The sequence below is a fragment of the Diadema setosum genome, chromosome 7 (assembly GCF_964275005.1).
Source record: "Diadema setosum chromosome 7, eeDiaSeto1, whole genome shotgun sequence".
Classification (NCBI taxonomy): Eukaryota; Metazoa; Echinodermata; class Echinoidea; order Diadematoida; family Diadematidae; genus Diadema; species Diadema setosum.
Window position 1 is genome coordinate 7,917,198 of NC_092691.1, and position 72,089 is coordinate 7,989,286.

A 72,089-nucleotide genomic window follows, 5' to 3' on the forward strand; every position below is an offset into this window, starting at 1 on the left:
GAAAACTAGTATAGTTTGAGGTGTTTTTGTCCTGCAAAGGCTTTGCCTTTGGCAAAAGTGGCAGGCGACTTTGTCGCCGCGGAGTCCAGTTGGCAAAGCTTCTGGAAACCAGACTATACCAAATTGCGTTTGTTTACAAGCAGAGCGCCACTACGACAAAAATATTGAAAGGTTTGAATGAAAAGCCCGGGCCAAGCCCGGCACTGTAAACGGACAAAATTGCGGGGCCGAGTACCGCAATTGAGGCCGGGCTCTTCCGCGGCTCGGCCGCGGCTCAGCCCGACCCTGCACTGTAAACAGGGTTTAGGTATTAACCTACACTCTGTATGTATGCTAGGTTCCCAAAATGTAGACCAGAGTGGATCTGCATTCCTGGCCTAAATTTGTTTAACTGTGTTGGAAAAATTAGTTTGATCGAAAGATTAGAGTTTATTCTGTGGTAGGCCCTATCTGTTCTTTTTCTGTATCGAAACTGCATCTTTCTTTGTCTAATTTACATTTTTAAATGAGTTTTGCATTCATTTGCAGTAGAACTCATGAAGACATGTAGCAATCAAGACAGAGCTCACTAGATTTTTAACTTTCACTGACCCTTAGTGTATTTCAGAAGAATTTGTAAGCCCAGGCATCGGCGTATACATGTCTCTTCATTGTATCTCGATAGTTCGCATCATTGTTCAACAGCACATGCAGTTGACCCTGGAAAGGGGAGGTATTGTATCACAGGCAGATTACCAACCTGTCCATTCTTTGTTGACGGACAAAAAATAAAAGTCTCATTTTGTGGCATTGGGGGTTCTGGGAGAATTGCTGCCAAAGGCGTTCGGGTTTAATGTAGGTGTAGTACATAATGTTGGTTGCAGGTACAGAACATTCAATTGCAGACTTTAAGACCTGCATGAGGTGCATCAATCTATTCTAGGGCTGCTTGCCCTTGTAGCGAAGCTCATTACAATGGACATAATTTGCATAAAAAGTGTGAATATTTGCTCATGTATTTAGTAAAATACGGAAACCGTAGACATAATTGGAATGGCGGAGGCCAAATAGGTAATTGACTATTTAACCAGGGCTGCACACTGGCGCCGGTCCGACGGTCAAGACCGGCAAAAGTCACTGTCGGACCGGTAACTTTTCAGGAAATCCACAAGTTACCGGTCCGACATGACCAGTCAAAAAAAAAGCATTGGCGGGGTCAGTAGAAAGAAAAAGATCAGCCCCGATCAGGGAGAAACAGAATGCAAGATATCGCATTGTTCAACACGTTTTACGCAAGTTTTCGAATATGTCTACCGGTGCAATTTGTAAAGTAAACATACAATTGTATATTAGTTTTGAGCACTAGCAGTCGACCAGTTATTCGCGCTCGCTTGCGCATTGGCGCTGCTCACGCACTGCCATGCTATGCAATACATGCAAAGGATGTACGGTACAATGTAACTGTTGAAATGCATGGATTGTTTCCCCGATCCCGTTTTGTTTGTTCGTTTGCTTGCGATCGGCGGTCATGCCAGACAAGAAGCATTGATAGAAGCGCACGCATTTCTGGGTCATTTTACTCATGATTTTTTTTTTTTTTTTTTTTTTTTTTTTTTTTTTTTTTTTAACGCAAGATCGATCCGATCCCGGCTTCGCCGCTGCGTGGCAGTTGACATGTTAGAACTTTTTTACGTGGGCCGATTTTTAGAAAAAGTAAAAACATATTCTATATTCAGCGATACAGTAAATGAATATTTTCATTCGTTCAGAATGGTCTCATAATGAAGATAGGCGCGAAAAGGATCACGAAATCGGCCCTTAAAAAAATGTAAAAAGATAATACAAGGGAGAAAAAAAAAATCATGAAATCATCGCAGTCCCGCTTACATATTTCAGGTAGAAATCGTCCCAAAAAGGATCATGAATTCGGCCGCGTCGTACACCTTTCAAAAGCTCATACAAGTACGAAATGCGAAGAGATTATAGAGGAGAAAAAAAAATAAGGACATATTAATTTGGTGCGTGCATCATAAAAGATTACAGCCGAATAACAATTCATGAAATCAACGCAAACCCGTTGAAATTTGAGGAAATAAATAGGCGCAAAAAAGATCTTGAATCCAGTCCTGCATGCCGTGTCGGTTATCAAAAACGCATGCACAAATGCAACGAGATTATCGGGAGAAAAATAAAGGACACATTTTTACCCTTCTGGTGCGTGCATTACAAAAGATTACATCCGAAGTAATTCATGAATTCGCCACAATCCCGCTGATATTTGAGGTAGAAATAGACGCAAAAAGGATCTTGAATTCGGCCGTGTCGTATACCTTTTAACAACGCATGTACTAAATGGTAGGAGATTAGCGGGATAAAAATAATGTACACATTTTCAACCCCTTTTGGCGCTTGCATCATATAGATTACAGCCAAAGAGTAATTCATGAAATTATCGCAATCCCGTTGAAATTTGAGTAAACAATAATAGGCGCAAAAGAATCTCGAATTCGGCCCTGCGTGCAGTGTATAATTTTGAAAACGCATTCACAAATGTGAAGAAGATTATCGGGAGAAAAATAAAGAACTTATTTTCAACCCTTCTGTCGCGTGTATCACAAAAGATTACAGCCGAAATAATAAATGAAATATCGCAATCCCGCTGATATTTGATGTAGAAATAGGCGCTAAAAGGACCGTGAATTCGGCCGTGTCGTATAGGCCTACCTTTTAAGAACGCATGTATACGATATGTGAAGAGATTATTGGGAGAAAAATACAGGACACATTTTCAACCCGTTTTGGCACGTGCATCATAAAGATTATAGCCGAATAATAATTCATAAAATCATCGCAATCCCGTTGAAGTTTGAGGAGACAATAGGCGCAAAAAGAATTATGATTTTTTTTCGTGGCGTATATCTTTTAAGAACGCATTTACGAAATGCGAAGAGAAAAAAAATAAAGGACACATTTTCAACCCATATTGGCGCGTTCATCATAAAAGATTACAGCCGAAGTAATTCATGAAATCATCGCAATCCCGCTGATATCTGAGGTAGAAATAGACGCAAAAAGGATCGTGAATTCGGCCGTGTCGTATACCTTTATGTATACGAAACGCGAAGAGATTATGGGGAGAAAAACGCATTTTCAACCATTCTAGCTGGTGCGTGGATCACAAAAGATTACACCCGAAGTAATTCATGAAATCGTCACAATTCCGCTGATATTTGAGGTAGAAATATAGGCGCAAAAAGTATCATGAATTCGGCGGTGTGGAACATCTTTTAAGAACGCACTTACGAATTCGAAGAGTTTATCGGGAAAAAAATAAAAGGACACATTTTCAACCCCTTTTGGCGCGTGAATCATAAATGATTACAGCCGAAGTAATTCATGAAATCGTCACAATCCCGCTGATATTTGAGGTAAAAATAGGCGCAAAAAGTATCATGAATTCGGCTGTGTGGTACACATACATCTTTTAAGAACGCACTTACGAAATTCGAACAGTTTATCGGGAAAAAATAAAGGACACATTTTCAACCCCTATTGGCGCGTTCATCATGAAAGAATACAGCCGAAGTTATTCATGAAATCATCGCAATCCCGCTGATATTTGAGGTAGAAATAGGCGCAAAAAGGATCGTGAATTCGGCCGTGTCGTATATCTTTATGTACGGAATGCGAAGAGATTGTGGGGAGAAAAATAAAGAACGCATTTTCAACCATTTTAGCTGGTGCGTGCATGAGATCACAAAAAGTTACACCCGAAGTAATTCATGAATTTGCCACGATTCCGCTGATAATTTGTTTGAGGTAGAAATAGGCGCAAAAAGTATCATGAATTCGGCGGTGTGGAACATCTTTTAAGAACGCACTTACGAAATTCGAAGAGTTTATCGGGAAAAAATAAAAGGACACATTTTCAACCCCTTTTGGCGCGTGAATCATAAAAGATTACAGCCGAAGTAATTCATGAAATCGTCACAATCCCGCTGATATTTGAGGTAGAAATATAGGCGCAAAAAGTATCATGAATTCGGCGGTGTGGAACATCTTTTAAGAACGCACTTACGAAATTCGAAGAGTTTATCGGGAAAAAATAAAAGGACACATTTTCAACCCCTTTTGGCGCGTGAATCATAAAAGATTACAGCCGAAGTAATTCATGAAATCGTCACAATCCCGCTGATATTTGAGGTAGAAATATAGGCGCAAAAAGTATCATGAATTCGGCGGTGTGGAACATCTTTTAAGAATGCACTTACGAAATTCGAAGAGTTTATCGGGAAAAAATAAAGGACACATTTTCAACCCCTTTTGGCGCATGAATCATAAAAGATTACAGCCGAAGTAATTCATGAAATCGTCACAATCCCGCTGATATTTGAGGTAGAAATGGGCGCAAAGAGGATTGCGAATTCGGCCCTGCATGTCGTGTACCTTTCAGAACGCATGCACAAATGCGAAAAGAGTGTCGAAAGAAAAATAAAGAACCCCTTGTAGCTCGTGCATCAGAAAATATCACAGCTAAAATAATTCATTAAATCACGGTTATGCAGCAAGTTCGTGCGCCGATGTTTAGAAAAAGTCACAAACGCATGATACAATCTGATTTTTTTTTTTCATTATCATTTTACACTGTAATTCACGAACAAACATTCTATTTTTTTTTCTCATTTTTTTTTTATTTCTTGTGCAATAAATAGTTCAAGTTTAAAAAGACATTAATCAGTAAAATGTACATGGGGGGGGGGGGGGTACGTCCATAAAAAGTAGTTTAATGGTTTTTTTTTACGTTGCCGTTGTTGACCGGTAAGTTTTCTGTTCGGACCGGTAAAAAATGGTAAAATGGGGCATCTACCGGTCCGACAGAGACATGTCGGACCGGCAGAAAAAATGGGTTAGTGTGCAGCCCTGATTTAACTACCGGTATTGTTCAATGAAGCAAGTAGGATGAAGATGGCAACTAGCTGGGGTGAATTCATACCTTGGGAACACAGAAGGTTGAAAGAAAGAATTAGATGTAGTGTACAGTAGGTGAACACATATCTGAATAAGAAAGGAATGAAGATGATTAGAGAGATGAAGTGTTAGAGGTCAAGTGATAATGGGTGATAGCCTGATAACCTAGTATAAACTGAACTAAATAGTGAACTGAAACTTGAAAAAAGTTCAACCATATGATAAGGAAACTGTAATTAAATGTCAACTTCGCTGTGATGTCTGACATTAGGGTGTCATTGGTAGTAGATATAGTAAGGCAACTCCTTTGCTGATTTGCATTAATTGTCCAGTCATCAGTATCAATATCTTAGTTTCTGTTGATCGTTCCAAAGTTTGATAGTTATGCATGAATGCATGTGGTTTCATTTTCTCTGGCCAGCATAAAGACAGTTAGGTGCAGGATGCTGGGCTAAAACACACCAGTAGCCGCGCCGTCACTGTGCAGTGTACGAATATTGATATCAACGTGATGTACAATCTTTGCTGTTTTGAACTCGTAAGCTATTGTCATTGCTGTACAAAGTTGTATATCGATATCAAGTTTGTGTATTAGTTTGGGTTATTCTTTCATTCATTTGTATTCACCAACCAGTGGACAGTACATAAAATAATTGTTTGATGCAAAATAACTTGTCACTGTAGAATGGACAGTGTTCATATGCCAGTACAGCTATGCATTCATATTTTGTTTGTTTTTTTATTGCAATGAGTATATGAATTTATTTGTGAATGGTAATATTTTAAATTAACAGACTACAGTGTAAGTAGCTTCAGTTACAGTATGTATTATTAGATATGTGTCATTTGTATGTAAATGAATATACAATAATTTGTATGTTTAGGTCAAATGTTTGTGCGAGACCCTTTATACTGTATACCAACTGTTTTTTTCAGGTACCTACTGAGGTAGCATATTATGTTGTTACCTACTGTGTGTAGGATGAATAAAGTATGCCGAATTTTGTCACATTTTGGTTGTTGGGAACAAATTTTGTGAGCAAGACATAGATTAGAAATTAGATTTTAACATTTAGAGACCTGTCTGTAGAGCTCTACTGAAATTTTGTTACAGTACTTCATTTTTGTGTGTGTGTGTTTTTTTTTAATTAAGGGATCACATATAATACACATTGCTTTTTGTGATTCCTGCTCTAAAATTTTTATGTTTTTGATGTTATTGTCTGCATGATCAGTGCTGTTGGTTTAATGTGAATTAAATTCAGTCCAGTTGCATGCAATTCATTCTTTTCTTTTTTTTTCAATCAGAATCATTTTTGTGTCTACTTGTGCTTCATGTTGCCTAGCAACTCACGGTTAGTGAGGAGCTGCCTGGTCACACATGCGGATGCAACGGGAACCCTATGCCAGGATGCATCCGAGCCTCAACCCAGACCTCAACATTACTGACCTACCCTACAAGATCCTGGACCAGTTAGCGGGCCTGCTGGACATTCCCGATGGGACCAACAAGCCATATTGGAAGGCCCTTATCGCAGTCATTCCTGGTAACATCTACACGTAAGAAAAATTCCCCTACTTTATTCTAGATAGATGTTTTTTGGGGTTTTTTCACAGGAATATCAGGCTGTGATTCAGCTGACATGATTCAAAGTGAAACTTTATTTTCCTTGGCTCCGGCATAAATTCCGTTACATTTCTGTATTTCAAATAAATTTAGATATTTTTTACATTAAATTTATTGTTATGTGGCTTTAGATATTCAATCTGTGTTTCTTTGTTGTTGTTGTTGTTGTTGTTGTTAGTTTAAAGTTGTTTGTTTGCTTATTTGGTTGTTTGGTATGTTTTGTCTTTTGTTTTTGTTTCTTTCTTTTTTTCAGGGCGAGAATAGATTGTTGCCAAAACATTCATACCAACTCACTTTGCATTACCGGTATTTATTTCTGTACTAAATGAAATAATCCTAGATTTGGGAGGACACTGCCTAATCACTGAATCTCATTTAAGCATACTTTAACTTAAAACTATCAAAATTTCCTGAAAAACATAATGACATTTTATAACTTTCTTTTTATGTTTTGAATTGTTTAATTAAATGACAAGACCTTTACAGTTCTGTTTTTTACACTTTTTAAAAATATGAAGCATGGAGGTTTCTTTTGATGCACACCTGCTATTAAGTCCCTAGTTCAGATTTCTAGAAAGTTATCTTGCTGTGCAATGCTCTGTGTGAACATCATGCATCAGAAGAATATTAAAGTCCACACCATTGTTCAAGGTGGCCTTAAATTCAATTCAATTCAATTCAATTCAGTTCAATAATGGTTTTATTTCGATCGCATTGCAGTCAGAGACTGAATTGCACGATGTTACAAAAGTATAACACATACACGATATAAATGAAATAATGAAAAAATTACAAAGAGCATTTCCATTATGAATACATCATATTATATGCAGTCGGATATGGACTCGAGAGGAAGTGAGGAAGGGAAGAAAGACAGACAGACTGATACGGATTATGGAGGCAGAAATGAGGGTGGGAGAAAAAGAGAAAGCGGGAGTCCGCGTAAGAAAAAAAAACAAAAACATAAACATCATCAGTTAAGATACATTTATAAGTTCAATCATTTGTATGCAACTGTTCATTACTTCAAAATGCTGGAGCATATTAAAAAAATAAATTAACAATTCCATAAAATGAATCATATCATAATAAAGATATAAACAGTCCGCGGAAGAAAAAATGGAATTGATGAAATTATCAAATGTACAAAGACTGGAACAATTAACAGAATTACAAATATACATATTTTCATAAAATAAATCAAATTCCTCTTTAAAATTTACACTCTTTCATATCAAATAGAATATTTCGCATTATCTCGAAATCATCGTAAAAACACACACACACACACACACACACACATTGGAACCTATAAGCCCAATCGAAACAGTAACCGTACCATCCTCTTGGAAACAATAGATACAACCGTAATTGTATTCAGAAAGAAGAGAGAGAGAGAACGCGCAAAAGAACGGAGGGATAACTATGCAGGAGAGAAAGAAGGTGAGAAGAAAGGGAGTGTTACATAGTCTAGTGAAGAGTAAGAGGAATCAATGTAACCAAAAACTATAGCGGATGCGAGAGAAGGTATGAGAGACTTAAAAAAAAAATTACCCCGAAAACAGAAACATAGCAGTCTGCCTTGTAAACATTCACATAATACTAACATGAGTTTCAAACATCGGTATTGACATAGGGGAAAAACAACAACAACAACAACAACAACGGACCGTGCATATCTGGAATTTAAAAAAAAAAAAATACCACGTATACACACATATGCATTACATATTTAAACGGACGTATTGCTCAAAAGACATTGATAAACCTCAAATGAGAGCAAATTGCAAAAGTGTTGGAGGTTAAGTACAATGTACAATAAGTACAAGTATTTGTCACAAAAGAAAAGAAGGAGAGAGAGAGTGAAGAAAAAGAAATAACAGATTGATCATAGACGATTCCATGTTGGAAGCGTACGTAAATACAATGCAATAGAGCACAATACAATACAATGCAAAGCTTAGAAAATGAATATTGCACATTTTGCATCCAGAAAGAAAGAAAGAAAAAAAATACATAAAGAGAGTGTGACCAAATAACCATTGGGATTGATATGCTAAAGCTTAACTGTGAATTGTATAACCGGACCATGTAGGGAGGAAGGGAGGAGAAGGAGAGGGGAGGGAAGAGAAGAGAAGAGAAAGAAACAAACAAGACGGCCACTTGGCACACACACAAAGAAGCAAATTGTTGAAATCCATACTATATAAAAAATATATATATATATATATATATTGCACATCTGCTTTTTAGAATAGATAAACATAAGCAAGGTCGTAGTATTAAGACCAAACAATGAATATAATGGAGCTTTACTGAGAGTTGTATAGCCGAACCAGGTATGGAATAGGACTTTGCTTCATTCTATTGGTTTTGCATCGCATCTCTTGAAAACTACGAGTGTGTCGTAACTGACGTTCAGTTTGACGAGTTGGTGGGATAAGGTCTCTGAATTGCTGAGCGTTTCTCATAGACTTTTTGAAAAAGGACAAGCAAAGCAGCTTTCTCCTTTCTTCCAAGCATTGAAGTTCATGCGCGAGCAGTATTTGGTCGTAGGTTGTGTAATCTCTTCCAAAGATAATACGAAGAGCGCGTTTCTGGACCCGCTCCAGTGTCGCGATTTGCTCTTTGTTAATGGCACCACTCCAGACGGGAACTCCGTATTCTAATATAGGCCTGATGTAACCATGGAATATCGCGATCATATCGGGGATTGGAAGATGATGGCGCTTCAATAGGCGTAACATGTAAAGCTTTCTGTTGGCACGTTTAACAAGGTCTGCAATGTGAGAGTCCCACTTAAGATCTTTTTGAATGGTGATACCGAGAAGTTTCACTGTGTCTACACAGTCAATGACACAGTTTTCAAGTCGAATAGGAACAATTGTCGGGGGGTCACGCATGAAAGAGATTTCCATCCTAGTACATTTGACAGGGTTGAGTTTCATTCCATTCATTTGAGACCATTCAGAGAACTGAGTAACCGTCAGTTGCATGTTGGATAGTTGATTTTGGGAGCGGCATTCAACGAGAGACACATCATCAACATACTTACATGTATACGCTTGAATACCGGGAGGGGGTTGGTAGTCATAATTTACCATTTGCAGAAGAAATAATTTACCATTTGCAGAAGAAACAAAAACACAGCATTAGTGCTTTAGAATAATTCTAAAATGTGGGTTAGGGTTAGAAACAACCGAGTTGTAAAAATTTGAATCCGTATAATCAATGTTAAGGACATGTATTGTTGAATACAAAAAATGTGAACAATAGTTATAATAAAAAATTTTCTAGATTAAACTGTCTACAGTTAATGAGAAAAATACTGATATCTCCTTATATTTTAAGCTTGATTGTAAAAATTTTATATGGTACTAGGAAGTTTTGTGATGCAACAGACCTACACATATGCATCAAATATGATATCTTGAAAATTGTTTAAATCATTACTCCTAAAGGTAAACAGGACCTTTAAAGGGATTGTATATTGGCGGAAATGAGGATTGGACTTTTAACTTTATGTGAGATACACTGTACCAAGAAACTACCTATGAAATAATACAGGGCATACCATTTGAAGAAGAATTCAAACTTTATTAGGTGAAGATCAGTTTTGGAATGGCTGCGATATCCAAGAACAAAGTAAAACAAAGTGATCCTAATAAAAGTTTGGTCAAATGTCCCACATTTTATTAGGATTGCTCTGTTTTGGATATCTCAGCCATTTCAAAACCAATTTTCATTAAATAAACATTGAATCCCTCTTGGAATTACATGTGTACAGCTGTACATGCTCTTTCACATTTCTTAAAGACGGTTTCTCAATATCTCACAAAAAAATGTTAGACGTTTACGTAAAGTTACTGTAGGTCTCAACCAAAACTGTTGATCCCTTTAAAGACCGAGAAGGGTGGGGAGACATGGGTAGCTAGATTGAATCGGTCTTCACTCCTTGCCCACCATGTAACTGCCATGGGTCAGCTCGCCATAGAAGAGCTGACGAGGGATCCTTGACTCTTCCATACGGATGACATGGCTGGACCATCAAAGCTGAAATATATAGACAATACAGTATTCTTTTTATAATGCTTTTAAATTCTATAGAAATTCAACAATTGCATAATGTTCTTGTTGAGGTTGATATATAACTGTGCCTCTTTTCTCTACATTTCATTAAATGTAAGTATGCCTTCAAGTCTTGAAGGCATACATGCACACTGTATATACACCGTACTTACATTTAAATGAAATGTAGAGAACAAGAGACACCAATGAATGCATCGAGTAAACACAACCTAGGATCAATCACATAACAGCCCAAATTTGATAACGTGTTGCACAGAGTAATTGTCGATTTGCCTTGTCTCAGACAATCCTAAGGTTCCAAAGGTTAAAAGCGCTTGAATGACTTCAACCTCATCAAGAAATGCATATTTGCCAATCTAAAAAATCAGACTCCCCATCTTTGGGAGGGAGATTTTCCTCTGGAAGGGACTTATTATAATTTAATCTTTTTCATTCTCCTGTTCTTCCACTTTTGTTGGAATTTTCCTTACTCAAACACCCAAAAAATATGCAACCCCCCCCCCCCCCTCTCTTAAAAGACAAGTCCACCTTGATAGAAATGTGGATTGAGTGAATGAAGCAATACAACACATCAATGAGAGTTGTGGGAAAATCAGACATTCCGTTCAAAAGTTATGAATTTTTACAGTTTATGCTTAGTCACTGCTGGATGAGAAGAATACTACAGCTTGTGATGTCATACATAGTGTATGTTTAGAATGAAAGAAAATATAAAGAAAATTCAACATATTTTCACTTATCTCACATAATAAACGAACGCTTCACTTCCTTCTTTCAGAAGGCAAGGGGAATAATATTACTCTTAAAATACGTCAGTGACGAGTCAAGGAAATGTGCACTATTTTCAAAAAATAGCATTTTGTGAAATTCTGTTTTTACAATCTATATAATGTAGTTCCCATGTAGTTCCATGGAACTGCTCATGGTAGTTCTACATGTATGCATGTGACATTACGCACTGTACGGGTAGTAGTCTTCTCATCCAGCAGTGACTGCGCAAATACAGTGTATTTTAAAATTCGTAACTTTTGAACAGATTGTCGGATTTTCCCCAAACTTTCACTGATGTGTTCTACTGATATTGCTGCATTCACTCAATCCACATGTATCAATATGTCCTTTAAAATTTGGCTTTAAATGAAAGAAAAAAAAAAGTTAACCATTGATGGAGACCATACACTACTGTGCTGTGCCATCATTCATGCGCTATGGGCTGTCCACAAGTACAGTTGGTGCAGGCGATGCATGCATACACTGTGTGTGAATACAAATTACGGGTGGCCTGACAGTGAACCCTGGATCCTGGTACAGTACTTCATGCTCTTGCCGTGCACTTAGCACACATTCTGTAGTCATCTAGTAAATTTCCAGCTTGGAATGCAAGATGGGAGAATCTCAGGGCTGCCAACACTGGAAACTAGATGAGAGTGAGACTCCCATAGGCCAATGCTATAATTTAGGAGTCAAAACGAGTGAGGTCAATAGAAATGCATGCAAATGAAATAAAGTTTTAGCATGAGAAAGGACCAAAATGCGTGAGAGTTGGCAGCCCTGGAATCTATAACTCAGGGGGTGCTTTGAGTGTTTGAGTCTCTGCCAATCTGAAAGCATTCTGCATCCACTCCATATTGAACTTCTTTGACTTGAGGATTTAATGATGGACTGATGATGAATTCGTCTACCTTCTCACTGTCTGTCCAAGAGAAATCAGCCTGTTAAACTAAGAAACAAACAGTTATATATGACACAAATTAAATAACCCTTGATGGACAAGCTCAAAGTTTTCATGTAACTACTTTTATGTGACATGTTTCATACGTGACTACAGTATCTTGTAAAAAGCAGAAATACTTGTTAAACAAAATGCTGTATCTGCCCTAGTTTATATGATTTCATGGTTTGGTTTCGCTGCTAATAGCCATTAATTACAGCTCTATTTATCAAAGTTGTAATTGACGGAACTGATACAGATTCCAAGATGAGTGTGTTTCACTTTTAAAGTACCAACCATGAGTACTTCAAAAGGAAAGAGAAATGATATGTGGTTATCTAGTTTGATATTAAAATTACTTATCCTATTAACATAGAGCATATCCTGACAGTATGCACATTGTACTGCTTTTATATTAGATCTATGCTCTTTCTTTTTCATTTAAAAAACCTGTGTGTTCCTGTTGTAATTAAATGTACATATAACAGAAACTTAAGTACATTTGTGCATTGTGAATTTTTTCTGAGCTACAATTGTTGCTGATAAAACATTACTATTTTATTGTTAATAATTATAATTATAATTTTTAAGTTGATGTTATTGTAATAAATTTATTATTCATAATAATTGTCTTTATTATTATTATTATTATTATTACCTCTGCCAAGAAGTTTTTCTTTTCTTTTCTTTCTTTTTTTTTTTTTGCTGGCATTGATTTGTTGATCTGTTTGCAAATTAACTAAAAAAAAAGTTTAGAATGGATTTGGATGAAACTGACAGGAAAAATTAACAATGACATAAGAAACTGATGATGAAATTTTGGTAGTGATCTGGATTGCCTGGATCCAGAATTCTCATTTTGTCCCATTTTTGAAGGATTCTTTTATTGATGGCAAATAGGGCCAACAAAGAAGTGCATTCAAGCTATGCATTACGTCTGAGGTGTGCATAGTACATGCACTGCCTGCATGCTCAAGGTGCAGCAGGTAGCTGAGAGGTAGACTCAACCTAGAAACTAGGCTTATTTATCACTGGGAAATGAGGGCAATTTTCAGCATATATGTGTATTGATGGAAATGAGCTGCTTGGCATACAATGTATACATGTCTTAATAATAATAATAATAATAATAAATCATTTATTAAGCACAGAAACTATGTCTATATATTCTACTGCGCTTCAAGAGCTCTTAAATTCCTATGTTGCACAATGCTGCATGGGAAGTACAAAAAGAAATAGGCCCATGCTAAAACAAAAAAGTTTTCACTTTTGATTTAAAACTGTCTAAAGTCTGACATTTCCGAATGTCTAATGGTAATCTATTCCACAACCTAGGGGCTGCACAAGAAAATGATCGGTCACCTAAGGTAACTTTTGTTTTGATTTAGGGTATCTGCAATATCAATCTATCATAGTTCTTTGAGTGCTTTGAGTGCTTTGAGTGCTTTTCTTGTCACATTTTACTGTAATTATTATTATGTTATGGATTGCTAATATTACCAGTTGCATTATCATCATCAGCATGATTGCATTCATTAATTTTTATCTATTTATTTATTCATTTATCTATGTATTATTATTATTATTATCATCATTATTGTCATTATTATTATTATTATTATTATTATTATTATTATTGTTATTATCATCATCACCATCATCATCATCATCATCATCATCAACATCATCATTGTTAATTGTAATTATTACTATCAGTATTATTATATATTGTACCAGGGATGTACAGATCAACAGGTTTAGCATGGATGGCTTACGGCTGAATGGGGGCAGTTCAGCACTCAGCCTCCTGAGGGATCTAGGGAACAGACACAACAAGACGGTGAGGCAGCTCTCATCCTACCTCCACAGACTGCATTATGAGCAAGCCCTCAAGCTCATCAAATCCCCAGGTATGCCTCTCATTTTATTGCTCTCTCTCCCTCTCTCTCTCTCTCTCTCTCTCTCTCTCACCACTTAATAGGGAGGGGTCAGGAGACAAGTTTTTCTCCTGTTTAAGAGGTGCTCCGGCTTATAAGCAGTGCCCGGTATTGGCCCATGCTAACCACTCAACACGAAGCCCAGTATGTGGGCATTGCACTAAATCATGCACAGTTATTTAAAACAAACAAACAAACTGATTTAACCATTGTGATAGCAACAAGTACATTGTACACATGCACTATAACACGAAGACACAAAGCAGTAAAAATAGCGGTCTCATAATTTTGGCAAATGCATCATCAGAACAAACCTTCGTTCATTTAATCCAGAAAACAACCCTTTTTTAGGGTTCACGGTACATGTATGCATGACATGTATGCAAGATATCCTCCAATTACTACAAATGCGTAAAACAAAACAAAAACACAACATAACAAAACATAACAAACACACACACACAAACAAAGTGAATTCACACCAAAACAATCAATGTAGTACAAGCAATCAATGTCATTGAATCCAAGTACATGTAGTACATTCGGTGCTTTGTTTTTGAAGACAGAAAGAGGACATTGCAGTAATAGAGTCACTTGAATCATGTCTGCCGGATAGATTGAAGTGTTGTGCTAAAATCTACTGGTATTGCTACTAGTGTAAAGGTATACATACACACATATACACGCACAAACACACACACACACACACACACACACACACACACAAAGAAATACCAGTAGTGATATTTACAGGATAGGTTTCACGACTTCCTTGTTCAATACTACTGTGCACTGATTGCAATCTCAATGGACTTTAGCATTTGTGGAGGAGGAGTTACAGGCAATTGAAAGTAAACTTTTGAGTCATCTGTAGATTTCTCTTGAGGTCGACCCTAGAATACTACTTGTCTTTCACCCATACAAAACTCTACAATGCTCTTGCAGCATCTACTTGATATCAACATTCTTAGTTTATATCAACATTCTTAATAGCTTACTTGAGCCAAAGGCTTGAGTGAGCAGTTGCATGCATTTATCATGAAATGTGCATCATGCATAGTGCTTCATTTGTAAACTGTTTACATTTTCAGGGTCTTCTTGAAGACTTCTTGACAGATTTTCACCAAACATGGCGAGTAGCATCCATAGGAGGATCCTTATCTCAGTTCGTTCAAAGGGGCACCATGCCCCAAAATTAAGGAATCTTGAAAAACATCTAAAACCAGAAGTAATAGACCTAAGTTTAAAGTGCTATGAATAAGCACATCGGTGACATTAGTTTCAAGTTTGTTCATAGCATATTTGAGTGCTCCCCCCCCCCCCCCCATGGCCCTTTGGGGAAGGGTTCAAAATCAGGGCCTACATTTTATCTAATTTTAATTTTTCCCTTTTTTCTAATTTTTTTCTAAATTTTCACCAACTTTGGCAGGTGTTTTTTGCAAGAGTGATAGAATGTGTAGTCATACAATTTAAATGGGCACCTTTTCCCACTTGGGAGCCCCAGGGGCACACTGCCCCGGGTTGGGAGGGGGCTGGGGAGAAAAATCTCCCAAATTAAGGAATCTTTACAAATCTTATCCAGCAGCAGAAGTGATAAGCCAAGTTAGGAAGCACTATGAGTAGTAGTTTCAAGTTTATTCACTAGAGGCAGATCCCAGTATGGGCCTAATGCTTACAAGCTATTAAGGGTTGAGAGGTAAAAATCATGATAGGTCAGGTAATGAAATGTAAAGATGATTTCCTGAGTTATATTTGATGACTCCAGGTATAGTTCATGGATGAGGTCACCAAGCTTCTTAAGAGGATGAAATGTGACGTGTACATAAAGTGAATAGATTTTGAGAAATCTCAGGAATGTCATTGAGCTTTACTTATTGGCTCAATGATGTTATCTGACATTTCATTTTTCCATGCAATGGACACAGGAAATACACGCAGACATTTATCTTGATTTCATTAAATTTGGTATATTGGTATGGAAAAGTAGGGCAATTGACAAACCATACACATATTCTGGCAAAAATACAGTGAAGATGACAATATACAATTGTACATATAGTGTACTATTTTAGTTTGTATACACGAATACAACATTATGATGCCCAGTTCACATATTTTGAGCCCTCATGTAAAATTGGGGCATGCAACTTTTAGTTTCTTTTGTGATGCACGGGCACAGTATTCAGTAGACCATGCTAAGATTTTGATTTCAAATGGACTATACCGTAAGTGCTATTTTTAAACATTCTGAATTAAGTCCATCATCACAAAGAGCAAAATAAAACCTTTCCAGTGATAACTTACTTTTAACATTGATAACATACTTGAAGTTATGAGTGAAATGTAACATATTTTCTTAGTATTTTATTCCTTTTTTAGCAGCTTTAATTGCAAATTTAATACCTCAATTTAACAAGAATAGAGTTTGCAAACTTGATTGCAATCAAACTTTTCATGTATTGGTCCCACCTTGTTGGGGCAGGGAATGGGTTAAAGGAAACCATAGCCCAAATACTGTATATGCCATAAATTTGACGAGTCTAAAATTTCGTGAATCGGGAATTCCCGATGATTTCGCAAGTGGTGTAAGGACAAGTTCACCTTCATAAACATAAGGATTGAGAGAATGCAACAATATTAGTAGAACACATCAGTGAAAGTTTGAGGAAAATTGGACAATCGATGCAAAAGTTATGAATTTTAAAAATTTTTGTGTTGGAACCGCTGGATGAGGAGACTACTACAGCTTGTGAGTCATGCGTACAACAGTATAAAGAAAATATAAAGAAAATTCAACATATTTTCACTTTTTTTCGCATAATAAAAGAGCACTTGACTTGCCTCTTTCTAAATGCAGGGGGAATAATATTACCCATAACATTTGTCGGTAACGAGTCGGGGGAATGCGTACTTTTTTCAAAAGATGAAATTTTGTGAAATTCTCTTTATATTTTCCTTATATTGTTGTACGCATGTGACATCTAAGTTATTCACACACTGCAGTAGTCTTCTCATCCAGCAGTTACTGCACAAAAACTTCAAAAATTCATAACTTTTGAACGGATTGTCCGATTTTCCTCAAACTTTCAATGATGTGTTCTACTAATATTGCTACATTCTCTCAATCCTTATGTTTATGAAGGCGAACGTGATCGTTGAGTCTTGTACTGAACGGAGAAATGTACACGCATACGTCACATCCACATTGGGATCAGAGTCAATATTTTCGCATGTCTTTAATTTTGCGAATAGTATCTGACTCGCGAAATCTGTGAAAATAAAAACCTCGCGAAATATTTGGCATATACAGTATCAAATGTGGATTGATTGAAAGCAACAATATTAGCAAAACACATCAGTGAAGATTTAAGAAAAATTGGACAATCAATTCAAAAGTTATGAATTGTTAAAGTTTTGATGCTGTCATCATTGGATAAGGAGACTACATTTTGTACTTCACTTCATGACACCTTTTCGGACAACAATGATAGAGAAAATACAAGGAGAATTCCACAAAATCTCATTTTCCACGAACATTCCATCAACTTGTTACTGACATTACATGTTACGGGTAATATTATTCCTCTTGCTTTCTCAAATAGGTAAGTCAAGTGCTCTTTCGTTATGCTAATAGAAAAGTGAAAATATTGCATTTTCTTCATATTTTCTTCATATCATTGTCCATAATGACGTCATGAAGACTTTAGTGTAGTAGTCTCCTTATCCAGCGACAACAACATCAAAATTTTAAAACTTCATAACTCTTGAATTGATGGCCCGATTTTCCTCAAACATTTATTGATGTGTTTTCTTCTAATGTTGCTGCATTCACACAATTGACGTGGCAAAGTATATTTGGGTTTTACTTTCTGTGTGTGTCTGTGATTGCACTGTGCCCACAAGATTGCGCAAGATCTGATCAGAATTGTGGCAAATATTTGCACTTGTGTCCATTTCTGAATCAATGTGTACACTGTACTGAGTATACATTCTCAGAAAGATACTTGGGGATATTTCACATTGCTTTCCGAGAAAGAAGGACTGGACATTATTTGTACTGTACCAGGATATGAGCAAAGCAACAAGGTATCTCTTTGCATACTTAAAGGATTTTGCAATATGTTTTGTCCAGCTTTCCTGGTGGATGGGAAGATACATAGAAATTTGCATGTCAATGTCATGTCTAATCTGAACACTGTGTGTAACAGCAGTTTGAATACAAAGGGGAAAATGGAAAAATGCTCATTTTAAGTTGTTTATGAATGAATTTGTCATTGTGTCTATCTCAAACAACATAATGAAAAGAATGTATGATATGCAGACCTATGATTAAAAGAGGAAGAGCAGATATATTAATCATTGGAGACTATCAATGGAGGACGGGGGTCATTTGGAGCAGAAATTTTCTTTGTTTAATTGGTTTGCTCTATTCATGTGTACTGTAAAGATAACAAAGAGGGTCTATACATGTGAGTGTGCCTGAATTTCATGTGGGAGTAACAAGGAAAAAACAAACACACAGGCTGCAAAAATGTTTGTTTAAATTTGATTTGTTTTCTGTGAAACCCTTTTAGTGTACTCGTACTCTAGTTTTTGCCTCTGAATGCATTTCTCAAGTAAAAGCAAAATGTGTTTGAAGAGAGAGAGAGAGAAAAAAAAATGTATTCCTGTGCTTGTGTGTGCAGATAAAAGGAAAACAAACACGTATTAAAAAGTCTTTACATAGAGAGATGTATAAAAAAAATAGGGCCCTTTCCTGTTGGAGTGTGTAAAATATAAAAAGTGCTATTTTTTCCAGTTCTGTTTCACTTTTGATGATTTGTTTTCTTGTGTTTCGTGCATTTCTCAGAGCAACTGGAGATAATCCAGCAGCCAGTGTCTTCCAACGTTGTGGCTGGGGAGTCCGCTGTATTCACTTGTGAGGCAAGGGGATTCCCCTACCCAAGGTACGTCAATCACGTGGTCTATGATTACCGTAAATTTAGGGAATTTCATTCAAATTTGATTCTATTCAAGTTCATCAATATTTGCGTGCATAGAAAGCACACACATGTACAGTATAGTTGAGTCAAGGAAATCACAGTAAGAAATCGCAGTATATCATTCCCCCTATGATTTTTTATAAACATAGTGTCAAATAGGAAATGACACAAAGTCAGGCAGAACTTACAATGTTTTTTATCAGACAAATACAGAGAGATACAATTTTGTATTGCACAAGAGCATTATTTTAATAAAATTAAAAAGACAACCATCATACACAGTGACAATTGAATGCAGCAGGACTTTTGTAAAAACAACAACAAAGATGTGATAAGGCTGTCGTACTGCACTTCAATAAAAGTTGGAATCTTTAATAGTGCAATTAGTTTTTTACACCGAACATCTAGTGAGACAAACTTCACATGTTTGTAATTCTGCCAGTGTGCCACATATCTCATTTCAAGATTTATGTAAATAGTGAAACATATTATTTTTATGTTGGTATCATTGAGTGTGAAAATACTCATATTTCTACTCCACAAAACTTTCAGGTATCAATTTCTCTTCCACATCGCTTCCTTAAACTATTCTAAGCTAACTGTAGATCAAAGATGAATTTATGTGTGCTATAAATGCAGGCCACTTAGCCATAGAAATGCACTGAGTCATGCTTTATGATAGTTTTATTACAAGGAGACACAGCACAGACGGATAGCCAATAAACCTGTCAACGGAAATTATTAATACCGACAAGAAAAATTGAGTATAGACATAATAGCAAACAATGGACAGCGTAAAGAGACTGTATGCATGGAAACAACTATCCTCGAGTTTCCACATCACAGTGTTAAAACATGTGTAGGTTTATACTGGAATCACTCATTTCCTTGGGTCATCATTATCATTACCATCATACCAGTTTTCATTCGGTTTGTCCCTGATGATGGCGGGAGTGGCCGGCATTACCTCACGGCTCTCACAGTAACAAGCTCTCAACACTGTCTCACCATCTCTCCTGATTTGGGGCATCCTCCTTTCTTTCCATAAACTGACATTTTTGTGACCTTGTAAACTGAACTTTGTGGGTCACTTGCATTTAATTTTTTTTTCTTGTAGTTTTTATGCCTCCGCCACGAAGTGGTGCCGGAGGCATTATGTTTTCGGGTTGTCCGTCCGTCCGTCCGTCCGTCCTTCCGTCCGTCCGTAATGAATTTTGTGGACAAGGTAACTATCGAAACCTGTTGAGGTATCCTAATGAAACTTGGCATGTATGTGTATTAGGGGGTGAAGTTGTGCCTATCAACTTTTGGGTGCACATGCTCAAGGTCAAAGGTCAAAAGGTCAAGGTCAAATACATAAAATTTCACTATTTCCACCATATCTATTGAATGCCTGAAGATATTTTCTTGAAACTTAGTGTATACATGTTTTACCCAATTAAGATTCTCTGGTGAAAGTTTGGGTCATGAGGTCAAAGGTCAAAGGTCAAAAGGTCAGGATCAAATACATAAAATTTCACTATTTCCACCATATCTATTGAATGCCTGAAGAGATTTTCTTGAAACTTAGTGTATGCATGTATTACCCAATTAAGATTCTCTGGTGAAAGTTTGGGTCATGAGATCAAAGGTCAAAGGTCAAAAGGTCAAGTAAAAATATTAAAACTTCTTTTTTTTCTCCGTACCTTGGAAAATTGTTCTCTTGGTATCTTCATGGAACATAGTATATACATGTACTGACTGGAAGTGATTATCTAGAGAATGTAGGGTTCATGGGGTCAAAGGTCAGGGGTCAAAGGTCAAATGCAAGACTTCAAAATTTTACTATTACCCTCATATTTATGCAATGCCAGCAGGGTTATTTTTTTACACTTGGTGTATGCGTGTGTACAATGTAACCTAATAGAAATTCTCTGGAAAGTTTTTTTTTTCTCTTTTTGCCTCAAAGGTCAAAAGGTCAAAGATCAAGTGAAAGTGCTGAACTAACTTTTTCCTCCATATCTCGGAAGTGGCTCAAGTTACCTTGAAACTTAGTACATATTATGCATGTTCTACCTGAAAGTAATTATCTTATGAATTTTAGGGTCAAGGGCCAGATGAAAATGGTAACAATTTACTATTCAATTCAGAAATTGCACTTTTTCTCCACACCTGTACCTTGAAAATTACTCAATGCCTAAATGTATGAATGGGTCAAAGTCAAGTTGAAGTCCTGAAATCCCTAGATACATGCTCTCCTATTCATCCAATTAAACCTAGGTCAAGGAAGGTGAACATTCAACACATTTGTGACAAACTTGTCATTCCAATATTTTACCAATTTTGTGAAAATGTAATCACACAGTGTCCACATGTACTATCTAGACCTATTGGGAAAATCATGCATTATGGCGGAGGCATACCAGTCGCCAAAGCGACATTTCTAGTTTTTTTTTTCTATTTCATTTGGTATCAGTAGTGATGGAGAAGGTTTTGCCAGTGCTAGCATGTTAGAGACAGCAGATAAGATTTGTTTTGACATTGTTCCTCATAAACCAATTATTCTTGTGTTTGTAATGGGCCTTAAAGGTAGGGGATACCTTTTACAGACCTCCCAAAAATGCAGCAAAACATTAAATATGAACCTCAGGGGACTTGTTTAGGCCACTGCTGAGAAATTTGGAAGTCAACAGTTATCTACAATTTGAATAATGCACAAAAACTCAACTACTCAGTAGTTCTGTGTGTCAGCCACACTTAAGCCTTTTTGTTGCAGTCTTCTGTATTTTTTATCTTTAAACACAAATCTAAAAGTATAGGAGCTGATGTAATAACATATAGAGTGTGTGGCAAGAATGTATATAGAAATGTTTGTAAGTTTTGATGAACTTTCTTCACAAAATATACATGATGGACACACATGCAGTGCATGGGTCTGCAAAGGTAGCCTAGTAATGTACTGGAATTTATGGTGAGCCCCGGAAAAAATTCAATTCAAAATCTAACGGTCAATAAAAATGTACTAAATGTTACCTTCCACTTTCAATACTTTATGGGAGTTTCTAAAATGATACTCTCTTCAACATACCACTGTATTTTTAACTCTTCATTTGAGGCATGCAAATGGGATTCCCTACCTTTAATGTCCACATTAACCTGTTGAGGAGAAGCTGATTTTCCTATAATCACATGCATTTCTCATACGTGTAGACACCTGCCTGTGTAGTACAGTTGAACCTCTATTATCCGGCCTCCCTTCGTCCGGATCTCTCTATTATCCGGACGCAATCTCGCCGTGATTTTTTTTATCTTTTTTTAATAATTACGGGAGGAAAGGGGGATTCCCAACGGATACATTTCTTGATAATTATTTAGGTAAATCATCCCAAGAATTTATAAAAGAAAATGATTTCATTCTTGCAAACACAAACCTCTATTTTGGGGTCTGTTACTGTGTGTAACAATGAAAAGGTTGCAGTATACACATTACTACATGTGGTACTTACAATGGGCTATACATCAGTACAGTGTACATGTGTATACAGTGTATGTAGACTCTACATGTATAAAGCATTGAGTCTCCCGTATCCGGCTAAATCCCTTATCCGGACGAGCCCCGGTCCCGACTTGTCCGGATACGAGAGGTTCAATTGTACTCATATCCCATTGGGGGGGGGGGGGGGGGGGGACTGTAAAAGCATACTTGCCAACATTTTCATTTGAGAAAGTGGTAGAATCCAGGATGCCTAGATGCAAGCAGCGCTAGCTTGAATGCTATTGAAATCTTTCAAAAGCGGTAGTCTACCGCCAAATGCGGTAGAGTTGGCAAGTATGTAAAAGTGAATATTTTCGTGCAACTAATTTATTTATCGCTTTCGGCAGGGTAAGAAGAGTTTCGCGTGATTTTAATTCCGCGGAATCGAGACGTCAACTTCTGGCACATATGGCAAGCAAAAATATTCAAGCGCTTTTATTTTTGTGCTAGATTCTGGTTGCGCGAAATGCGCGAAAATTTCAACAAGCGCTGCAAAACTTTCCACTTTAACAGTACCGGGTAGTCTTCAGTGGGTTAACAGGGCACTCACACAACTTCCATGAAGACATTCCAGCTGGCTTGACACTTCCTAGGTCCCTCTCATAGGTATTATTTGAAGACCTTGATTGAGGGGATTACTGTTACATGTAAATTTACTATGGGCTTTCGTCACTCACAGAACACGATTATTGTGCAATGGCAGGGGTGTTGTTATCTCCATGTACTTCCACATTTTCCCATTTGCTGGTGCCAAATATACATGTAACTTCCTATTTTTTCTTGTGTGTGTGCAGAGTTTTAACTGGAGTCATGTTTTTTGTTTTTGTTTTTTTTTTGTGTGTGTGTATGTGTATGTGTGTTGTTTGTTTGTTTTGTTTTGTTTTATTTTAGTTTTGTCCTTCAACACAAATTTTACTTTGGAACAGAAACCAAACATGAGAAGTGACTCACTGTTTGATTAGAACTTCATGATGTGGCTATTGTTGATTTTATGGAGCTATGCAATGTACAGTGCCGACCGCGGGAAACGTCACGAAAACCCCTAGGGCAAATGCGGGAAGCCCTTTCGTCCGGGCGTACTAGGTAATACGCGGGCGTTTGGACGCGTACAGACGAGGGAAGTCGCCCGCACTTTCACGCTCGTCTAAACACCCGCATTTGCCCGAGCGCTCCAGCGCGGAATTACTGATATGAAAATCAAACTCTCCCGTCAACCATCGGCTACATGAAGGAAATTAGCTGAAATCGATCCGCGAAAATCTTTTGAAAAGTATCAGTAATTTGCCGGATGTTTGCTTTTACGTTCGAAAGTAAAATAATAACCATAACATTCAGCTCCCGAATATGCTAAAGCAAATGTCCAATGATCCCTTTGACGTTTGGAAATGAATAACAATAATACTCCGTACGATGATTAAATAAATGTCGGATGTTTGCTTTTACTTTCGGAAGTAAATAGCAATAATATTCATCTCCGGAAGATGCTAAAATAAATGTCGGATCTTTGCTTTGACGTTCGGAAATGAATAACAATAATATTCAACTCTGTACGATGATAAAAATAAATGCCGGATGTTTGCTTTTACGTTCAAAAGTAAATAACAATAACATTCAGCTCCGGAAGATGCTAAAATAAATGTCGAATGATCCCTTTGATGTTCGGAAATTAATAACACTAATATTCAACTCCGTATGATGATTAAACAGATGTCGGGTGTTTGCTTTTACTTTCGAAAGTAAATAGCAATAACATTTGGCTCCGGAAGATGCCCAGAAAATGGCAGATGATTGCTTTTTACGTTTGGAGGTGAATAGCAGTAACAGTCTGCTCCATATAATAAAATAAATGTCGGATATTTGCTATTACATTTCGAAATGACGAACAGTAACATTCAGCTGCGTTTGATGGTAAAGTAAATGTCTGATGTCTGCCTTGACGTTCATAATGAAAAACAGTAACATTCGGCTCCGTACGATGCTAAAATGATTGTCGGATGTTTGCTTTTAAATTTGGAAATGAATAACGGTAATGTTCTGCTCCGAACGATGCTAAGATAAATAACAGATTGTTGCTTTTACATTTGGAAATGATTAACGGTATCAATCGGCTCAGTTAGATGCTAAAATAAATAGCGGATGTTTGCTTTCACGTTTGGAAATGAAAAAGGATAACATTCAGCTCCGTAAGATGCTAAAATGAATGTCGGTTGTTTGCTTTAACATTTGAAAATGATTAACTGTAACATTCGGCTCCGTAAGGTGTCAAAATACTAGTAAATGTTGGATGATTGCTTTTGCGATCAGAAATGAATAACGGTAACTTTAGCCTCTTTACAATGCTAAAACAAATGTCGGATAAATCAGATAATTTTGCTTAACATTCGACGTCGTGCGATACCAAGTTGATTACATAAACCTTCGACACTTCGTTGCTGCTCAATTTTATTTGATCTCGACATTATGGACGCTATACCTATTTGATTTAATTGTCCTTATTTTATCAACCTTCGACATCAGCCGCTACTTTATAGTTTTCTCGATCACTAACGTCGGACGGTATGACCTAATCAACTTTGGACATTGGTCGCTATTTAATAATTTCATCAACCTTACACATCGGTAGCTATTATTCCGATGTTCGTTATTCCGAAGGCTCTCTAGTCCGAAGATTCGTTATTCAGAAGGTATATTGTTCCGTTAATTTCATTTTCGGATTCATGAATCTTCAGAATAACGAACCTTCGGAATAACGCCACAAACGTTCGAATTAACGAACCTGTAGGTTTAGGGAATTTGTGTGTTTCGAATTTAACGACCCTTCGGAATTACGAACCTTCGGAATATTACGAACAGCACCCATCCGATTATCAACCTTCGACATCGATCGCTGCTTACTGATTTTATCAACCTTCGACGTCGACCGTAAATAACGTATTTGATTGACACTTTCGACGTCGATCGCTGCACATTAGATTGGCAAACCGTCGAAGTGTCGATCGCTGCCTATTTATCTACTGGTTCCCCAATTTCTGACTTAGTTACTGATTTAATCTACCTTCAACATCGGTCGGTCATTATATTGTAAGTGGCCACTTATTGTCTCGAGCTTGATATTTCCCAATGGCGTCCACGTCTACACACACACACACACATAAAAAGAAAGAAAAAGATCTGAGTCTTAGAGGTCTAACGAGGCGTGAAAGTCCTTGTGTGATGCTTTTAATTGTGTCATTCACAATAGTGTCACGGTCCCTAAAATGGATGAAAGAGGCGCAGATCTTAAGAAGCCACTTGAGTTGAAGTTTAACACCGTCTGTCTATTCTTAAAGTACACGATTTGTAGGGAAAAAAGAAAAAGACAAAGAGAGGGAGAAAACAAAGAAAACGTAGGAGAGAGAGAAGGGTATGGCGAAACCACCAGAGTGGCATTATGTAATCAACAAAGCTGCGTTTAACTTCACTCGAGTCCCCGAGAAGTGGTACTATAAAACACGTGCATGCATAATGTTTATCTTGGATACATGTACTGTAGGTACCCTTCCCTCCTTTCATGATAAATTGTTTATACGTATCACATAACTATGTCAATGCATGTTTACGTCGCAATTTGTCCAATCGGGGTTTTCCCTCTTTAAGGAGTGCTTGCTTTCCAAGAAAAAAAAAAAAAAGAAGGATGAAATCAATGATTATGAGCAAAACTGAATGCATTTAAGCAGCGGAATCGCGCTACATCAATAGCACTCCAAAATCTTCGAGTGATCCCGGAGGTCACTCCGAGTGAAAATGAACATTTTCACTCAAAATTCACTCTAAATTCACTCTAAATTGACTCCGTTTAAAATGTATCCACCCCTTCAAGTGTGAATGTTTTCATTTTTTTTTTTTTAGAGAGAGAGAGAGAGAGAGAGAGTAGGCCTACTGTGCATTGGAATACGAATCTCTGCTGTGCAGCGATATTATGATCGCTATAAAAACGATCAGTTCGATGAGCAAAGCACGTGCTTGCCCTGCCAGCAGTGAGTGCGCCATGTGGTTCCAACATACTCATCTTGTGTGCCCAGCGTGTTTTTATCACAGAACTCTTGTGTGTAGAGTTCTGTCGTTTTTACGTTATGGTCAATTCATGACGTGTGAGTGCTTCGACTTGACGCCTGTGAGATTGACAGGTGCCGTTTACGAGAATAAAAACTGTCAGTAGTGACTATCAATCCCAAAATCAGTTTCTATATAATAATCAGACTAATTACTTAAATGTAGAGTTACATGTAGTTACATGTATTTCGAATGACAATGCGCACATCCCCTTTATCATCACAGTTTTGATACGGCGGACAGAAGGCCGTTAAATTTCATTGCTCTCAATGATTCGATACAGTCATAGCTTTTAAAAGGTCCAATTAAACAAATTGGATATGTCTTGAAATCACGGTTACAGCTCGTTATTCCGAAGGTTCGTTAGTAAGGTTCTTTAGTCCGAAGGTTTGTTAATCCGAAAATGAAATAAGGTTCGTTATTCCGAAGGTTCGTTAATCCGAAAATGAAACAAAGCTCGACTTACTTCGAAGGTTCGTTACGGACCCTATATCATTTCGGATCCTATATCATTTCGGATCAACGAACCTTCGAGATAACGAACCCTATTTCATTTTCGGATTAACGAACCTTCGGAATGACGAACCCTATGTCATTTTTGGATTAACGAACCTTCGAAATAACGCCGCAAATGTTCGAATTAACGAACCTTTTTTCGTTTTCGGATTAACGAACCTCTATGGTTTAGGGAATTTATGTGTTTCGGATAAACGAACCTTCGGAATAACGAACCTTCGGAATAACGAACAGCACCCGAAATCACGTCTTTATCTTGTTAAGATATAAGACAAAAAAAGGGTCCCTCAGTTCACGAACTTGCGATGTTTCTTTATTGCGTGTGTTTCTAGCTTGTGTTTGGCACTCACGGAATGAATGCGCGTGCAGTATATGGTAGGCTACATACTCGTGCTCTTGTTGCTGCTGAACATTTCCCCTTCACAGTGATTGTGTGGCATGATCGTTGAGTATGTTCAGATGGTGTTAGTGCGTTGATTAAAATGTTACCACAATAGATGCACGTGTGCTATAACAACGATCTGAGGTCTTTGCTCCGCGCTGCTTTCTTGTTTACAAACATTGAATCTTGGTGAACTTAATTCACTATCGTCCCCATGCTAACATGCAAAAGAAGAAAACGCTTTTGTTCTTGTTTATGTGTACCATGCAGTGAACAGAAGGTAGACCTGTAAACTGTGCCGCTAGGCCCTAGCTGTAGTTAGCACTTTGACGGATTGTCACTGCTCGTCTACTATTCGAAGCGAAATGAAAATCAAACTAGAGATCTCGTGCTGTATACTTTCTCGTACTGTGTACTATGCAATTTGTGGTAGTACTTGTCAACGCTGTGTTTTTGGCTCAAACTTTTCTCTCTCAAACTTACTTGGTTACGCAGGGGCGGATCCAGGGAGGACCGCAACCGGCGCCCGCCCTCCCCCTTTATTTTTATTTTTTTTTGTTGAAACAAAAGAAATGTAAAAAAAAAAAAAAAAATGGGGGAGGGGTGCGTGCGCCCCCCTTTAATTTTGTAAACGCGCCCCCACTTTACGGAATTCCTGGATCCGCCCCTGTTACGGGATAATACCTATCAGAATCTGTGCACGTGAAAAGCATTCAAACTTTCCCATGTTTTTGCTCTTGCATTAAAGGCGTATTAATTCACCACGTATATACATGAAACAAAACCCCCATAGTTCTGAAATGTGAGTTATAGGGATAGAAACAACTGCTGGAAAAAAAAAAATTGAATCCGTATGATCGAAAATACAGTACACTATGTGAACGGTTACAGTTCGCTATTCCGAAGGTCCGTTAATCCGAAAATATGAGGTTTGTAACTTGTTATTCCAAAGGTTCATTTATCAAAAAATGAAATAAGGTTCGTTATGCCGAAGGTTCGTTAATCCGAAAATGAAACAAAGGTCCTAATTCCGAAGGTTCTTTACAATCTATAAGAGAAATACTGATATCTCCTTATATTCTAGGCTTTATTACAAAAAAATTATGTAGGATGCTTTGCACAACGGACCTATTATGCATCACATGTGATATCTAAAACATCTTTTAAATCACTGCTCCCAAAGGTAAACATATGACCTTTGTGTATCTACTCGTTTGTGTGTATGTGTGTGCGTGTGTGTGGGGGGGGGAATAGTTTCCTCCTTCTTCTTTTTTGTTAGAGTTTATCTTAGTTGATCTTGATACAGTGTACCTCTTTCGGTGCGCCCTTTCTCTTGTTATGTCACTTCATCTGTTTCTACATTTTGAAGCAAAGTAATTTGTTCAAGCATTGTGTATGTCCTCGTAACCGTAATGTGTCATTTTGCTGCGATGAGTTGGTTCTATAATATAGTAGGCCCTATTATTGCTGTGAGATGTAATTTTTGTAATAACGTGTTGAGAATAACAGATTTTTGTTTCTGAACGAAAGGAAAAATGACGGAATTGTTTTGATAACCAATGTGGATGACGTGTTGAGAATTCTGATTCCTGTTTCTGAACGAAAGGAAAATGACGGAATTATTATTTTGATAACCAATGTGGATGACTACCTTCTATAAGTGATTTTGGTGTGAAAAGAGAGTTTGCTCAAAAAAACGCTTCTCATGAATGGTCAACGAAACAAAATACATCATACAATGCAACGTGACTCGCGTGCATTTAGCAAACGAAATGTCTAGACCTTTAAGTTCAAGTAAAATGCATAAACACAGAATAAGAAAGCAGACAAACTAACAAATATGGAATTAATGACCGCAGACGTAACGTAGGAAAACCTGACACCTATGCTTGAAGAAATTCCCACAAAAGCAGAGCGCAAGATAAAAGAATACATGTGCGTAGTCCATACAGGTCGTGATGCGCTCGGTCGAAATGCGTATGTCGCAGTAAACGAAATTTTAGGCATGTCTACACATGTATATATAAATACTTGAATTCTACATACATTGTATAGTTTTATCTTTACAATAATACATAAAACAACCCCTTTCCGCATCCCTAGAAGTCATAAAAGAAGAAGAAAAAAAAAGAAGAAAATCGCCCTTAAAGTTCAGGTTATGTTCAAGCTCACAACCCGTTCCCCCCCCCCCCCCCCCATGATGCAACAGTCCTGCTTTATAGCGACGGCGTTAACGCTTCATCGCACACACATAAATGGCGACAGCTTGGGTGTGTGAGAAAATTCATTCTTAAATGGATGCACCCCCATGGCACTCAGGATTATCATTGACCCTCCTATGCCTTTTGTCTATCCACCCTCCTGCTTTAATCCCCCTCCCTTCACCTGTTGGCCTCCTTGCCCATGACCTCCCATCCTCTCCTTTTGTTTTCTTTGTTCCGTGTCCCTAGCCTGTCCCTGACTGTTCGTGTTGTGTGAACTTCTTTATAATGTGATTGCTTTCCCTGCCTGATTATCATTTTGCCTCTGACGAAGATTCTCTTGGAATCAAAAGCTCAGGCCCCTTTAGAGTATAGACTCCATTTTACTCCTTTGGCACGCCACTGATATTCGATAAGCAGTTTTCAGCATTTTTGTGTTTGTTTGTTTTTGTTTTTGTTTTGTTTTGTTTTGTTTTGTTTTTGCTACAGATAATTAGCCAATCACAAGACAGATATAATTCGATTCTAACCAATACCAAAATACGGTTGCCTGAATGTAAACTTTGGTGTGTTTGTGTTGTGTGTCGGCTGCAGTGTAGTTTGAAACAACAGAAACAGAAAAAAGAAAGAGGCACGCAATGCGTGCTATATACGAAAAGCCTCATTTACCGAGAAAGTTGATCGCTTCCATTCTCCTCCCATGTTGTTGTCAATGGAAGCTAAAGAGAATGCTTTTAGCAAGTATACCAGTACCTAAAGAGGACCTGAGGAACCCGTTGTTTTGAATGCTGTGCTCGGTACGACTTCAAAACGCAGTCGAAGTTATCAGAATGCCATTATAATAGAACTGATAGCTCTATAGAAAACTTGTTTAGGTCAGTAAAGGTTGCCGTAATGCAATCTTTGTGGAATTGACTCACTACATCTGAGCATTTTGAAAAACGTGTAGAGTACTTTCGTTTTGCATATAAATGTTAAGAAATAGTTTGAACTATGAAAATAAAAAAGTATGGTTACTTCAACGATGTTGAATAGTTCGATTAGCCGTGATGCATAAAGTGAATTCATGAATTCATCTGACTAATCCTTACCGATTGCTGATCACTTCTATAAGCCAACAGTTAAGCTGAACTGCTTTGGAGTGATAAGACAGGTAAACGATGAAAACTTGGTACATGTTGTATGCTATTATAATTATTATAAAATCCTGTAGCCAGAACTGATTTTACGATCATCTTTAACCTTTCAGAAAGTTCCAGTTTTCAACTTAAATAGTAGCGATAGCTTGTAAGAGTAAATTAGCATCCCTCTGACTATTTTTGGTCAATATGCATACTCTTAACCCTATTCTAACTGGGGGGGGGGGGGTCAAATTGACCCCCCCCCCACGTTTCGCGTCACGATTCTGCAACGAGCAAAGATTTTGCCGCGTCGTTTCACAACTTTTTTCATTGAAGTCTTCCGCATATTTTGAGACCAAATTTGCGACGTCTGAGTACACCGTTCTGAAGTTACGTAATGTTATGCAAATGCATGTCAACCGGAAAACAGCTCAAATTCATGATATCGTGTGCAAATTGAATGTAAATTGTGTTTTTTGGGTTAAATTGATATAAATTATAGTATTTCATCTTTGAACCATTGAAATTAATCAATTCTATATAGTGTAGATAATCCTGAAAAAGTGCCTGCAACAAATTTTGAAAAACAACAGAAAACACAAGGTCGAAAAAACAATAAAATACATAAGAAATTAACAAAACAATAAAAAACAAAAGAAATTGGTTTTGACTGTGCTTTATTTTTAAATGAAAATTGGTTTATATGTCTTGAGGAATTTTGACACAAAAATTTAGCAATACTTCAGTCTTTTTTATGGAGTTATAGGTGAAAATATGATTTCATGCACAACTTTGCATCAATTTATTAAAAATAGAAAGGCAATATTTTTCTATTGTATGACCATGTAATCTTGTAGTTGACATCCAGCTCTATCTTCAGGAAAAATTTCGCAGCGATCGCGCGATCGGTGGCCGAGATCTGAAGGGGGGGGGGGGTCACCCCAGTAAAAACTCCTCCCAGTTAGAATAGGGTTAAGCCAGCTGGACAGAGCGATCAATGGGCGCGATTATCACCACGCGTGGTTAACCTAAACAATGCTCGGCCGGCCTGTTCGGTTTCAGTGTTGTTTTTTGTTTCTATTTCCCCCTTTTAAAAACGAAGGTTCCTTAGTCCAGCCATTGTTTTCGCTTCCTGCTCAAGACATTGAACAGTTCAGCAAAGCTGAAGTTTAGATCACTAAACGGCGACATCGATAATAGGACTTAGATCACAGCCGAAAGTGCGCTCCTTCATTACTCTAGAATGAGAAAGAACACCCTGTCTGTGTTCAAAGTTGGGTTACGGACGATGAAAAAAAAAAAAAGGTTTTAATCATGAATTGTCGGATGACGTCGGCAGATTGATGATATAAATATTAGCGTATCATGGGAAAGATTAAGTAATGATGAGCCCAATGATATCGCAGGGCTCCAAACTAATTTTTATTTTTGACCACCAAAATCATTGATTTCTATTTTTTTTTTTTGGTGGCCAAAAAAATCAAGAAAAACATAGGAAAAACTAAATCGGTCCTACTAAAAACAATTATTAAGCATTACTGACGTGACAGGTACCCATGTCTAAAATAAATGAATACAAAAGTAGATCATCTTATCACCATTATTCTGAATTCTAAGATTTAGCAAATAGGCTTATAGTTAATTATAAAAGTTGATGCCTATATAGGTGGTCATAGCTTACTTTTGGGATGAGAAAGTGGGAGCATTTCCAGATTGTTTGTTTTAGCATTGTAAAGAGCCGAAAGTTACCGCTATTCATTTCTGATTGTAAAAGCAATCATCCAACATTTACTATAGTATGTTAGAACCTTACGGAGCCGAATATTACCGTTAATCATTTTCAAATACACTGTATAAAAGCAAACAACCGACATTCATTTTAGCATCTTATGGAGCTGAATGTTACCCTTATTGATTTCCGAATGTGAAGCAAACATCCTCTATTTATTTAAGCATCATACTGAGCCTATGTATACCATTAATCATTTTCAAATGTGAAAGCAATAATCTGTTATTTATGTTAGCATTGTACCAGAGCTGCCAACCGTTCCGAAAAATTCGTATACGAAAAATCGAAGGGAATACGACAATATGAAAACGTCCTTAGAAAGTACGAATTCACAGTGGGGAAAAATAATGGGTAAAAATATCGCAAACGCACGTCGCATGTGCCATGTTATCTGTATTCAGCTGGGATATCGATGCATTGCGTACGCACCGTATGTGGAAAGCGCTGAATAGAAAAATGTGCGCACACGCATATCGCTGCTTGCGTACTGTGTACACCGAACAGAACTTCGCGCGCGTGAATCCCTGTCGCCTACGGACCCTGGATGTTTACATGGATCGCCGTGGTATCCCAATGTGTGGCCGGCCGGCTGGGGAGTGTCTACACACTGTAGCCAGCTGCCACTACAGTACCGTATGAGGCGGGGTGAAAGCGTCCCGTTGTGCAATGTCTGCTTCTTTTTCTCTTCTTTTCATCCTCTTGTCCCTTGCCTCCCAAGTACGAAATGATTTTTAGAGTGTTGTGTTTTTTTTTTATAACGCTATTGCATCATTTTCTGCGAGGAAGTTGTAGAGGTGAGTTTCTGTTCGTGTATTGATGACTGATGTGCACTGCCCTCTGCAGTATATGTGCAGGTGAAAAGCGTTCGAACTTTCTTTCCAGAGTATCGTGGAAACTCGATTATTTCTAGGCCTATTAAAGGAGATTTCATATAACAGAATACTTATAACAAACTATTTTCCCGTCAAAATGAATCAATTTCCTTTGTTTTGTATCGTTTATTGACTTGATCCCATAGGATCTCGTCGCAATACCGAGTTTTATATGTGTGTTTATTTTCGCGTAGCTTTCGGTGCTGCAAAACTTTTGCTAGGGCCTAAGCTTACTACTAAACTTCGTTTTATTTCCGTCGTTTCTCACACCTCGTTTAGTACGACTTCTTACATTTTATATCACTTTATCTGTTCCCTTTATACTTTGAAGTATTTAAACGTTATTCTCTTAGTGTCTCGCACTGTTATTTTCGTAATGGCGATTTCTCCGCTTCGCTGCAATCGAAGCGACGGAGTTTGATCCCATGCAGCCGCTTCGATGTGCTATTTGTTGTCTTTTCTAAATGTTTGTGTCGTTGGGAAGTGTTGATACTTTGTATTTGTTTCCTAACCTCGAGGTTAGGGCCTGCCGTCTGAACGTAACTATGAGTTTCCTAGGTATTTATCTCGAGGGATTATGCGTGTTTCTTAATGTTGATCATAGGAAAAGGCTAAAATGATCTTGAGTGATGTCTGATAGTGATGATAACTATGCTGGTGACTGGTGTAAAAAGACGGCTTCCTGTGAATGCTTAGCGTACGTGACGTTTGTTTTATTTCCCTTTCCCTCTAGTCTTCTTTCCCCCTTACTCTTCTTTCCCCTCTCAAGAATGATAAAAAAAAAAGAAATTACGTACACCTCACAACAAAACGAACCATGTGCTATAGCAACTTTCGTAAAGTTAAATCTAAATGTTCAATATCAGCAAAGAATAAGGCGAAAACACGAATGACAATAAATAAAAGCGAAGAGATTGTGTATGCAGTCTCTTCGGCTCGAAGAAACTTGACACCCCACCCCTCTCCCTTGTGGAAATTTCCACAAAAGCAGGTGCCACACCCAGGTGCGTGCCAGACGAAAGAATGCGCGCATTGGAATAAACAGCGTGTAAGTATCCTGGAAATATCGATCGAAGAACCAGCTCATTAGTTGAATTAAAGGAATAATTCCAAAGATATCATGATTCTATGTCTATAGCCTTTCTTTTGGCGCATAGTAGGGAACATCGAAGAGTCGATTATAGTGTACTTGATCGAATATCTAATGTTCCCTGAACAATAACAAAAGGATTGATTATTAGTCAATTAAAAATGCAATCACAGAAATACATGAAAGGTCTCGTATGCCCAGACAAATTCACTACGAGAAGGTCCAATGAGATGCAGTCATCACCTGGTTAGACAGCAAAATACAACGTGTAAGGACAATTAATTTCAGTTCACGCGCATCAAAACTGCTTATTACTTTTCAAAGTTTTGGCTATCAACATTCGTTCGTGGGTGTATTTTGTTTGTTTGTTTGTTTTGTGTGTTTTTCCCTCGTGAAAGACGTAATGATTTCTTCATATCGAACGTAAATTGCATGTTTACCGTAAACAAGCCATTCAGCTCAGCTCAGCTATGGCGCATTCGATCCATCGAACTTGCAGTAACCTCTTATAGGCAGGAGCACATGGCGCATTCATTTAAACTTGAAAATGAAGCCACGTGTTTGCACCACATCGGCGCTTCCACACACAGCGCGGCATTTTGCGATCATCGTTATAGCAGACTTTCCGATTCCAGTCAGGGGAAAAGGAATTGGAATACTTCGAAAAATACTGATGTTTAAAATCCAATAAAATGAAAAAAGCCTGAAAACAACGCATGATTATGTTTTGATAGTACATAATTGGAAACACAGAACAGAGTTTTGCATCCGCTCACACAGAAGCTCTCTTGAGAAGATCAAGCATTCCCCGTCACCTGCTAGAAAATGGAAGCTTCCATAATCAGCCCAGAAAGATTTTGGAGGTACAAACTTGCACTTGTACACATTGCGAGAAAGCAATCAATCAACGCTGAACATTGCGTAGTTTAGAATCTTTATCGTGCTGGTGACCAGCTGGATGCTTCGGCATGTGTCATAACGTTATGTTTAGAGCCTGTAGGCCTCATAGCAAAAAGAGGGAGATTGAAAAAAAATACGAATTCTGGTGGAAAACACGAATTTTGGAGCTGCTGAGTACTAATTTGTGCTTCGAAAGGTTGGCAGCTCTGTCGTATACGGAGCAGAATTTAACAGTTAGTCATTTCCAAATATAAAAGCAAACATCCGACATCTATTTCATCATCGTACGGAGCCGAATGTCACTGTTGTCCACTTGCGAAAGTGAAATGAGTCATCTGACAATTATTTCATCATATCGTATGGGGCCGAATTTTGAACGTCAAGGCAGACATCAGACAGTTTTTTTTTTTGTGTGTGTGTGTTTTGTTTTGTTTTGTTTTTGTTTTGTTTTTTACCATCAAACGCAGCCGAATGTTACTATTCATTTCGAAATGTAATACACATGTAGCAAATATCCGACATTTATTTTAGCATAGTACGGAGCAGAATGTAACTGCTATTCACTTCCAAACGTAAAAGCAATCATGTGACATTAATCATTTTGGCATCTTCCGGAGCCGAATGTTATTGCTATTTATTTGCGAAAGTACATAGCAATATAAATTATAAGCAAGCATCCGACATTTATTTGAACATCGTACGGAGTTGAATATTATTATCATTCATTTCCGAAAGTCGAAGGGAGCTGATTGTTATTGTTATATTTCGGACGTAAAACCGAATATCAGACATTTATTTTATCATCGTATATACGGAGTTATTTTGGTTATTCATTTCCGAACGTCACAACAAACATGCGTTATTTATTTTAGCATCTTCCGGAGCTGAATGTTATTGCTATTTACTCTTGAACATAAAAGCAAACATCAGATATTTATGTTATCATATACACGGAGTTGAATATTATTGTGTTCATTTCCGAACCATCGAACGCAGCTGAATGTATACTGTTATTCATTTCGAAATTTAAAAGCGAACATCCGCCAGTTATTTTAGCATCGTATGGAGCAGAACATTACTGCTATTCACTTCCGAACGCAAAATCGTATACTCAGTATACGGAGTTGAATATTTTTGTTATTAATTTCCGAACGTCACAGCAAACATTCGACATTTATTTTAGCATCTTCCGGAGCTGAATGTTATTGCCATTTACTCTTGAACATAAAGGCAAACATCAGACATTTATGTTATCATCGTATACACGGAGTTGAATATTATTGTGTTCATTTCCGAACCATCGAACGCAGGTGAATGTTACTGTTATTCATTTCGAAATTTAAAAGCGAACATCCGACAGTTATTTTAGCATCGTATGGAGCAGAATATTACTGCTATTCACTTTCGAACGTAAAAGCAATCATCTGACATCTATTTTGTCATCTTCCGGAGCCGAATGCTATTGCTATTTACTTTCGAAAGTACAGGCAATCATCCGTCATTCATTTTATTATCGTAAGAAGTTGAATATTTTTGTTATTTATTTCCGAACGTCAAAGGGATCATTCGACATTTACTTTAGCATCTTCGGGAGCTGAATGTTATTGCTATTTACTTCCGAACGTAAAAGCAAACATCAGATATACATTGTATATTTTATAAACGTATATACGGAGTTGAATGTCATTGTTATTCATTTCCGAACATCAAAGCAATCATTGAACATTAATTTTACCACCGAACGCACCTGAATGTTACTGTTATTTATTTCGAAATCTAAAAACAAACATCCAACAGTTATTTTAGCATCGTATGGAGCAGAATATTACTGCTATTCACTTCCGAACGTAAAAGCAATCATCTGACATTTATGTTAGCATTTTCCGAAGCCGAATGTTATTGCTATTTATTTTCGAAAGTAAAAGCAAATATCCGTCTTTTATTTTATCATCGTACGGAGTTGAATATTTTGGTTATTCATTTCCGAACGTCAAAGGGATCATTCGACATATAGCCTACTCAAGCATCTTCCGGAGCTGAATGTTATTGCTATTTACTTTCGAACGTAAGAGCAAACATCCGGCATTTATCTTATCGTCTTACGGAGTTGAATATTATCATTCACTTCCGAATGCCAAAGCAAACATTCGGTATTTATTCCAGTATCATACGGAGTCAAATGTCACCGTGATTCATTTCTAAAATCAAAAGTAAACATGCGACATTCATTTTTGGGGCTTACGGAGCCGACTGTTACCGCTGTTCATTTTCAAAAGTAAAGGCAAACATCCGACTTTTTTTGTAGCCCGATTGGGCCACCGAATTTTCAGCAATGAAATTTTGGTGGCGCAGGTCGTTAAAAGTCGTGATTAGCGAGATGATCGTAACCGATGTCGATATGTTCTAATAATTATTGATACTTGAGTGATGAACGCATGTGCACAACTTCCGCAGGTGTACTTCTTTAGAAAGTAGCGAACAATCAAGGCAGTGGACATCAGAGTGTGATTAAATCGAAAAGAAGCCCCTGAAATCGGAATTTGATGAAAATGGGCAAAGTCGGAACTCCATGAAATGTATTTTGATTGAGCGGTCAAAATAAAGCTTAACGGGAATGTGCCCTTGAATACCCTCGTCCACCCTCGTCCACCCTCGTCCAACCCGCGTCAATCGAGACGCAAATTCCCGAGGATGGATTATCCGTGCGGGCGGATGGACTCGTCCACTGAACGCGTATACCCGCGGGTACCCGCGGGGATACGCGTCAGTGGCCTCGTCCAGATCTCGGAAAAGTGTGACGTTTCCCGCGGTCGGCACTGTACAATGGACAGTGATCATGGCCAGTATACTGTATACATGACTGTTGCTCTTTGACTACTGGTACATGTATACCAGTAGTAGGCCTACTCAGCCACGGGCATTTATATGAACATGGTCCATTATTTCTTTTCCTTTGTTCAGCACTTTTACAATGTATGTTAAGGAAGTAGTACCCTATGTAAAATCTACCAAAATTAAATAAATATATTAATTTAAATTTTTTGATAATTCAGTTCAATTTAGGTCTGTTCAATTAAATTCTAGTCATGACTGCATTTAAGATATGAAGTTACTACCGTACAGGTTCACGTACACCGTACATTCCCACTCCTACACAGGCTCACAGGGTGAGCATTAACCCGTTGAGGACGAGTACCGAGTATGCTTGAGCAGGTTTCTATGGGAAATGTGTGTTGTAGCAAAATCAGTCAGTCTTCAACGGGTTATAGATTCCCAATGCATCTATTAAAATACATTGTACAAAGAGGAAGTTTCTGTGCTTGTCTCTTACTGGCTGTCCTTGATAAATTGTCGAAATCTATTATGATGTGCAAAGTCCAGAGATTCCAACAGAAAGTACTACTTAGCAAAACTGTTTGAGTTTCTAGTATGGTAATATCTTTTTCTTTTTTTTTTCTTTTTTTCTTTTTTTGCTCAAGATAACCCAGTGTGAATACCGGTACAGGAAGAGAATCATTTCAAGACAAATATATTATGTGAAAATTATACTTTGAGTACCATAGTGCAATATCTAGGACTCCCAGGCATGAAAATGTCAGCAGCAAAAAGATAAATACATAAATGAATAAATAAAAAATAAATAAATTAATAAATAAATGAATTATAAATAATAAAAATAACAACAATGATGAAAAAATGAAATAAAAAATGAATCTAAAATAAAGATCTAAACCAAAATTAAAATTGAGATTACATCAAAATTAAAGAGTCATGGATGAGTCTAGAAATGCAGATAAAACTGGGAAAGCAACATTCCTGAAACCTCTTTATCAAATGGTTGACCATCTCTGCACTTGCAGCTTTGTGGAAAGGAAGTATGGCCTGTTTTACATCGTTGGAAGTCAGTCTGGATAATGGAGAATTTGAAAGTACCTGAATAAAAAAAAGAATTAAAAAATTGTTCTGTTCCTGTATCTAGATGTGATCCAAGGTCCATCTGTGCTGTGTCACGCTTTCAGTTCTAGGCTATTGTACATGTATATTGCTCTGGCTGTTGTATATTGCCCCGGCTGGTGATATTGCCCAGACTGTTGAATATTGCCCCACCTGCTGTATATTGCCCAGGCTGTTGATTATTGCCCCGGCTGTTGTATATTGCCCCGGCTGTTGTATATTGCCCTGGCTGTTGTATATTGCCCTGGCTGTTGTATATTGTCCAGGCTGTTGTATATTGCCCTGGCTGTTGTATATTGCCCTCTGGCTGTTGTATATTGCCCTGGCTGTTGTATATTGTCCAGGCTGTTGTATATTGCCCAGGCTGTTGATGCTGACAATGCACACAGTCTTGGAGGAAAAAAGGAAGAAGTATGAGGGTTTGGTGGTGAAAGGCTTTAATTCAATTGAAAGAAAAAAAACAGCTTTTTTCAGTAAATTGACAGAGACTGTTTAAATTTCCACCGCTCTACCTTTTCATTACCAGGTATCAATGGTACAGAGCATACACACGGCATCCCAATGGAGACATCATCTACGAAGAGGTGGACGGTGCTGCGGACGCCATCTTGGATCTCCCACAGGTCTCCCACGACCAGTCCGGCGGCTACTGCTGCAAGGTCTACCACCTGCCCCAGGGTGGGCAGAATTCTGTCTTCACCGAGTGGGCCTACCTCACCGTTCTCCAAGTTCCAGTCAGCCCCGAGACATCCTGTAAGGCCCTCCTACAGTGTACTCCTTTACCCTTTATGCAGACCCGATGCCACGAGGATTCATGAGTGCCCCTATTTATTTGGGTTTATTTCCACTTAGTCTATTATCAGATGGTCTACTTCCCAGTTCATCTAACACCACTATGGCTAAACTCATTTGGTCTACTATTAATTTTGTCTACTGCCCATTTGGTCAAATTCCTCACTTGGTCTAATGTCCAGTTTGGCTAATTACCATTTCGTCTAATGACCAGATGGTCTAATTGCAATTTTGACTCCTTGGATTTTATCCATTTTGTCTATGATAAACTGTGGGTTTTAGACGAAATGGGCATAGCCCATCTGGAAGTAGACCAGCTGGTAGCGAGGCTAAGTGGCAATTGAACTAATTGGTCATTAGACGAACTAGGTGTGGACAAAGCGGGATTAGACCTTGTGGGTTGAGACTAGATGGTTATTGGACAAAGTGGGAGTAGACCGAATGATAGATCACCTTCATTTGCAGCCCATCAGGGTACATTCTAAAGTCACGAATAGCACCAGTCAGCAAATACTTGCATCACAACATATGCTCATCAATAAAGGTCGACTCCAATTGAAATTCTTCAGCTGTGTGGACTTTGTACTTCCATAGAGATCAGTGATAAACCTGTACATGTGGGATTTTAAAATATATCTAAATGGGGCCAGCCTTCTCACCCCATGAATCCCGACATAAATGCGTCTCATTTTTACATTATCTTATGGTTTTTGAATGACTGTTTTGACCTCACACCACCTGTTTTCTACATGAAGCGTTTGTAATTTTGAGATGCTGGTCCAGAGAGGGATAATTAAAGTGGGCTTCATTCCATCAGAGGTGTAATCAAACAGAGGCACCTTGGGGTGCTTTTGAGCGCTCTAAAGCGAACCGTACCGAACTGAACTAAAGCGTACCATGCCTTACTGTGCCAGATGTAATAGAGCGTCCAAGTGCTCTGTTGAGAAAGCATACCTCATGAGCTATTTTTAGAAGAGGTCAAGCATTTTGTAGCAAAAGGGTCATGCACCTGGTGTGCTTGAACTACAGCTGTCCTGAACAAAGAGAATGATGTCTTTGCATTGTGATGTATGCTCATGATACGCGCTTTACAGTGAACTTTTGGTACACTTTTGGAGCACATCGGGAAATGATCCACTTTTGACTCGGTACAATACAATACGATACACTTTAGGAGCATTCAAGCGCTCCTCTAGCGCGGGTGGGGTAAGGTATGGTTCACTTTAGGAGAGCGCTCGAGCGCACCCTTGCATAAAATAATGGAACTTCACAAATATGGTCCATCTTTTGGTGATGTTATACTGCAACATGCTCTCATTTAAAATGTTTGAATATACAAAGATCACTCCATCAGTCAGATATATACTAATGCATTATTTAGTCTACTTTTTTTTTTCATTGACACTTCTATCTTTTTTTTTTAATGATATCAAGTTACAATGCCCTAGAGAACAGAGTAACAGTTAAGGCACTCAATATAGTAATAACAGCATTCTTTTGTAAAAAGCAACCTTTATTACACTTAGAAGAGCTGGAGTGTGTCTGTCAAGATACACATCTACATTGCAGATGTTAAAAATCTCCAGTTACAGAGCGTTGTAGGGAAGAAGTTATGATTTCCTCTTTAGTCTTGGGAAGAAATTGTGTTCATCTTTTAGCAGCTCAGAAGTTTATGCCTATGTACAAGAACTTATTACACAGTTCATACACACACACATAAAGTTTGGAGCTTTAATGGCATCACATTTTTGCATCTGCTAAGTATTTTGTCTTGGAATGACAGGACCTTATATCTCAGAACCATTAATTTTTAGGAGAGGAAAAAAATCATTCTATAAACAGCATTTTTACAAGATGGCATAAATGTGGTGATGTCAGAAAGTGTGGAAAAATTGTTTTGGATTACATCAATGATCGTGATTTTAAAATCTCAAATCAATATTATTGATACTCAAAACTGGGTTAGATGGTTTTGAATGTCTGCCAGTTGAGATACAATGTCTTATCATCCCATACTGCTGAACAGTTCGATGTCGAATTTGCTGTGGATGTCTTGTTACTTTCAAAACAGCACTTCCAAGCTCTCTGGGAGGTCGGAGTCAGATACATGCCAAGCCGATCATTGTTGAGCAGCCAGAGGCCAGGATAGAGGTCACTTTGGGCCGGGAACTGACCATGTCCTGCAGGGCCAGTGGGTGTCCAAAGCCCAACTACCAGTGGTACCGCATCGAGCTTGACCCCAAGAGCGGTGCAAGCACCAAGAAACCAATCAAGGGATTCACCTCAGACGTGCTTGAGGTGAGCATGTTATAGGGAAGGGCAAAATTTACAGATAGTAAAGGATATAGTGCAATCGCGATTTTTTTTTTCTAGAATCATGCTGTGACAAGAAAAATTGAATTAAGAAATTTTCAATTCAATTCAATCTTTATTTCCAGTTCATGATATATGAAAATGTTCATACTGTATACGCCATACGTATGTATACTTCAATTTGCAGGATTTTTATTTCTGCGAATTTTGCACGTCAGGGACTGTTGGCAAATTTGACAATGCACAAAAATGTAAACTTTGATCCTGGCATAATGCGATGCACACATGTACATTTCTGTATCCATAGCTGCAAATTCAACCATTCTCAAAATTGTCAGGAAGTCCAGATTTTAAAAAAAAAAAAGAAAAAAAAAAAAAAGAATAGACTTGCAAAATAATGGCGCATTCAGTAAATATGAGCAATTACAAAAGTATAGATCAAAGACAAGGAAAACAAAGAAACAAGGAAGATAATGAAAAAAAAAATGTAGGAAAACAGATAAACAAACAATACATACAATGTATGTAAAGAGCATTCATGAGCTCAATATCAAAGTTCTGTGTGACCTTGTGTAGATGATCAGAAAATGTGCGTAGAAAGCCAAAAAAGGTTTATTATAAGTACCACATTATTTCTGATGAAAGTGACTGTCATCATCCTCATCCCCATCATCATCATCCAATGATATTGGAAAGAGGGTCGAAAAACAACACTATAAATGGTATTTTTATATAATTTGATCGAGCGGAGATTTTCCCAGTGGTTTTATTTTTGCATTTTGCCAACCACTTTACAACAACAAATATAACAATGCACAAATGTAAAAACATGTAAAAACAAAAATGTGCAAAATATCCTTTAGGAATAGAAAAGTCAAGGCGTGGTAATGGTGCATCCCTGCAACTAGTAACTAGACCATAGGTCTAGCATGCTGCATGGTGATATCAGTGTTTATACGCTAGTACAGTATTTCCAATGCAAAACACACTACTTGTGTATGTACAGCACAGGGAATCACAGAATAAACCATTCAGTATTTTCACTTGTTTAGTATAAAAGTTGTATTTCATTCTTATCTGTTTATCAACAGAGAAGTTAACAACTACTAGACCATCCTAATTTGCAATATCAACTATATGCAAAAATGTCCAACTGGTGGCAATTTGTGATGATATCTGTTTGCAAAGATTTCAGCTGGTACAGTAGTCTGACGAAGCAAATCACCAAATTGACCAAACTTGTATTACTGTACGAGTTGAAATTTTCGCATACAGATATTTTTGCAAATTGCTACTTGGAGGACATTTTCGCGTGTTGTTAATTTCGCGGTTGCGAGGGTCTAACTGAACTTAGTTATTTGCGCGTTGTTATTTTCGCGTGTTGTTAATTTCACAGTTCAAAGGCGATTCGCGAAATTCACGAAAATAAAACCACCGCGAAAATTTCAGCTCGTACAGTATACTGTCTGTGTGTCAAATCAGACATAATGCCATGCAACCGCCCAAAATGGTGTCATCTCTTTATATTCTCAAACTCTGTGTCGCATCTTTCTGATTGCAGTTTGCCCAGGCAACCTCGAGTGACATGGGGCGTTACGTCTGTCACGCCTATAATTCTGTCGGCGAGGACTGGAGCAGCGAGGTCACTGTTTCCGTGGCAACCATGGCGGAGACCGTGAAGAGGCGCTGCCGCATCGAGATTCTGCGGAACCCCTGCAGCGTGGTGTGTGTGCCGGGGATGGACCAAAAGTTTGAGTGCGTGGCCAGCTGCCCCTCTTCGAAGCTCTTCTACCAGTGGTTCAAGGACGACCAGATCCTTGAAGGTATCAGAAAAACTACACCGGTGTACAGTGTACATCACATGTCAAGATGTTATACAACCGCAATATTTTTTTCAATATCCCTTGATAGTATTGAAGTCACCTCACGCTATATCTGATGGAAGAAAAAAGAATCAACTACTTGAAAAGATGGCTGTCTTGCACAAAGAGTTCATGGCCATACAACTTTTACAACTATCTGGTTTGTTACAATGTCCATATCTTTATTCTACAGATTACAAGTTATGTTTTTCGAGATTAGTTTGTCAAGCCTTCTCATGCTCTGACATGGCTTTGACATTTTGAGGTCACAAGACGTGATTAATTGTGTCAAATCTTTCAAGTGGAACCATAGATCTATTAAAATATTCCTACATCATGACGGTTTTTGTTTTTGTTTTTGTTTTATTGTACTAAATACATGTATATAATTAACTCAATTGCTTTCTAAAAGACACAAATACATGCCTTTGATAAACATGCATAAGATACAGGGAATAGTTTTTAAATGTCTTTATTCTGGTCAGTTTTGATTTCCCAAAATAGAGAGCAGATGTAGCCTGACGGTATTTTCTTGGAAATATGACAAGTTTTAAAATGGTTATTATCTTTACTTATTGTAACTAATGCTTGCTACTGTGTTTCACCAAAAGAGGAAACGTCCAATCAGCTGTGCTTTGACCGAATACAAATGTCTGATGCTGGGGTGTACTTCTGTCGAGTGATAGCTGAAAACAATCAGTCTGAGGACTCGGAGAGGGCGACCCTTCACATCCCCAGTGTTGTACATCAGAGGACGTTCACAGGTAAAGTGAGAAAGAGGACAAGTTCAATGACCCTAAAATGTGATAGGCAACTCTCCATCACAAAACTCACAAAGAGTTGCACAGAAAAATGGAAAAAAAAAATGCTTCTTATAAACTAGAAGAGCTGTGATGTATAAAACTCTCATTGTGCTCACACAGTTTACTACACATTGTAATTAAGATTCTCACAGGATTGACGTGACCTCAACTTAATTTTTAGTTAGCCAACTTCGATGATAGTGGTGCCTGGAGGACATCTATATTTGAGATAAGGGCCATATGAACTATCTTGTGGTTTAAGTTAGCATGATGATCCTAAGTCTGATGATAATGGTACCCTTGTGAAGCGTCGTAGTTAGCGCACCCATGTGAACGCAGTGAACCTGTTGAGGACAAGTCCCGAGTATGCATGTTTTAGCAAAATGAAACTGTCCTCAACGGGTTAACAACAAGCGTGCAATTCCACTTGAGCCCAGTGAGCACTGAGTCCCTTCTAGTGAATTATTTGCATACTATTACCAAGAAGGTTTTGCACAAGTGCTCGGCATAGTCAAGGAATAGGGCCAAATACATTTCTGGATCTTATCATCAAGTTATCTATGAGTTCTGGTATCAGTGATAGGCATCATGTGAATGTAACTCATAGTTTTGTGAGTGTTTCAGGTATGTTGTACGTTCAGTCATACTTTCATGCAGCAAAGATAGACATGCGAGTCCCTTGGCTGGCAATGTGAATGCACATAACAGTGCACGTTCTCTTCAAAATTAACATTTCTCTCTCTCCTATTCCTCTTCACCCAGCCTCGGACAAAGTGGCATTACTCATTGCCAACGAGGACTACCGGTCAGCTGTCCAGCTGGTTGCCCCGGGCAGCGATATGCACAAACTGGCCTTGAAACTGACCTGTGAGATGGACTTCAAGGTGGTGTCATTGCTGAACCTCAGTCTGGCCGAGATGCGGAAAGCCCTGAACATCTTCTGCTCCCTCCTCAACAATGGAGTCTATGGTGAGAGTCCAGATCTCTTGACTATGCTGCGAAACCAGAAACATTCGCAACATGTATCTTTTGCTACTTGATGCTGACGGCCTGTTCGTGGCACGAAAACTATCACAAATTGCTCCTGGCATTGTATACATTGCGTAGACAAAAAACTTTTGCATTCATTTTAGTTTTGCAAGTCTTACAGGTTTCATGTATATGAACATTTCTGGTTTCACAGTATGCTGACACACTCGGGATGGCCCTTAATCTTTATGATTTACTTGGAGCAAAAGTCCTGCTCGATGTTTTAACCATAGAAGTGAAAAATACACATGCACGCAGTGCTAGCGATACACCCGTTAAGGTGCAACAATGTAGTAGTGTACTGCAAGCACATGTACTGCATTTGCGTTCTGGAGCTTGACTCGGAAGCTATGGTTGAATTGGGTTGACAGAAAGGTCACGCTAACGTTCAATTTACTATAAAACAATATTTTCGTGGCATGAAATTTTCGTGAATCGGAGCCGACGGCCTTTTTCGCAGCATGACATTTTCACTAGTTGCCTCTAACATTCATTGCATATAGTGCAGACAAGAACTTTCAGGTGCATTTTAATTTTGCAAATCTTGGCTCTCGTGAAATTCGCAAAACTGAAATGCACACGAACATTTCTCGTTTTACAGTTGTAGTTGATTAGCATGTCCACTCCACTCACATCTACAAGTTGGGACCCCCTACGGCTAGTGGATAGAGCATAAACCATAGAAAACCTTGTAGTTTTAATCGTCAACTACTGTACTCTTAAAAGATTGCTAAATTTTTAATCTGTCTACTGTAAAATGAGGAATGTTCGCGTGCATCTTTATTTCGCGAAATTAAAATGCACACAAAAATTCTTGTCTACACTATATGCATTGAATGCCAGTGGCAATTCGTGAAAATTTCATGCTGCGAAAAAGACTGTCAGCTCTAATTCGCAAAAATTTCATGTCGGGAATATATCATGTTTTACAGTATTCGGGGCTAAACTGCAAGCTCACCTTCATCAAAGTTTAAAACTTTGAATTAAATTAATTACTAAGATAAACAATGAACTGCAAAACCAACTGATGTGTCATTGTAATAATAAATAGCTGATTTGTCAACATATCCTACTACTACATGATGAGCAGGAAGAACAAATAGGCAAATTTCAAAAGTCTCCACACTCAAACCCCATTTTTTCCAGGTCTCTTCTACTTCAGTGGACACGGCTTTGAACATGACGGTCAAACGTACATGGTGCCCTCGGACGCAGCCAGCGGTCACCTACCAGAGGAGTGTCTGTGTGCCCAGGAGGTACAGGACAAGATGCAGAGCAGGGACACTGCCCTCAACTGCATCCTACTCGACATCTGCAGAAAGTTGTGAGTCCACACTACCGCCCAGGGTCTCTTGTTTATTATTCAAATAGGAAATGGAGATGTGTGCCATGCTTAAAATTATATTTTGTTCAACTTTTCTCTTTACGACAGCAGATGTTTGAAATGCAATTTTTGGGATTGTTCACATGTTGTAGTTACAAATTAATCTACAGTAGCCATGTTTAGACGTATTTCTAGTCGGAGTAAAATTTTATGGCGCAGCAATTAAAATTCAAATTTATACTTATCTTACCACGACCCTGTGTCCACACGACAGTCGTTGGAAGAAACTCAGACCAATTTACCACGGCCTTCCCGGGGATCACCATGGAGGGTCGGTGTAACTTCCGGAAGTGGTAGTGCCGCGCACGTTGACCATACAATTGTTTTTTACCAGTGGCATTTGTTTTCTCCATTCTTGCTGATGGAAATTTCTGAGCCCTAGCTTCTTCATCACGATCGACTAGGTTAGAATTGCACCACACGGGCACGTGTACTCACAAAATGTTAACATTGCAATTTGCCCCCGGAAGTTTTACCTACCGTAGATCGTAAGGTATGTATAAGTTCAGAGATACTCCGAGGGCTTGTCCGCACGGGCAATTTACTCCGACCGGCTAGTCGTGGTAGCGAGATTCTCCTGAGAAAATTCAGGAGTATCTTGGTCAGAGGAAGAGGTCGTGGTAAGTTCCTCCGAACGGAAGAAGTTACCACGACCTTTCCGCCGAAGTTACTCCGACCAAGCTTCCTCCGCCCCTTCCTCCGAAGTTATTCCGACCAAAACTGTCCTCGTCTGAACGCAGCCAGTGTGTCTTGAAAAAGTCAAAAGATATAGAGTACCAAAGTGATGGTGTCACAGTCTTTTGTTTTAGCTTGGATTGGAACCAAGTGCAAGCATGGTTAGAAACAATAGCCTTCATAGACATTTGGGCCAGATGACATTATTTAGAGCCAGTTTCCATGGCAATGAATGGCTATGACATCACACTCTTGTACTGTATTGCTCTCTACAAATGCATTTGCATTTGTCTTGTTGGTACTTCGTGTGTAGTTCAAGTGGAGTGCCCTTGTTTTTCTTTCTGTTTCTTAGGAATGAGAATGCACAGGGACCAACCAAAAAGTATCACCCCATCGTAAAAGGAAATACTGTGTTTGGCTATGCTGCGTAAGTATCCCTGTGCAGGACCATCGTGAAGAAAAAAAGATTGTGTCTTTTTGTATGACCAGAGCAGTACTGCCATTATATTGCACTTAACTTCTTCAAAAGTTCACATGGTATTCTTTATTCTGTCAATATCCTGTGCTTCCTTTTTTTTCTCTTTATTCAGAAAGGAACCACTTGTTCAGGGCTCAACACTAACATTTTTCTCAGGTGGCCTGTTTGGGCCACTAAAATCTTTGACTATGAAATTTTGGTGGCCTGGAAAGGAAATGTAGTACTCTTGTAACGTGGGAAAAAAGGAAATGTAGAGTTTCATTCTGAATTTTAGTTGCCTGATCTGGCCACCAAAAGATAAGCTTTTTGGAAATTTGGTGGCCCAACATCAATTTTAAGTGGTCCCGGGCCACTGCTGATGTCAAGCCCTGACTTATCACTTGATGCATACTTTTCATTTCTTTGAGAAGTAGATCTGTCAATCTTTTTATGGCAACTGATTGACAAATTGCCCAACATTGATGCAGATAAGAACCTGATTATTCAGTGCTTTAGTAGTAGCCATGATAACAACATTGGGCATACATACTCAGATGGACTCAAACCAGCAATCTCCTGATTGCTAAAACAGGTGTCATGTTCCTTTCAAGATATGTTTGCAAATAATCAAGAAATGGCATAATATTTCAGAAGGTACATAGGACTGCCACTTTGGTTATATTATATACCACTTTTGCCATATCTTTTAATCAAAGAAAAGTTCACTAGCAATGATTTATGATATTTTTTTTTTTTTTTTTTTTTTTAAGTGTATGTATGTGTGTAAAGCTTGACATTGTCATTTATCCTTCATGGACATAGTTTTTCTGTTGTATTGCATTGCTGTCAATCCACTGATGTTTTTCAAATGTACAGTGCGTACTATAAAAAGGGAAATCCAGGAAAGTGCCATTTCATAATTGTCAGCTATGGAGAGTGCAACTGTCGGTTGTAACAAGTTAGCCCATAATCTTCAATATGGCCACATTTCCAAAACCTGGGGCCCGTTTCATGAAACTTGTCATCAGTGACAAGCTGTCATAGATGTGACAAGCTACTGAAATCCTTGCATCTGATTGGTTGAGAGCAAATTTGTCATAGAAATGTGGCAGTTGTCAATGATGACAAGTTTTATGAAACGGGCCCCCAGTCACTCTGACAAAGGCCAACCCACACAATCCATTTTTCTCTGTTCTTATTCAAGACAGGGTACGTGTATGTTGCAAGCTAGACTACATATGTACATGTATGTGAATACTGTTGAATATGAACAGAGAAAAATGGACTGTGTGGGTAGGCCTTTGTTGGAGTGACCAAGTTCTTGGACAGGTGGCCATGTTAAAGGTTATGGACCATAAAAGGTAAGAAGAAACTCGAAACACAACCCTGCAATCATGCCGGTTGGCCTCTCTATTTTACCACATTCATTGACATATCTCATCCATTTCAGTGAGACATACGGTGTTCCTCCATGATAACACTCAAACTTTAGTAGAAAAAGTGCAATTTGTCATTGTTGTCTTTACAGTTAATGTTCTCAGGTATGCACGGCATTTGCCAACACAATTAGGTATCGTTGGAAAGAAGAAGAGTTCTCCTTTCCTCACAACCAGCATTGTGGTCTTCATAGTAGACAATGATGAAATGGTGGCCCTCTGAAATTGGATTACTTTTTGTTGATATATACACAGTCTAGATGGTAGCTCACAAGGTACCACATGGCATAATTACTTTTACGAAACTACATTTTCAAACAGCCAAACAAACTCAGAAGCCTATGAAGTCAAGAGTGCTGGCTACGCCGTCTTCACGCATTACCTTGTCAAGCGCATCCATGAGATCGAAAATGTCTTCATCTTGCTCTACAAGATCCTAGAAGGTTTGTTGTTACCATGGCAACAGTAGCCTGCCTCCAGTACCTTGATACCACTATCTATTTAATGTAACTAAACCCTCTTCTCTATAGAGAGGGAGCCCTGACACTGAGATAAGCCCATTACATGTGGAATTTAGTAATTCTTTTAGCTTCACTCTTCCCGAGTCCATTTTTGTGAAGTGTGTGTGTGTGTGTGTGTGTGTGTGTGTGTGGATATATTTCAGGCTTAAGGGGTAAAAAGGGTAGAAGGAAGGGAGAATGTAAGAATAACCTTATAAAGTTAGCAAAGAAATTGCATTCCTGATGACTGATGAACCCATATTTTCTCTTTCATTGAAATGAGCCGAAGTAACAAATTCATGAAATTCTAAAAAGTTCATATGTTTGTCAAAAAGCAGAGTGCTGTTGGATAATCACCTGTGTGATCAAAGGACACAACACTTTGTGTTAAGAGCAATTATAACCCGCCATGACTAAGGATCCAAATGTCGCTGACGGCTGAGCCAAGAAAATCTAATTTAAAAGTCAGATCATCAAAATTGGTCGAAACCATCAAATTTCTGTTTTTGGCATAATGTCGTAGTCTAATGCTTCATCGATCATCTGCCAAAATTTCGAAGCTAAATGATCAAAGAAAAGGTAAGAAATTAGCCTTTTCCTTGGCCATGATTTTCTGACTTTCAACGGAACAGAAACATGTCCAAATATTTGGATTTAGTGCCACAGATAGATTCCACCCCTAGCAATGAGGGAGTGATCTTATTGGTCAGAGCGTGGCATCCTGATTACTGACTGGTCATGCATAGACCGCTGACATTAAGCTTGAATGAACATCGCAGAGGTTGCTATGAGCAGACCTTCTATCGTCAAGAGGTGAAAACGGTCTTACCTCCCCTTGATCACGATTTGCGTCGGAAAGAGGCGGTTTTCTCGAAACGCTAATTTCTTAGACCACTGGACATGGTCTCACAAAATCATCAATATCTCTGCAACTGAGTACTTTTATAAGTCATATTAAATATGAAATTAAAGCAGAAGAGTAAGGGAATATGCTGTTTTCAGAAAATCAACCTCAACTTTCGGATCCTTTTGTTGTAGCGGGTCACAATTTATGACATGGACCCAGCTTCAAAAATGTAGTCCTTTGGCCAACCAGAAAATTCCATCAACCCAGATCCTACTGAGCGAGAGATGATGTGATGTCACTGTTGTTGTCCATCTTCAGATGTCAAGAAGGACAAAGATGCAGGCAATAGGCAGTTTCCAGCACTGATGGGTGACTTAAACGAAGGCCGCACCCTGATGGACGTCATCTCGTACACCGGACGCACGACGGAATTCAACTCGCGGCAGATTGCTTGGGAGAATGCACACAGTATGTTCCCTAAACTCCTCTGTTTGGATTCTATTTCAGTTTCCAGTATTTAACGAGACGTTCATTGGATTGGTTTAAAATTTACTATTACAAAGTCTTATGAATATGCACTTTACAATATGTCACATGGCATGGTTAAAGTAAATATTAAGTAAAGGTAAATGTGTTGTGATGGTATCAGCATAAATGCAGGAAGGTGGGAAGAGATTAATGCTTATGAGAGCAAACTCAAGTGTGGTGAAGTGAAATTATAGTGTACACTTACATTGATAGAATTATACCCACAGTTTAGATATGAAGGGTTTGATCACAAAATGAGTTGAAGGGTGTGTACAGTTCTGGTTTAGGTGAGGATTTAGCTTTTAGCGTTTTGCGAGATATTCAGAAACCATGCGAGATGTCAAAGAGCATGCAATTCTAAGGGGTATCAAAAGTTTATTTGATGAAAATCGGTTTTGAAATGTCTGAGATATCCAAAAACAAGGTGAAACAAAGAGATCCTAATAAAAGGCGTGGCCTGTCGCCTTTTATTATTATCACTTTTTTGGATATCACGGGCATTTGAAAACCAATTTTCATCAAATAAATGTTGAATCCGTCTTAAAATTACATGCTCTTTCATATTTCATAAGAGGTTTCTCATCATCTCACTTAGGAATGTTCAAAACATGAATCCCCACCTCAACCAGTACTGTACAGTCCCTTTAACATCATTGTAGTCAATTTGAGATGTTTGCAATAGTCTTCATAATAAATGTTTGTGTACTGTAAAACTGAACATTTTTTCGCGCTTGGTCAAGTATTACTTAAAGATGAATTTCGAATGTCTTGAATCCAACCATTGAATGGTGTTACGCATAGCAATCAAGAATATTTGCATGCTTTTTATTTTTGCACTGTTTTCCAGTCACGTGAAATGAGAAAAAAATTTCCACACTGCGAAAAATTTCCACTTTTACAGTATGTCTGTTGAAGAGAAATATATCTTGTCATGGAATTCTCTGCAGAGCTTCCCCAGGACATGAGAGTGGAGAGTAAATTTGGCAGCATTGTGCTGATCCAGTACGAGTCGCAATTTTCAAACGTCATGCACATCGTCACCATGGTGCTTGACCACATGTCACCGGTCAAGTGCGATGCAAAGCTCGGGCATTTTCCTCTTCAGCTGGACATCAAAGTGGACGAAGAAATTAGAAAAATGGTACAAACACTTAATAAGATTCTCACACATTCACATGTTTTAACCCGTTGGGGATAGGCTGATTTTGCTACAACACACGTTTCCCGTAGACACTTCCCTGAGTCCTCAACGGGTTAAGATCACCTCTGCCCCCCCCCCCCCAAGGAAAAACGCAGTATCTACATCCAGCTCTATTTCTCAACAACCGTGATATTCACCATTTTATATTTTTGCCAAAGCCCCTGGAAAATATACTCTTTTGAAAAATTCCTTCACTGTGGAATTTTAGTCTATCTAGCTACCAATTTTCCTGGAAAATGTCATTTTGTGTTTTTGTTTTGTTTTTAAGTTATTGATGAAAATGTAGATACTTTGGGGAAACCCCATGCAATTGACTGATTTCCCCAAGGAAAAACGCAGTATCTACAATGGAACGAATTTCCCCAAGGAAAAACGCAGTATCTACAGCGGAATGACTATGTATGTATGCATGTATACATCATTGTACAAGTATTCATGATGCACCATCCTCAACCTTGGGCCCTGGGGATGCATCCTCCATCCCCCCATTTATGCCCTGATTACAGAGTAGGCTTCATAACATTAACAAATAACAGATCGTTCTTGGAACGTTTTGCTTTTTCAGATTGCAGCTCAAACCTAAAAAGTAAAGCATTCCCAGACCTATCTAGGTGTAACGTAACGTGTTTAGTATGAAGCTTGCCAGGGCTGTAATGTGGTGCTACATGGCCTAGCCGCTAACTAGCATCTAGATCTAGATCTGTACAGTCTAGGCTAGAGTCTGTCTAGACCAAAATGAATTTAAATCGGATGTCTGGACCTAGATCGATCTAGACTAGTTTTTATATATATCGTTTATTCTATCTAACGGTTAGGCTGGCTACGTAGCAGGCTACACGAGTCTACAGCCTCAGGCTATGCATGCACGATACTGACAGAAAAAAAAAATAGCCTAGAAGGTTTAGTTGTCATTCCCGAAATAAAGCATTTTAGCCTATAGGAAGAGTTTTTCAATTGCCACTTGGATTTCCAAGGACATGGTGCATGTTAAATGTGATTATATTGATGACGACATCAAGATATAAAGCCATCATTACTGTGTTTTGAAAAGGAACATCTATTGAATGTATTATGTTTGTTTATTGATGAAGTTTTACATTTACTATACATATCATCTTTCAAGTGTGCACATTTCAGTGTAGTGCAGTTTGTAAGGGCGGTGATTTGGCTCAGTCGGTAGCACATCTGCCTCCTCATCCAAAGGATTCGGGTTTGATTCTCGCGTCTCACTGAGCAGTGTTGTGTGTTTAAGCATTCCGCCTCTTCTAGTAAGAGGCAAATACTCTGTCCCTCGGATAGGGCATTAAATGGAGGTCCCGTGTGTGAGTTAGCCATTACTCACACACGTAAAAGATTCCACTTCATTCATTCATCACAAAGAGCAGGGTGTTTAACCCGGTGAAGTAGTCCGCTTGCCTATACCCACACAAGAAAATGAGCGAAATATGCCAACTCCTCGTGGTTTACCCCAAGTCACTAGTAATAGTCAGCAAATGGTATCAACCAGACACATTGTGCCATGCTCTTGAACGAATGAAATGCAGTTTGTGACATTTTTATCACAGATTGAAGGAAAGACCAAGAAAGTTGCATATAGAGTTGTCTCTTTGATGATTAGTGCAGCATAAACCAGCGAGGATGAGTGGTACCTTTCTTCATACAGAGCTGTAAAGTATGCTGACATTATCAATTTAATCTCATTGTTCTCCAGGAGATTGATGGCAGGGTGTGTGACGTGCGGTGCCGCGTCACCAAGGTGCAAAATGTGCAGAAACTTGAGGTGAGTCTAGAAATACTAGTAGGTAATCAGGGAGGACTCTGCTAGACAGAAACATTCAGCTTTTCGCAACATAAACCTTACTACCATGACAATAGGATTTCTCAATCATATACTGTTTAAGCATATCCGGTAGAGGGTGACATTTTTGTTTCATTTATGCACACCAATGAAGCATAATGTTTGTATATTCTTTTTTATTTTATATTGTTAAGGGGGCATTCAATATGTACCAATGTGAGAGTACCAAAGGCATGTGTTTATTTCTAGAAGGTGAGATTGATGCAAGTATTGATGAGAGATGTCATTAGCGGAAGCAAGGATATTGGATAAAAGAAAAACGGTAGAAGTGCTAGCAGTATCAGGAAAAGGAGAAGTGGTAGAGATAATAGTGGTATTGGGAAAAGAAAAGTGGGAGGAGTGCTAGTGATACAGGTGGAGGAAAAGTGGAATGAGTGCTGGTGGTATGGGTAGAGGAAAAATGGTAGGAATGCTAGTTGTATTGGTAGAGGAAAAGTTGTAGTAGAGCTAGTGGAACGGGTAGTGGATTTGTGGTATGTATGTAGGTGTGCTGGTGGTATGGGTAAAGGAAAAGTGTTAGGAATGCTAGTTGTATTGGTAGAGGAAATGTGGTACACGTGTTGGTGGTATTTGCAGAGAAAAAGTGGTAGGAGTGCTAGTGGTATTGGTAGAATAAAAGTGGTAGTAGTGCTAATGATATTTGTCGAGGAAAAGTTGTAGGAAGGCTTGTGGTTTTGGTAGATCAAAAGTGGTTGGAGTGCTGGTGACATTGTAGAGGTACATAGTAAAATGACGATGTTCCATTTTTTGCGTATTAAGCTTCCATGAGATCAAAAAATTCCCTGGCAAACTATATAAAACAAGCAAATTAGCAATTGATACATTATTCATCAAATTATAAAGCGCTATTTTAAAGTTTGAACATCATACCTGTGACTTCAAAAGGTTACATTGTAGGTACTTCTGTTAAATGCAGAGACTTTACAAAGGGCATTCACTGGAGCTCAGACTATTCTCTTGTGTGAATTTTGAGAGTGGAATTTCCCCTTAAATTCTGATCCATCACATGCTCCTGTTTTCCCCCTCTTCATCGTTACTTCTTACAGCGTGACCTGACCTTCAGGCTCATCCTCACTTCCACCCACCTCCAAGGTCAGAAGTACAGCGAGGAGCACTCCATCACTATCGATAAACCGCTCATCTCCGAAGTCTGGCTGTTGGATACCGAAGGATATCCGGACTCCGCGTCATATTCAGAATCCTCTTCATATTCAGAGTCCACTTCAAACTCCCTCCTTTCTTGAGTCCCCATCGCCCGCACCTCTATTCCCCTAAAATACTGTAAACCCCAAACGCCATCATGGAACCACCAGTAACCCAATCTCCCAGAGTCGACCCCCATTCTGTGGCTCTCATCAATCAATTCTTGTCCCTAACCTCCCTATCCCAACACTTGATCCTCAGGAGAAGTGATGGTCATTAAATAGTATGAGTAAGGGGGGGGGGGGAGGGGGGGAATTGTCCTCTCATGTTCTTGGCATGTGCCCTTGCAGTTGTTAACTGTAGAAGACAAGTCCCAAGTATACTCGGGCAGGTGTATATGGGAAATGCACTTACATGTAATGACGAAATCAGCTTGTCCTCATTAGGTCAATAGGTAATGTCACCCAGATCAGAGTACAGGCATCAAGCAGGAAAGTAATGAAAGGAAAAGATAATAGTTCCCGTAGCAGTGCCATTTTATAAGTCGGCCAAAATAATACATGGTGTAGATCTGGGGGGGCGTTTCATCAACGAGTTCGTCGGAGGTTTTCACCGACAAATTTGCTATCAGCCAATCAGACGCAAGGATTTCAGTAGCTTTTAACAGTTGTCAGTGTAAATCACTGACAAAAAGTTTCATGAAACGGTCCCCTGATATTAACCCATTTAGGACGAGTCCTGAGTATACTCGGGCAAGTGTCTATGGAAAACGTGTGTTGTAGGAAAATCTGCTCGTCCTCAGAGGTTCAACATCTAAATCATTTCTGTCTTCTTCTTTTTTTGTGTGTGTACAAAGTCGGCAGTAAGAACGTGAAAGTATTAGGTGTGACCAGGTATGACATAGAGGCCAGAAGATTAGAAAGGGGTTCTGTCTTATTTTGCTGTTGTTTTAAAATAACATTATTTTATAGTTCTCATAAGGGAGCACAGTGGCATAGTGAGTAAAGACTCATGACTTTCATTAATATATCATGAGTTTGAATCCCGTCAAGTGCTTGTATTCTTGGACAAGATGCTTTTACTCACCATGTCCCTCACAAGGTGTATAAATGGGTACATAGCCATGCTGGGGTAATGGCAGGCTACCCCAGCAAGGAAGACTAATATATTATTTTTTTCTTTAAATATTGTTAGTGTGTTTTTCAAAACAATTGATGCATACAGTAAACAGCAATCATTGTAAGTTCATTCTTGTTGAAAAAGATTGTAGATTTAGCATCTTTAGGAACTCTGCCTTCCTTGTAGATATTATGTATATGTGATGGGATTTGTAATGAACAAGAGCATGGGTGAAATTTAATTACACCATATAAAGATATATGGTTGGGCCTTCTACTCACTGACCGCCTTTTTTATTACAGTCAAACCTTTCTGTAGCGACCACTGTCTATAGCGACCACCTGCTGAATGTGACCACTAAACACTATTCCCCCCCCCCCCCCAAGAGAAAAGTCATGTTAACGACCCTGTCTTTAGCAGCCACCTGTCTACAACAGCCAATTTTTCGTCTCTCTTGGGGTGGCCGCTATAGACAGGTTTGACTGTACATCGATCTCAGAAAATACTTTTTGCCTTACCTTAATTTTGTCTCACTTGGAAGCAGATGCACATCTCGGGCTCTGATTGTTACCTTGTATCATACGCAGGGGAGTCTTGGCAAACAACAGCTTGAACAGCAAGTGACGTTTTTCACTTTGCACCTGTACGAGCTCATTATCTAAACCAGCAGCTTGCCCTCTATTGATTAAGCACGTACAGTGAATGGCAGAAACGTACTGACATTGATGTATGGGAATTACTGAAAATCTTCTTTTTTTTTTTGGGGGGGGGGGATTAATTTGGTGAATGTCTTACCTGTTTCTTCCTCATTTCTCTTTCTTATTGGCTTGTTCAAATATCTGTGCCATATTGCACTCAGTCCCAAAGCGTACTTTAATATTTATTTCATATGCATGACAGCCATTGCACAAAGGTGGTGGGTTTAAAAATGGTGGTCGATGAGTAGTAGACCTACCATACATTCATTATACAGGAATTTTACCTTAATTTTGTCTCGATTAAACTCATAGGCCCGAATTCACAAAGATGGTACAAATGAAACCATGGTTTACACCATGGACAAAAACTATGGAGCACCAAGTGTCGCACGGAATACTTCATTACGAAATTGGTCATTTCGTCGACAAAATGACCGTTTCGTTAACGAAATTATAATTTCGTGGACGAAGTGTTCATTTAGTTACAAAATGTTGTCCCTTCGTTACAAAATAATTATTTCATCGAGGAAATGACTGATTTCGTAACGAAATATTCCATGCAACACTTGGCGCTCCATGGTTTTTGTCCATGGTTTAAACCATGGTTTCATTTGTACCACCTTCGTGAATTCAGGCCCTATAGTGAATGGATTTCTTGATCCTTGACTCTGGTCTCTGGAATTGAGTAAATTATGTATTGGCAATCCATTGGGAAAGTTATTTGAATGCACAACATTTTTTTTTTTCAATTTAATTTCTTTTCAGCTGACTTTTTAAGGAAAGAAATCTCTCTACCTCTACATTTGAAATTATGCTGGTTTGGAAAAAGCACTGTAGCTGGCTGGAATCCTGTAGCTTTTTTACTTGTATCACTGCTGGTCTCGTATCTTTAAGAAACAACAACACTTGATTGATATGCAAATAACGCATACCCCATGACACTTGTAATGGGCTCAGACTTACTCTACCGAAGTGTGCATCACATACAATGCATAGGGAATCTGTCCTGTAGTGCTGAAAAGGGTACAGGTTGTATTTGATTCGCATTTTGTTTCTGTACTCTTAGTGCCATTACAAAAGCAAACTTTTCTAAAACAAATTTTGCATTGTTTTCAATTTCGTATGAACAGTTTTTGTGGATCCTGACTAGTAAATACATTAAGTACGAGTACCAGTGTTTACAGAGAAAGCAGCGTCATATTTGGGGGGGGGGGGGGTTGTGGTACAGTGTATTGTGTTATTTTCATCTGGTTTTGACATCCACAATTACCTTCAGAAGGGCAAATGTGCAGAGTGTTTTTCTTGGTAAGAATTTGTGTTGAGCACAAAACATACTGGATGCCTACAAACATCTGCATTCTTTCAATAGTACCAAAGAACATCTACATTTGTAACACAGGATCTTCCAGAATTCGTGTCAAAAAGGATCTAGGTGGGAAAATCTTTCGTTTAAGAGATGCGTGGGGTTTTAGTCCCTGACACACATATTCACACACTGACACATACACAAACAGAAATCACACTCATACAAGTGACATAGGCCTATACATGACATTCAAGGCCCATACATTGCAAACAACAATATTTGCACCAGTTCAGCAAAGAAAAATGCATCAAAACTGCTAGTGTATTTAAAAAATTAAAAAAAAAAGCCTTGCATAAATGTGAGATCTCTATAATAGACTGCAACACCCCCTGAGACTTGATGTCTGCTCTACTGCCATCACTAGCATTTTAATTTGGAAATGATGAGAACTGTGGCACTTGATATGTACACTGCTTTTGAAATATGCGAGCAATTTGAGGCATCCAATGTAATTTCATGATACACATTCATGTGCATGTATGAGTGCAAGTGTAAATGTAATTATTACATAGTTAAAATACTAACACATGATAAACAAGCCCGCTCATCTGCAGGGAAATGCGAGGGTGTGTGTATGTGCATGTTGTGGGTCTCCCACAGTAAAATGCAGGGCATAGACGTTTTACAAATCTTGTGCTATCCCATTTGAATTTGCAGGACTTCAGCATTATGCTAGCAGAAAATTCCATATTCAAAGCTATAAGCTGCATTGTTTGATAGTATACATACTGTCTAATTCCTTCAATAGATCAGCTATTTAAGTTTTGTCTGTGAATTGTTGTACCAAGGGTCTGACACCACTTTTAGTCTGGTGTTCTTTGGACACAAATATGTGTACTCTCAGTGATGAACATATGAACTTTCAGGTGTCACTTCTTATTCTAATTGACTAATTTGGTATACATGAAACAATAGAAGTTAAAAACTGCTTTATACTTTCACTCGGATTTCAGATCAAATTGCGTTGCCAGTGTGATGCTGAAATTTTGAATCATGGAGCACTCAAAATTACTTTCATGGTTTGGTATCAAATCTTGTAAATACATACAGAATGTATCATCATTTTCTATTCGCCTTTAATGATCTCTAATCATTCTAATAAAGTGTCAATTCATGGAAAGAATATTTATGTGTATATAGTATATATTTGTGCATCTTGCAGTATATCTACATTATGTATTTTACCTTCACATCGCTCAATGAAACGTAAAGGCAATCTCACAGAAATGTTCAGAATATTTTTTTTTTTTTTTTTTAACAAGGAATGTACACCCACTGTTTAGGGACACTCCTGCAGGAGCTAATTTCATATCCTTGCAACAGATTTTGTTTTGAGATTTTAAAAAAAATACATAACAAAAATAAAAAATTCTCATGTAACATCAATTCAAACATGTTTAGGTGTGGTTGACTCTAGCAAGGTAAGCTGTACATCATGCACATGCATTGTTTGTATCTTGAACAATACATTGTACTCTAAAACAGCATTGTATATTTCGCTTGTGATGTGTATTGTTTTTGTTTTTTATGTTGTGTGTTCTTTGTTCGCCATCTTCTCTTTTCATTACTTCTTCCATTTCTTTGAGTAATCATTCCAATTGTCAAACAGCTCAAATGTAGTGTACATGTGATGACTGTATTACATGTTACTGATCAATGAAGTCGAATGATTGTCACGTGTATGGATGAATGCATCTTTGTCAACCTGTCATTAAATTGGCAACATCCCATCTGTGAATTTCACAGCATATCTTATTGGAACAAGATTAATTGTATCTCATATACAAGCCATAGTAAATCTACCTGAAGAAAGAAATTTGAAAATAAGCACTTGCCAATTTGAGAGGAAGAGGAACTTCATTCTTTACCAATGTGTTGTCAATTTAAGAATATGCTGTAAAGTAACAAGGCTTTTGAAAATCATGCTACTAAAGTCATTACCTCTGCCAAGGAGATTTTGTTTTTGTTGGCATTGGTTTGTTCAACTGTTTGAAAAATAGCTCAGATAAGTTGTGACTGGATTCAAATTAAGCTTAAACGAAAGGTTGATAATGACACAATTTAAGGAACAGATGATTACATTTTGTAATGATCCGGGATTTTTTGTTTTGTTTTGGGGTTTTTTTAGAATATTTGAAGGATTTTGTTTATATTTTTGGCAGATATGGTCAATGAACTTTGGAGTTCAAGCTGTGCGTATTTGAGGTTTGCATACACCCACTAAAGCATGTGCTCCGCTCAGTGCGCCATGCACCAGGAGCTGATGATGTAAACACAAGGCTTCTTTAACTATAGCCACATTCACACATACAAAGTAGCGGGATAACCATCACGATCCATATCTCGAGATGTGTATCCCGCTAATTCGCATACTGTACATGTGAATCCCACTACAATGTACTGGGAAATTGGGTGATTTTCAGGATGCATGTATGGGTGGAAATGAGATTTACATTCTTCCTACATGGTGAGCAGTCTTTTGAGTTTGTCGACAACAGATCATACATCATGCATCATACCTACCAGTGCAATTAATACAGGACTGGTGCAACACTGGTCATGGACAGTGAAGACAATAGCTGTGTTAATGACCATCCAAGCCACCATAAATATTTATTTGTATGCAAGAGTCTTTATCAACATGTACAGATCATACACAATAAATGACACCATGTAGGCCTACAAAAGTGTCGCGTTCACACTACAATGTTTGTTTGCCATTATACCTTGGTTAAAGACCTGGATAGCATGGGGATTCATGGATTTGGAAGGCTGACCCGGCTCGGATGTATTCAAGAATCCCCATTTAAATAAATTGTGTACAGCTTTGCATCACAAATCTCTTTGTAATACACACAGAAGGCGACTGTTACCGATGAGTGTCGGCTTCGATGCACAACATATTCATTGACACATGGCTGACGAGCGCAATTGTGGTTTGGAATGTACATGTACCCCAGACAGTGCCGAATGACGACCATCCATGTTTCCCCACGATGCTGGGTCTTTAAACATTAACATACAAAGATGACAGCAGGCTGTCAGAATAGCAGGCTGTCAGAATAAAACTTTTAACACCACAGGAAGGGCCAACTAGATATACATGTACCCCAGACAGTGCCGAATGACGACCATCCATGTTTCCCCACGACACTGGGTCTTTAAACATTATTAAACATACAAAGATAACAGCAGGCTGTCAGAATAAAACTTTTAACACCACAGGAAGGGCCAACAAACGGCACTTCTATCTGGTGCTGGAAGCTACTGATAATTGTAGTGCAACCTCTATAAAACCAATAATACACTGTAGCTTTATTAAAACAACCTCGTACTGTATATGCTGTTATTTTCGTGTACAGATATTTTTGTGAATGATGAGGTCGAGGACATTTTCGCGAGATGTTTTTGCGACCTTGACACCGAGGCTATCGTAAGTGCACAAATGGCTGTCAGTTTTATATATTTTCGTGTGTTATAAAATTTACGATCCAACAGTGATTCACAAAAGTCGCGAAACTTAAACCATTGTGAAAATAACAGCTTATACAGTATCTAAAAATGTGTGTGTGTGTGTGTGTATATACAGAGTACACATACACACATCCCAACCCCAAATCTCTAAAAATACAATGTGTCCATGAATTGCCCATGCTTCCCTATAATTAGATTAAAAGAAGTGTTTCTCTATCAAAAGTGTAAAAATAACTTGCACAATAACATACATTTTGAATGTTTATGCACCCATTCAAATTGGGTTATCTCACACCAAAAAAAAAAATAGTTTACATAACAAGAAAAGCAACATCGACACCAGAAATGCATAGATAAAAAGCGTGACGTTATTTTCTGTGACAGATGCTCAGCAGTGTACAGTTTATATCATTTTTATTTTTATTTATTTTTTTTTTGGGGGGGGGGGGGGGGGGGCAAAGATCAGCATCTTTCAAAGCAGTTTAGTGTCTGCATCAGGACAAGAAAAGACAGTGAGTTCTGAGTTGCAAATGTGTCCCAGCACAAGAGGGTCAGTCACATCGTGATTTTTTTTTTACTTGAGGCACGTCCCAAGCATAGATTCACTGAGATTACACCATACACTTAAAGGGCAATATATCCAAAAATTTACTGAATATATGCAGACATACACAGACTTGTCCAACTACTAGAAATGTATTGCATACAAGGAACAAACTAAAATGAGAAAAAAAGATACAAGCAATGGAGTTATAACACAAAATGAACTGTAAGTTATACCTACAGAATAAGAAAAGTTGAAACCAATATGGGAGAATAGACATTTCAGTAATACGAAAAGTGTAACAGTCAGCACTACTACACATTACAACATAAAATTTTGATATGTGTGTTGTATTCTAGCTGTAAATTAAAACAGCACTTGCTTTCCAGTATATACTGCAGAAACATTTAATCCATCATGTTCAGCAAGCAAAAATGTGACAGTTCATTATCCTCGAACAACTCGCTCAAATAGAATATACAGTAAAGCCAGAGATATTTGCGGCATGAAATTTTTGCGAATTGGACCTGGTGGCCTCTTTCACTGCATGAAATTTTCACGAATTATCACTCCCGGCATTCAATGCACATAGTGTAGACAAAAACTTATCGCATGCATTTTAATTTTGCAAATCTTGGTTTGCAAAGTTCCTGAAATTAAAATACAATGTACATGAAAAAATTTCTGGTGTTACAGTAATTGCTCTTTGAGTGCAGTAGGTTGAGGGTACGCTTCAAAGTGCATCAACCTGTCTGTTTCAATGATATTGCAAATGCACGCTAAGACTCTGGTCAGCATATTTAACTGCTTTTATAAATCTAACTTCAAGCAGATTTTTTTTTCCAAAGATCATTTAGTACACAGGGTATTTGCCATACTAAGTACAGGAATGCAACATACACAAAAAAAAAACACAACAAACAAACAAACACAAACAAACAACAAACAAACAAAATCAAAAATAAACACTGCAATGTACAACAAATCAAAACAAAACACAAATCCACTGATACAGTGCAGTAAACTTGCCGAAGCACTGGACAAAGCAAAACAAAAATTGTTGCGGAGTCTTATCATAATTTGATGACCTCATAAACATCTCAAGAGATTCAGTTTTTAGGAAATTCCAACCATGAATAACTTTCTAAATCAATTATAAATTACAAGAGAGAATAAACAGGATAGAAAGGGAAATAATAGTTATATTAATGCCTTTTTTCCCCCTTAGCTTTTAACTAGGAAATAAAGGGGATGGGGGAGTGGGTGTGGGAGGAGGTATAGGTTTTGTTTTGTGTTGTTTTTTATCTTTTTAATACAATATGAATAAAAAAATACCAAATTTGATGGGAAGGTTCACATTGATAGGACAATACTAAAATTGGTCACTGACATGGCAATAGTGAAATGCACCAACCTTCACATAAATATATGAATGTCATATTTCTGATAGAGGACAATACATGTCAAAAATATTTATAACTGAATATCATAACAACATCACAAGAAAAAAAAAACTGTGTCCATCAAATATGCATGCCTAGCTTGTTTTTCATCAAACAGCATGAAAAACATTTCATCTATCTCTGCAGCTCTCTGAGGACTTCAGGAATTAAAAAAAAAAAAAAAAAAAAATCCATTGCCACTAGTCATTATTTTTCAAACAAAACATTTACAAGTATACCTTATATTGACACAACAAAGAAAAAAAAATCCAAATATAGAATCACACGCTACCATTGCACAGTTTCACACTTAACTCTTCCTAGAAATGGGCAGCCAAGCAGTATTAATTGTAACATTCAAGGCTTCTAAAGACCATCCCAGAACAGAGGCAGAAATGTATGCAATTTAGAAAGACTTCTCAAGAAATGACTTCTTCCGGTCTCTCAGCTATGCATGCGTGTAGAGTACTGTAAAGTTTAGAGGCATTTTGCTCTCCATATCTGAGATGTATCTGCAGTGATAATAAATCTAGCCAGAGTACATGTACTACAGTCCTTAACCCGTTGAGGACGAGTCCCGAGTATACTCGGGCAGGTGTCTATGGGAAATGCGTGTTGTAGCAAAATCAGTCCGTCCTCAACGGGTTAACTTTAAAAAAAACAAAAAAAAAATACAGGAACAAGCATAATTTCAGTCAGTGTTTTTGACACACTGAAAAGACCCCCCAAAAAAATGTTACATGCTCATACTGAGGTCAAAGTCAAGTCACAATATTGATGTGGCTACTGACTGCACACAATGTCAACAGAATTGAAATATTGCAACCTCAAGAGGATAACTGCATTACTGGGAAACATTTTTATCACATTGCTGCTTGGTAATACTGAAATTTCCATGTTATTACCGGGTATCTCATCACATGAGGGATAGAACTAAAAGAATATACAGTCAAACCTGTCTATAGCGGCCACCCTAGGGAAACAAAGAGAGTGGCAGCTATAAACAGGTGGCCACTACAGACAGGTGGCTGCTAAGGCAGGTTTGACTGTAAAAGGAATGGGACCTGCAAAATTACCTTGCTATATCAGGCAACACTATGTCCAAATTGAAAAGATCCTTCAAATATTGGCAGGAATGTTGGAAGCAACACAAGTCCTGCATCATCCTCAAGTGAGGTGGAAAGAAAAAGAAAAGGTGCGTGCAAAAACTGCATATTTGTTTTACAGACATTTGACCTGCAAATTCAAATGCCATTATGAAAAAAAAAAAAACCCTCGCCTGCTGTTTCTTGGAATGTGTGTGTGCCACAATGACTGAGGGTGCAAAATTTTCCTTGTCATTTTCAGTGCATCTGTCATAACTCCACACGCCCATCACGTCCAACATTTTCCCCATGGATATCATCCATCTGATCTCCTTGTCGCTCCTCGGGCTTTTCTCCTCTCCGACTCTCCTCCCTTTCTTCATCGTCATCCTCATCATCATCATCGTCATCGTCATCGTCGTCGTCATCATCATCATCCTCATCTTCCTCATCATTATCACCATCACCATCATCATCATCATCACCCTCTTCATCACCTTGGATTCCTAGCTCTCCATCCTCGTTCACTTCAAAGCCCACTGATGTCAAAGCCTGGAAGAATTCATTTGCGTAGAGCTCCGTAAGAGTCAGGAAGCCATCTCCATCAGTGTCCAGTAAATGGAACAGCTGCAAGACAACAAAGTACAAAGTGACAAAAATTCCTCAAAACTAAATTCTGTTATACATATTATCATCTTTGATATGCAGGCTTTCAAAGTTGCTGAGCAATATTGCTGAGCAATATTGATATCAGGATACATACACGTGTGTATCTGTATCCTCGTTTGATCATATAGGTGCATTTATTTGCAATTGCCCACATTTGGACATCTTCCTTTTTTGCTCTGATAATGTCTGATTTCATATTCAAAGTGAGAGCCATAAAGAGCATTTCTTTTTCTGAGAGAAAACCAAAACTTGTAAATTAGACATTCACAGACACCTCTCCATAATGTCAGAATTTGCATACTGGACAAAGGAATAATCTCTTTGCAGGTTAATGTAAAATGTATGACACCTTTGGAGGGGAATCGATTCCAAATATGTATGTGGATTGAGTAAATGCACCAATACTATTAGAATGCATCAGCAAAGTTTGAAGAAAATCAGTCAATCCATCAATAATTTATGAATTTCTAAAGATTTGTTCCTTATCGCTGGATATGAAGACATTTTGTGACATTACGCATGGACAATGACGCAGAGAAAATATAAAGAGAATTTCACAAAATTTAATTTGATATGACACGTATACCCTCAACTTGTACATGGTAATGGTAATATTATTCCTAATTTTCTAAAAACAAGCAAGTCAACGGCTCTTTCATTATGCTCAGAATAGTGAAATATGTTGAATTCTTCAATTTTTTTTTCTTATACCGCTGTCCATGCATGACGGCACAAACTGCAGTAGTCTTCTTATCCAGGGACAACGGTACATAAACTTTATAAATTCAGACATTTTGAATGGATTGCTCAATTTTCCTAAAACTTTGCTAATGTATTCCAACTAATATACTGTATTTGCATTCCTCTCGATCCACATACATATTTGGGGTTCATGCTTCCTCTAATCTTTGTCTTCTTACCTGGGGGATTTTCTCCTGAATAGGCCCCTGGAAAAGGGCGTCAAGTTCTGTGAGCTGTGCAAGACCTATGGAGCCCTCATTTGACTGGATCTCGACAGCAATATCTGATCTGTAACAAGCCAAGGTATAGGCATGCAAAAACTATGTTTGGAGATCCACTTCACTGGGAATGGGTAATATCAACATTCCACAATTTCACTGAATGCATCTAAACTGTAGACTTACACAGTTCAGACAAAGACTGGGAATTTGAGACAGCTCAAGTAATAATCTCCCTTTAATAAAAAGAGTAGATGTTTTCAAAACTGGTCCTTTCAAGTGCTCTACATCCAAAGGAATTGACTGGTAACATTGGTTCAGGAAGGGCGCTGCATTTCTAAAAAGGGGGGGTGGGCAGTTTATATTTCTGGTGTCACTTCTGGGTATCATCAGCTGACAAGCAAAAAAAAAACTAGAAATGTCGCTATGGCGACTGATGCCTCCGCCATAATGCATGATTCTCCCAATAGGCGTATAGTACAATGTCTTCACAATGTGTAATCCATGACAGTTTCACATAACTGGCAAAATATTGAAATGACAGGTCTGTCAGAAATGTCTTGATCTGGGTTTGCTATAATTTTTTTAAGAGTGCAGGTACACATATTTGGGGAATTGAGAATTTTTACTTGAATTCTGATGGACCTTTTTATTAGTTTATGCATTGAGTAATTTCCAAGGTATGAAGAAAGAGTGTAATGATGGTACAAAATATATATATATATATATATTTTTTTTTTTTTTTTGGGGGGGGGGGGATTGAAACCTGGCCTTTGACCCTAAACCTCTGACCTTTGACCTTCTGGCTGGAAATTTCCCGGAGAATCTCCATTGGGTAATGCATGTATTAAGTTTTGAAACTAATAATGCAAGCATTGCATATACTAGTATATGAGGGACATAATAAAATTTTGAGGAGTTGACCTTGACCTTTGACCCCTGACTATTGACCCATCACCCCTAAATTCCCTAGATAATCCCTGCCAGTCAGTACATAAACCAAGTTCCACGAAGATACATTGAACCATTTGCGAGAAAAGTGATATTGCAACATTTTCACCTCACCTATGACCTTATGACATGAAACTCTCTCTGGAGAATCTTTACGCAGTAGTACATGTCCACACCAAGTTTCAAGAAAATACCTTTGGGGCATTGCATAGATATGGGGGAAATTGCAACATTTGTAGCATTTGAACTTGACCTTTTGACCTTTGACCTCTTGCCAATGTCACTAAAATCTACTCAACTAATTGTCCCATCATACATCATCCTTGGACCAAGTTTGGTGAAAGCTGCTTCATCCAGTTTTGAGTTATCACGTAAACAGATAAATTTTAGGATTTGACCTTGATCTTTGACCTTTGACCTCTGTCCGATTTCACTGAAAAACTAATCAAGTAATTGTTTTATCATACATCATCCTCCAACAAAGTTTGGTGAAATTTGCTTGATGCAGTCTTGAGTTATCGCGTAAACGGATACAATTTCATGATTTGACCTTGACCTTGACCTTTGACCTTTAGCTGATTTCACCCAAAATTTAATCAAATAATTGCCCCATCATACTTCATACTTGGACCAAGTTTGGTAAAATTCCAGTAAATATTACTCAAGTTATCGCGTAAACGAAAGCGGACGTACGTACAGACGGACGGACAACCCGAAAACATAATGCCTCCGGCACCACTTCGTGGCAGAGGCATAAAAAAGAAAAAGGCCTTCAGAGCAGATTTTCTGGTGCCACTTCTGGGTTTTATCAGCTGACAGTTTTCCTCCTCTGATATGAAATTAAAACTGTTTCATTTGTAATGAAGCTTTAAAGAGTATGTTTGCATGCACTCTTATCAAATTTATGTTATGCAAGCTCATGACAATCAGCACTATTGTTAAATTCTCCCAAGTTATGAGAAAGGAAAGTACGTGTGTTCAACATGCAAGTATCAGTAGGTAGATTTAGGGAGTGTCTGCAGGGAAGGGCAGGTTTAGGCTACCTGAGGGGTTCGAGCCGATGCCCTCTCGTTTCCACTTTGCTCAGCGGGAGGTAGTCTGGCAGCTGCGATAAGTCTCCCGGGCAATCGCTGCTGTTGAACCACACCTGGTGGACAAACCAGACATTGATGGCCAGGTTGCGACCGGACGAGCGCACCGAATGAAACCACCTGTAGCGATCAACCAAACACAGAATACAACCAGCAATGGCAATTGACTACAGACAGACAGACACTACTGCGCAGAATACGACTGGTACAGTAAATTTAAAGTGGAAATTTTTGCAGTGTTGAAATTTTCGTGCATATCGCGCAACCAGAAGCTAGCGCGAAACTAAAAGCATGCAAATATTTTTGCTTGCCACATGTTCTAGTAGTTGATGTCTTGATTTCAGGGACTTAAAAACACGCAAAACTTTTCTTATGCGGCCAAGCGCAAAAAATTAGTCATGTGAAAATATCCACTTTTACAGTATCAACAGGCATGAATGCTACAGATATGTTAAAGATAAAATCTCATTTTGCTTTTTTTCAGTGGATGACTATCAGTCCTAAAAAAAGAAGAATCCTAACAAAACTGGTTGACACCTTTAAAGGGAAGATAAACCCAAAGAGCAATGTGGATTGAGTGAAAGCAGCAACATTAGTAGAAAACATCGGTGAAAGTTTGAGGAAAATCGGACAATCGATGCAAAAGTTATGAATTTTTACAGTTTTAGTGTTGGAACCGCTGGATGAGGAGACTACTAGAGGTTATGACGTATGAGTGGACAACAATACAAAGAAAATATAAAGGAAATTCAACAAAAATTCATTTTTCTAGCATTATGAAAGAACACTTGACTAACCGCTTTCAGAAAGCAGGGGAAATAATTGCTACCCTTAACATATGTCAGTATCAAGTTGACGGAATTTGTAATTTTCATGAAAAATTGATTTTTGTAGCATTTTCTTTACATTTTCTTTGTATTGTTGTCCACTCATACGTCATAACTTCTAGTAGTCTCCTCATCCAGCGGTTCCAACACCAAAACTTTAAAAATTCATAACTTTTGCATCGATTGTCCGATTTTCTTCAAACTTTCACTGATGCGTTCTACTAATGTTGCTGCTTTCACTCAATCCACATTGCTCTTAGGGTTTATCTTCCCTTTAATATGTAGCACCATACTCTTATTGACAGCTTGCAAAGCTACACTGTAAACTCAATGCCACTCCACTAATTCCCCTTAACACTTAACCATAATGTAGGTTTGATGAACTCGAGGACATGCAACAATGTACCAAAAGGCCACTGTGTTACACTGGGAATTAGCAGGATTTTGCATAATCTTTATTCATCCATCAATCGGCCTTGGGATTTTTGTGTCTGTCACTAAAATGAGACACTGTAAGGCTTCACATGTATTTCTTCGGGAAAAATGCGGGGCTTTACATAATTTTCGTTCACTTCCAAGCCTATTTAATCGACACAACCGGACATTGCCTAATCATCTATTTCCTTGCAACTGATTAAAATACTATTTCCAGACCACTATGGCTACAGCACATTCAGTTTGAATACATAATTTTTAATGAATTCCTTACTTTGTCTGCAGGATCAATGTTTTGAGTACTGTATAGCTAGGCACTTTACTCCTCTATCTCTTTAAATACCAAGAGCTCTCCAAGGTAAGTACACTATTTAATGTCTTTGGTCAGAGCAGAATGTATGTTGCTTCACAGCAGACTGTTAAACCCTATTTTAACTGGGCTATTTGAGACCAAGTTTTTACTGAGGGGGTCAATTTGACCGCCCACCCCCCCCCCCCCCACTTCATATCTCAGCCCCTGATTGCGCGATTGCTGCAAAATTTTGCCCAAACATAGAGCCAGATATCAACTACAAGATTATATGGTTATACAAGAGAAAAATATTGATTTTCTATTTCAAATCAATTCATTATGCAAATTTATGCATGTAATCATATTTTCACCTGTAACTCCATTAAAAAGGCTGAAGGAGTATTAATTCTTTGTGTCAGAATTCCTCAAGACATATTAAATAATTTTCTTGCAAAGAAATGACCCAATCCAAAATAATTTCTTTTGTTTCTTATTGTTTTGATAATTTATGTATTCTATTGTTTTTTGACCTTTTGTTTTCTATTGTTTGTTTGTTTTTTGCAAAAATTTGTTGCAGACCATTTT

At 38.1% G+C, this 72,089-nt stretch overlaps 2 protein-coding genes across 2 annotated transcripts in view; one reads left to right on the forward strand and one right to left on the reverse strand.

Moving 5' to 3' along the window:
- Positions 1-6,308: 6,308 nt before the first annotated feature.
- Positions 6,309-56,664, forward strand: LOC140230743 (mucosa-associated lymphoid tissue lymphoma translocation protein 1-like). The gene is made up of 15 exons (XM_072310879.1): positions 6,309-6,507; positions 14,112-14,284; positions 19,161-19,257; positions 40,251-40,477; positions 42,588-42,814; positions 44,391-44,652; positions 45,303-45,455; positions 46,257-46,463; positions 47,670-47,847; positions 48,935-49,009; positions 50,797-50,918; positions 52,141-52,290; positions 53,298-53,491; positions 55,263-55,331; positions 56,456-56,664. Exons 1-15 carry the CDS (start codon positions 6,329-6,331, stop codon positions 56,651-56,653), a joined length of 2,511 nt encoding a protein of 836 aa, XP_072166980.1. The 5' UTR covers positions 6,309-6,328; the 3' UTR covers positions 56,654-56,664.
- Positions 56,665-66,550: 9,886 nt separating this feature from the next.
- LOC140230674 (uncharacterized) overlaps positions 66,551-72,089 on the reverse strand; it is a 14,337-nt gene continuing 8,798 nt past the window's right edge. The window contains exons 7-10 of the mRNA XM_072310814.1: positions 69,903-70,070; positions 67,870-67,978; positions 66,809-66,907; positions 66,551-66,733 (exon numbers count right to left, since the gene is read on the reverse strand). Coding sequence (XP_072166915.1) covers positions 66,551-66,733; positions 66,809-66,907; positions 67,870-67,978; positions 69,903-70,070 — 559 coding nt within the window. The remainder of the gene's footprint in view (positions 66,734-66,808; positions 66,908-67,869; positions 67,979-69,902; positions 70,071-72,089) is intronic.

Excerpts from the sequence above, each read along its gene's own strand:
- LOC140230743 (XM_072310879.1), top strand. The coding sequence starts at position 6,329 with ATGCGGATGCAACGGGAACCCTATGCCAGGATGCATCCGAGCCTCAAC. Across the intron at positions 47,848-48,934 it reads CTCGACATCTGCAGAAAGTT|GAATGAGAATGCACAGGGAC; the intron begins GTGAGTCCACAC and ends TCTGTTTCTTAG. Across the intron at positions 53,492-55,262 it reads ACGAAGAAATTAGAAAAATG|GAGATTGATGGCAGGGTGTG; the intron begins GTACAAACACTT and ends ATTGTTCTCCAG.